General features: G+C 41.3%; 3 protein-coding genes across 5 annotated transcripts; 2 read left to right on the top strand and 1 right to left on the bottom strand.

The window, feature by feature from the left end:
* The first annotated feature begins 3,625 nt into the window (after window positions 1–3,625).
* atxn1l (ataxin 1-like) lies at window positions 3,626–14,498 on the top strand. The gene is made up of 3 exons (XM_083969386.1): window positions 3,626–3,724; window positions 5,290–6,518; window positions 7,701–14,498. Exons 2-3 carry the CDS (start codon window positions 5,409–5,411, stop codon window positions 9,201–9,203), a joined length of 2,613 nt encoding a protein of 870 aa, XP_083825512.1. The 5' UTR covers window positions 3,626–3,724; window positions 5,290–5,408; the 3' UTR covers window positions 9,204–14,498.
* Window positions 14,499–17,657: 3,159 nt separating this feature from the next.
* znf821 (zinc finger protein 821) lies at window positions 17,658–33,547 on the bottom strand. 2 transcript variants are annotated; one of them, XM_083994526.1, is made up of 6 exons: window positions 33,450–33,547; window positions 24,010–24,141; window positions 23,746–23,864; window positions 21,897–21,992; window positions 20,671–20,837; window positions 17,658–18,930 (listed from the first exon to the last, which is right to left on the bottom strand). In XM_083994526.1, exons 1-6 carry the CDS (start codon window positions 33,451–33,453, stop codon window positions 17,961–17,963), a joined length of 1,488 nt encoding a protein of 495 aa, XP_083850652.1. In that variant the 5' UTR covers window positions 33,454–33,547; the 3' UTR covers window positions 17,658–17,960. The 2 variants fall into 2 exon arrangements, with proteins under 2 accessions (XP_083850652.1, XP_083850653.1); XM_083994527.1 differs by having other exon boundaries at window positions 23,746–23,861.
* A 90-nt stretch (window positions 33,548–33,637) lies between these two features.
* On the top strand, window positions 33,638–51,937 carry ap1g1 (adaptor related protein complex 1 subunit gamma 1). 2 transcript variants are annotated; one of them, XM_084001626.1, is made up of 23 exons: window positions 33,638–33,755; window positions 38,934–39,137; window positions 39,242–39,366; window positions 39,622–39,763; window positions 39,949–40,045; window positions 41,335–41,411; window positions 43,249–43,344; window positions 43,769–43,849; window positions 43,937–44,035; window positions 44,119–44,174; window positions 44,270–44,383; window positions 44,507–44,647; window positions 45,133–45,187; window positions 45,389–45,511; window positions 45,643–45,732; window positions 45,861–45,985; window positions 46,091–46,195; window positions 46,285–46,426; window positions 46,758–46,884; window positions 47,409–47,513; window positions 47,712–47,872; window positions 48,897–48,995; window positions 49,162–51,937. In XM_084001626.1, the coding sequence occupies exons 2-23, from the start codon at window positions 38,937–38,939 to the stop codon at window positions 49,255–49,257; spliced, it is 2,457 nt and encodes an 818-aa protein (XP_083857752.1). In that variant the 5' UTR covers window positions 33,638–33,755; window positions 38,934–38,936; the 3' UTR covers window positions 49,258–51,937. The 2 variants fall into 2 exon arrangements, with proteins under 2 accessions (XP_083857752.1, XP_083857751.1); XM_084001625.1 differs by having other exon boundaries at window positions 49,156–51,937.
* Window positions 51,938–52,521: the final 584 nt, after the last annotated feature.

Below are 52,521 nucleotides of genomic sequence, written 5' to 3'. Positions count from 1 at the left end.
TGATTTCCCAATACTCCATTAGCTTGTGCCTTCCAGGAAATTTAATTTTAAGATGTAATGTTTTACCTGGTCTTTTTTTTCAGAAAGAGGGACAGAAAATAACACTGCTAACACGTATGTAGCCTACTTTGGGGTAAAAACAAAAAGGATCTGGCCTGGTTGAATGTAACGGGGTGCTTTTTTTTTTTTTTTGCACAAATCTAACGCTGTTTGCTCTGGTTGCCCATATTTTAATGGTTGTGTTGGGGTTTCGCTGTAAGTAGCAAATAGTGTTATTTCAGGGTCTTTGTAGATGTACTCTATTTTTCAAGCAAAAATAAGGGCCTATATTTTAGTATCATAATGTAGGTGATACTGAGAGGAAGGTGGAGCTGTGAGGACTTAAATCTGTGGTAGTAGATATTTCCTTTTCTCTTTTGAAGGTTGTTTTTTATTATTAAACTTTACAAGAGGCCTTCTGGTAAGGCTCTGAGGAGAAACAGTTCAGATGAACATTATCTGAATGGATAAATATTTGAAAGCAAAGGGACAGATGAGGGCTGTGACTCAAACCAGTTCCTAGTTAAGTGCATAGTGAATATTTTCAAGGTTGCGTGTGGAAAAAACTTCAGCATTAAATCACCTAGATAACAAGTGTCGTAACTACACTCATGAAATTACAGTATGGGTCACTACAATCTGCCTTGAAAGAATGACAGCATTGCCTGTATACACTGTTCAACATACTGTATGTGGCTATAACAATACTTTTGTAATAATATCGCTTCCTGTTCTCTTAATTTTTCATGGTTCATGTTATTCTTTATTGAGAAAGAATATAACAGAAAACAAGCAGTAAAGTTAATGCACTTCCAGTCAGGATAATAGCAGTGAGTGTTGTCTACAAACATGTTGGCATTTTGACCCTTTTTAAAAAATATTTCCCCGGGAAGTTTCACTGGCAACTGAACGAGTCACTGGTTTGAGACGCATCTTTTGAAATTGATCCATCATCCAGAGCCCCTATTTTTGAACTGGTAAGAAACAAGCAGTGTAATACCCCAATGTCTTAAAATGACAACACAGCATTTATCATTAGCACTCTGTGTAATTCTAGAAACAACACCACAGGACAGACTGAACATCTGTCCTACTATTTATTACACAGGGCGGTTGATCCTTCGATGCTAGACTGACCAGTTACCAGTAATATTCAGATACACGTGATTCTTTGGCAATAACTAGTTCAGGTGTTTTTAGTATAGATGTGTATAATGTGAGTGCAAACCTGTTCTCCTAAATGCTATTCATTGCACATTTTACTCTATAGTATATATAGGATAGTTTGTTTTAAGGTGGTTTTTGAATATAATTTTGGCAAATATTATTATAAATACTGTATATGCTTGAAATTTTCCAATTAATATTTTTTGATTAATGGTACTAAATAACTTTTATCCTTAATTTAGTCTTTATATTTTATGGAGAGATATTTATATGCTGTTTTTCCACTAATTCACAATGTTGCACTCTGCTGTAATTGTATGAAGACCGTGCTTCCACCACGACACAGTTTGATATTGATTACCAGCAGATGTATTTATTCAGTTATGCAAATGTTCTCTAAAAGGGATTGCAGTTGCTACTGTACATCCCCTGTGCCTTTTTTTTGGGAAGATTGACCATTTTTGTAACTATATTCTAAATCTGTTGACTCATTTCAGTTTTTTCTGAAATTGCTGATTTTTTTTTATAGATTATGCAAATCTAGTTAAATTCAGGTACTGCACTGAAGCTTGTTTTTCCCAACAGAAAATCAGGCTCAAATGTGTACCAGTAACCAATCATTACATTATTTTCCAAATGACATTGTGTTGTGGCTTTTATTTCACCAGAATTCAGAGTTTCATGGAAATAACACATGCAATAACAAGAGTTCACTACAGTCAGGATTGTTCCACCTCCCATAACAAAGGACATGTTGTGCACACTTCGTACAAAAGGGAAGAGATGAGTAAGGCTGGGTGATCTCATTGGATGCACCACCCAAAGGATTAGTAAAATATAGCAAATATTAGTATCTTAGTATCTTTTGAAACCTACAATTTCAAAAAACAAGCAATCTATAATAATAAAAAAGTGGAAGGGTTGTGTCCACTGACTGTTCTGAGACTCAATGCTGGGCTGTTCCTTTGATACTGTGTAAAAGTTGAGCGTCTCAAATTAATGATCACAACAGGCAGGAAGCAGCAGTGATGAAGTGTAAAATGTAACTCACTCCACACCAAAAGCGTCAACACCACAAACTCCTGCTGAGCCACAGTTCATTCAGTTTCAGCCCAATTTCTGTGCCAACTTACAGTAACGTGTAGTTGTATTGCAATAGATGATCCCTGACAGGGTGTAACACTGGTGCAGAGGGTAACTATAATATAGCTGGACTGATTCAAGCACTATGTGGACTGCAATGACACTGGGATATTAATGGCCATCATGTCATCTTTTTGGATTCCACATTACTATAGGGCCACATTAACAAGTGCAACAGGCACAATAACAAAGCTGTGGAGCTGGAACATTTAAATGAAAAGTAATGAAACATAATTAACCACCTGTCCTTCTGCTATGAAATATAAAAATGTTTGCACCTGAGGCCCCAGAAACCACATGTTTACTGATTTTCAACTTGATAATTTGCCATTATTATTATTACTACTAATTAACACCACTGCAAATATTATATCATTTAAAAATATGCTGTACTCATGGTGCATAACACTATTGTACAGTTCCGCAATGCGTTCAGAAATGAAACATCCCCTTTACTGTGCCAAGTGCTAGAAATGTCAGCCAAGTGTTTCATCAAGGCGTAGACTATTTTCACAACATGTTGGTTTGCATCTAGGGTGACAGCTCCTACACGTCAGTGTAGAGAGATGCTCAAGTGTCTGTAAGATTTAGCTCTGTCTACAATGTGTGAGTCCTGATGGTAAAGTCGTATGTTTGATTCCCTTGTTGACAGATCGCATCCTGTCAATGCCCTCAATGGCAAATTTCTGCAAGGAAACTTTCTACTCTGTTATGCATTCTTGCATTTGGAGGATGAAAGCACTTGTGGTATAATTGTGTTGAATCTATCAACATTTTACACTATCTCTCATGGGCAGCGGTTTGTGGTCTGGCCACCTTAGTTATGTACAATACAATACACTCACTATGAGACCTCAGAGTTTTCAGAAACTGAATATTTTCATTGCAAAATCGCATAATTGAAGGCGTGGTGCATCTGAGTAAATAAATACTCAGCTTACAATGCACTTGACTGCAGCGCCCCCTTCTGGATGCAACTCCCCATTGGTCCATTTAAATAAACAGCACTGAAGCAGGGGCTCTCCATTAAATTGAGATGTTTGTTTTCGTTTCAGTTTTGCATTTGTGAGTTAATGTTAAGGATGCACGTTGACTTGTTATATGTGCACTGTATTTATATGATGAAAAGGGAAAAAAAACCCAGCTGTTTTAACAGAAACTGGCTGGTTTCTTGAGGAAGACGTGTTGGACTTTTGGGCATGAAAAAAAAAAAACAGGAAATTGAATAAACGCGGTGACGTCATTGGTGAGCGCCTCCGCTGGCCTTCGGAATGGGCTCGACTGCTTAGCCTTGATTTCTTCAATTGTCCCCCTCCGCATATCAACAACTTTTTCCTCAATACAGAGAGAAGTCTGTCCGCGATGACATTTGGAGGTACGTCCACGTCACGAGACAAATCGCGGGCGCTCGCGGGGAGGCTTCACGCGCAGTGCCATGTCAGCTGTGGGCAGATGTGTGAGTCGAGTCGAGTGGATGTTAGCCAGTTGTTAGCCGTGGGAGCTAACTAACCTGCCCAGGGAGGGAGGGAGGAATAATAATGGAGATAAAGTTAAAACGGGCTCAGATTCACAGATAGCAGCTGCCATTTGAACGCGCCGTCTTCGTGTAGTGTTAGTGGATGAAGTGTCACGCTGTCACTTTTTAACGTTGACGAGAAAATGACAACTCTTAAGTAGGCTAGCTAACTTTAGCCAAGTCAGACACTAAGCTATCGGTAAACAGTGACTCTGAAGTGAAGTGTGGCGGCAACTGGGAAAAAATAACTACAAACTAAATTTCTAAAACAGTATTTTTTACCCCCCCCCTAACAAGAGTTTTTTTTTTTTTTCACGGCTACGATTCAGGAAGCAGGTTTATTAGTTACTCGTCTCTGTGGATAAAAAGAAAAAAAAAAAAAGAGAGAAAAAATGTGCTGAGTGAAACCAGGAACCCACTCGAGTCGTGTTCGTAGGTTGATGTAAAGGAAACGAAAGATCTGTTCAAAGTTAGATTTATGGTAATTGAGTCAAACTGAACATCTCGCATGTTTCCGTTCACCTCTGTTAAAGCATCTTTGCAGCAGAGCCACGCACCTCTGCATTAAAAAAAAAAAAAAAAAAAAACCCAGGTCAGCAGGACTGTAGTGGATCAGGTGGTTAGATGACAAATTATATAGTTACAGCTAAAACAGGGATAGTGTAAATTCCCAGTAATCATTTTGTGTACTCATGTTAGATCGTCCTATTTATATTTATGTGTGTATGAATGAATGCATGAATTGTTTAACGTTGCTGCCTCATGACTCAACTCATGAAGTCATGTGTTATGTAAATTAGCATGCACAACTTGATGAACTTTTTTTTGTTTGTTTTTTGTTTAACTCTTCCTGTCTTCCTGTAACTTACACTGCATACAAAGAATGAAAACGGCTGCAGTTTCAGTCATGGTGAAATTTAGTACTGTGCAGCTTTCTGTATTTGTGGGCAGCACAGGTTTCAGATCCAGTGGAGATCACGGTGGTTTTTACAGACAAACTGTACCAGCCAGGCTGAAAATCTGGATGAACATGACAATTAAGGGTGGGAATCATACTTCTAATTGGCAGAAGAACTACAATGACTAGCAGATTAATTGATTTCTAGATAAAATAAAATAAAATAAAATTTCCCCAGTCAATTTACTGTTTCAGCCCATATTCAAGCAGAAAGGCCAAATATGTGCTTGCTTTTCTTACAGAAGATGTGGCAAATTGCTGTGTCATTGTTTTATTTGAAAAATAATGATCATATAATTAAGTAGCACAGGTAAAGTTCTTATTAGATCAGTTTAATGGTGTATTTTTGCTGCCAAAGATAGTATGATTTTATTACTTTCATCCTATTTTATGTGCATCTTAATGGTGTTAGCCCTGTTGTGATGAGGCAGTGTGTCTCGCTGTTTTTTTTTTTTTTTTTTTTTAGGTGAATTTGAAGAGGTCAACCAGGTGATTTCAGAACTGGTTCCTGTGCAGGCTGAGTGGCTTGCAAGTTTCAGTTCCTGTGCTGTGCAGTAAAGCTACTCGCTTGTTCAGAGGATTGCCATGAAACCAGCTCAGGAGCGCAACCAGGAGTGCCTGCCTCCAAAGAAGAGGGACCTTCCAATCAGTAACAGTGGCGGAGTCGGAGCGACCGGCGGAGGAGGAGGGGCTGCAGGTGTGGGCAGCGGGGGCAGCAGTGGGGGCAGTGGCAGTGCTGCTGCTGCTGCTGCTGCTGCCGCTGCTGCTACTGGAGGTGGAGGTGGTGGTGGTATTGGAGAAGATGAAGTGGTTTCCATCCAGAACTCTGCAGCCAATAGTGACACTCAGGGAGGGACGCCATCTGGAGAGTGGATGCGAGCTCAGCCAGGACTTCATTATGGAGTGGATAACTCTGACGGCATACCAGCAGTGCCCATCGATCAGTACAGTATGCTCTACAAAGTGGCTCTTCCATCCGTCACCTACTCACCTACCAGTCTGCACCCAGTGTTGAGCCACATCTCTCCAGCCTACACCGTTCATTCTCCTCTCCTGCAGCACCCAGGCCTCCCCTACCCTCCCCTCGGCTACGCCCAGATCCCTCACTCCTCTCTCCAGTTCGTTAGTTCCCCTTATGCAGCGGTACCTTATGCTCTGACCCCTGGCTTCGTTCCGGGATCGTTAATTTCTCCCTCAGGCACCATCCCCCAACCCCACTCTGTTTCCCACCTCGTTCCCTATCCCTCCGTCATCCAGGAGGGTGTCGTTTCCCCGCCTCCCCAGGCCCAGGTAGCTGCTCATACCTTTGCCAAAGTTGCAGCGTCCAGCGGCGTCCCGCTGATGCTGCCTTCAGAGCAAGCTGCCCAGCAGCACCTCGGCACCGTGGGAGTCCTGCCCGCAGCAGAGCTCAGCTCCCGAGGGATGCCCGTCTTCTACCACCCTCAGGGCGCCCGGGCCGCCGCTGCCACCAGGGACCCCCACGGCGCCCAGCAGGAGAATGAACCAGAGATGAACGGAGGGGACAAAGAGCAGGGAGCCAGGGAGGCCGTACTAGATTCTGTCTTCACTGCCAGAAACGCTCGTCTGCCGCATATGGCAACACAGGAGCACAGCCTAGACAGAGGCCTGCAGAACCGACGGCTGGAGGACCGGAGCTCACCTGGTCAGCGCAGCACCCCGGACAGCGACCTGGAGGTAAGACACACTCATGACCTTTTAAAGTGACCCTATGATTTCTTGTTGCTTTGTAGTAGTGGTGATACACACAGTATGAGTTGGAAACATATCTTTAACATTTATGTAGACCGAAATGAAAGTGATGAAAATGCAACACTAGACATAAACTCCTGTTAAATCCTTGTTCAGAGGTCGTAGTGTGTTAATGGCTCATCAGCACACACAGTTTGAATTAATGTTTGTGCCAAATAAGAAGTAACTCCCTCCAGTCCTTACTGAGATATTGAATTTACAAAATCTAGATGGACGGATTGGAAACGGCTGAAGTGATGACATTACATCTCAGCTGGTCAAAGTTCAGCTTCACAGTTCTGCAAAAACCTTTCTGGCTATTCCTCAGGAAGGGGGAGATGTGACCCTGTTTCCCACAGCGAGGCTGCTTTGTGAAAGTAACTTGGCAAAGACTCGTAACCAGAAAGTTGCCACTCATTTGTGGTTGCATGGAGATGCACACTAAAGAGTGCTTCAGGGGGGTTTCCTGTTTTCCTGTTGTTTCCTTAAAGTTACCATCCCAGGCAGCTGGACTTTTTTTTTAAATTGCACAACTGATAAGCACCAACCCTCTTCGTCCATCAGCAATCAAACTCTGCAGTATATTTACCTTTATGTTTCAATTTTACCGTCATTAAACGGCCTGGGACTAATTGTGATGTTAGATAAATGACTTGTGGGAGAGTGGAGGCTCTCTGCCGTCCACACTGCTGCTGAAACCAAACCTGCGATCAGAGCCTCGGACCCGGTGTCACAGCTCTCGTCTCTGTGGCACCGCGAGTCCGCGACACAAACGTGAAACGTAGATGGCGGTTGCATGAGTTGGCAGTTTGACTGACAGACAGGCCGTCCAACCAAAGTTGTCTGAGACTAGTTTGATTGGTTGGACAAATTTTGGCCCAGCTCCTCCTCACGCAGATGACCAAATTTCGTCATTGATATGTCAAATCACTTATGTAATCGGATTACTGTCTAATACTTACCAGATATACTCAGATTTTTAAAATGTTGCCAACATTTTGCCAAAAGTGAGCCGCCTGGGATGCTACCTTTTAATGAGTATTATAGTTTCTCTTGTTTGTTTGTGCTGGCCGACGTCATTGCTAGGAAGATAATCACTGACACATCATTCCTTTAATCAACCTCCAGGTGCAGCAGGTAGTCGGTCGTTTGGTTTCTTCCAGCCAAGGAGGTGCAGGGGTGAGGAAAGAGGTCTCCTTCGCTCCACTGAACCTCTCTCAGGGCGCCCAGAGAGCCAGAGAGCTCCACGGAGAGAGCACAGGGGTCATTTCTAGCCGGCCTGGGTACGCGCTACAACCTGCGAATTACAGCGACCCCAGAGTGACCAGCGTCCAGCAGCAGCAGCAGCAAACAGGACAACCGGGCCACGCTGTCGTGCTCGCCAACGGACAACCAGTTCTTATTCCCCTGGAGTATCACCCGCAGCATCAGCCCCAGCCGCTGCCGCCGCCGCAGCAACACTACCCAGGACAGGCGAACGACGTCTTGGCCGGCCACCTCTCCACCACCTTGACTTCCATTAACCCAAGCTTTAAAGCCTCTGATTCGTCAGCCAGAGTGTGCCTCCCCGAAAGAGTGGAGGCTCAGCAGCAGCAGCAGCAGCAGCAGCAGCAGCAGCAGCAGCAGCTTCCCCAGCATCATCCTCCTGTCCAGCCCACAGCGGAGGTGACTCAGGCCTTAGCTTCAAGCCTCGCTCCCGCCCCGGCCTCCTGCAACCCGTCACACTTCATGAAGGGGGCGATCATCCAGCTGGCCACCGGGGAGCTGAAGCGCGTGGAGGACCTGCAGACTCAGGACTTCGTACGGAGCGCCGAGGTGAGCGGGGGGCTTAAGATCGACTCCAGCATGGTGGTGGACATCCGCGCCAGCCAGCAGAGACCGGGCCTCGTGTCGCTTCACTTCACCGTGGGCGAGCAGCAGAGCAAAGTGACCATCGACGTTCCCCCGGAGCATCCCTTCTTCGTGTTCGGGCAGGGCTGGTCCTCCTGCAGCCCGGAGCGCACGGCCCAGCTCTACGGCCTGTCCTGCCATCACCTGCAAGTAGGAGACGTGTGCGTGTCCATCACGCTGCAGCAGCAGCTTCAGCCGCAGCAGCAGAAACAGCCGCAGCACCATCACTCGCAGCAGCAGCAGCAACAGCAGCAGAACCTGTCCAGGACTATGAGCAAAACCAAAGCCACATCAGGACCTGGTCATCAGCTCATGGGGCCTCCAGCTCCTCAGCAGTCACGGTCTCAGTCTCATTTCAGAATAGACCGCATCCACAGAGAAAGACAGCGGGACGGGGAGAAAGACGCGGTCGATAAGGAGGAAGCCACACATTTGGGGGTCGTTGGGCACGTGGAGTCGCCCATCAGACCGAGCAGGACCTCAGCAGAGCATCCGAGGAGCCAGAGCAGTTACCACTTGCACACAGAGGGCTCTGCTTTTGCGGGGGCGGGGATGGGAGCGATGCATGCAGTGCTAGGTGCTTCTCAGAGGCGCTGGTCCTCGCCGGGCCTCCAAAGATACAGTATGAAGGGAGACGAAGGGCCGCGCCCTCAGATAAGCACCTCCGGCCACACAAGGCCCTCTTTCATCCCCCAGGAGGTCAAACTGTCCATCGAGGGGCGCTCTAATGCAGGGAAGTAGCATCACATTTGGTAGCAACTATAGAAGAGACTGCCACGAGTAAGAATGAGTCTGACAAGGAGAGAAAGAGGAAAAAAAAAAAAAAAAAAGAGTGCGAATGTAGCCTCAGAATGTTTGAGATTTTGCACACCTATAATATACAGAAATACAAGATCTTTCTCCATCTGGTGAAGAGTTCTGGTTCTGGTTCTGGTTTTGGTTCAGTTGTCATTCAGCCAAAGGATTCGAACCAGTGCTTCCTCGGCCAGCTGAGGTCTGACAGGGACATGAGAAGCTGAGTAGAAAGTATGTAGCTGATGAAATGCCTACCATAGTCCTTACACACTGCATTTCTCTTCCTCCCTCCTTTGTTGCCACTTCCTCATATCCACGCTTGGAGGTTACCATCGCATTCAGAACACTCCTCTCTGACCAAACTGTCTCTCTCTCTCTGTCTGGAAGACCACGGACTACGAAGAATGTGTTTGTAGCACGGTGAAGCTACCGACTCCGCAGCTTCTGATCTATTTCTGAGATCTTTTATCTCCTCCATTCCAAGGATCCTGTTTCCTTCAAAAGCATTTACCCCCCCCTCTCCCCCCTTCTCCCAAAAAAAAAAAACGAGTGGAGTTGCTGACATCAGCTGCTCTTGCCATGATGTTGGCACTGTTGATGCTAACTGTCAGTGTATGTTACATTACGCTTCTCCGGCAGGAGTCTAAAACCTCTGCTGTCAGCAGAGACACTTTCTCTCCTCTTTTCCTCTTTCAGGAGGCCGGTCGGTCGGTCGGTCGGTCGGTCGGTCGGTGAGGAACGGGATTCTCTCTCAGGCAGAGTGTGGCGTGTCCTGCTCGTCTTACAATCAAAATAGTGATAAATCAATCAATCGGTCTGTTCAGCAATCAGTTTCCACTCCAAAAAAAAGTGTCGCTCTCATCATCACACACCACCCTGCCCACTGGTTCAGGTCTTTACAAGTTTGTGTGTGTGTGTGTTTGCATAAATGCCGCAGATTGGAATTTGTTCTCTGTGATAACTAGAAATATTCTGCATTCCAGTATCATCAGTGAGAATATCCATCATTTAGTGTTTTAACCTTTAGAGTGACTCCCTCCTCTTCCTCCTCCTCCTCCTCCTCCTCCTCCTCACTATACCTCAAAGCTTTTCCCAACCGGACTGGTGACTTTTTGATGCAATTTTATACGACGTAACTAAGGGAGGCTGGTCGGCTGGTTATCGCCAAAGCCACATGTGGGAATGCACCAGAGAGACTTTACCCCATTACATCACTGGCTGCAGGCCACTTTAACCCCCCCGCCCCCCCTGCAAGAGTGGAAGGGCCCGGTAGTTTGCCTCGGAGAGAAAAGCCTGCATGCGAGTGAGTCAGTGATGAGGCGTTTCTCTTTGTCCTCAACTTGAGTTAACTCTTTGCTCAGTTACCAAATTGAAGCAATAGTTCTTTTTACAGCTCGCGGCTTTAATGCTCTCTAATCTTTCACGGTTGTTTTTATATCTCTATACATCTGAGGTGTGAGATCTTGACCCTCTTTTAACCCAGACTTTTCCAAGGTGATGCACTATTCATTTCCATTGGTTCAGTAGATCTGCAAAGAAAACGAAGCCTCTGATAGATTTCTCCAGAAAAACCCTCTTTGATTCTCCATCTCACTGATGATCTTTAATTTTGTATGGATTATTCAACCGCATCTCCAAGAGAGGCTCGACTCTAGTTAAGTTGTGATCATTATCAAGTTATCTTTTCTTCTGTCTTTTTGTTTTAACATATATGGTCCTTCATTTTGTACTAGGATATACTTTATCAAGTGGATCTGACGATTGTGTTGCACATAGAAAATGTCACTCACTGATTTCACACTGACCTTGTTAATAAGAATCACAGTGCAGTAGGTGTTTTTCTAATGAAGGGAATATGTTTGAAGTATTGTTGTTGGTGTTTTGTGGTAAAGAGAGAGAGAGAAAAAAAAACTGACTTGCATTTTTAACTCTGTTTACAAATTAGCCAAGATGAATGCTGCAGTTTTCCTCCTCCTGACAGATTTTTTTATCCTTGTCACAAGAAAAATCCAAAATGGTGAAACTGAAAATAAGTGCAATTAGACCACACATAAAATCATTCAGAGATTTATAATCAGACAGCATTCCTCACACAGACATTCCCATTAATGCAAATCGCACAGTACCAGTTATCTTTTCTTTCCGTCAAATATCTTTGGACTAAACTCATAAGACATTTGATCAAATTGGAAGATTTGTTGCATTTTCCGTTTTTTATTTCCTCTCCCAGTTTTCTTCGTGGTCGTCATTTCCCTGTCCGGCTTGTTTGTTTGGTGCCGTACTTGCAAACCTGTTCAACTAGTTTGTCCTTCAACCCCAGGTCTCATTAACCCCTCATGGGTCAGGGGTCATGAGAGAAGTATCAGTCAAGCAGAACCTGACCTGACGGGCCGAGTGGACTTTTTTCCCTCTGGTGCTGTTATTACGAGCAGCTTCAAAAGGTGGCTCCACATTTTTCCAAATCAGTCGAAACGATTCTCACATGTCCATTAAGAGTTACTGGCCATGTAAAGATTCCTTCCTCATGTTATTGCAGTGTGAGTTAACATGAGTCGTACTTGAACAAACCAAGTGGGTCTCGTCCAGAGTTAGAGACGTCACGGTACACAGCTCCACTCCTTATGCTACTGTTCCTCTGCTGCCGCCCAGCAAGCAAAACACTGTCCTCAGAGACACCGAGAGGTAATTTCATACTAACGTAACGACCTCTGGAAGATGCACCCATGTGGTTTGTCTCACTCACTTTTACACTTGTGGGTTTTGCCCTTTATTACATCACTTAAACTTTAAAAAATCCCACAAGGAAATGACCTTTTTTTTTTTACAGCCCATGTGAACAGGAGGAGCGTTTATAACGATAACTCCATCATGTATGTGTGGACAAGTGAGAAATTTGTTTAACAAAGACTTGGAAAAAATGTGAACCAGGTCTTTTGAAGTGCTGTGTCATTCAGAAATTTAGTTTTACTACAGTACAAACACATCTTAGCATCAGAAGCTCACCCAACAGAGTACTTTAGTTCATACTGTAAGCAATATACATTATACCTGAAAACATTTCATGTAGTCTTGGCATTTTCTACAAAGTAAACTCAGTATTGTACCCTTCATTGTCTTAAGTACAGCTCTCTGCAGCTGTAGGGCAGGTTGGCCGATGCAGTCATTTCACTCTAATGTGTGGTTATAGGATTTTTTTTGCTTTAAACAATGTTTTTTTTTTTTTTATAGGAATATAAACCAATATTTTTTGCTTTGTTACTATCTATTTTCTGCGCACTTGTCCCCATCTCCCTGAGTGTAGCACACTGACACATCAGTGGAGTTTTATTGTCTTCTTACGATGCCACACAGTCGGAGCCAAATCACTCGAGACGAGTGTCGCGCAGGTTTTCATGTGTTTGTTCAGCATTATTTTTGGCACGGTTGCCAAGCCACTTCAATATTGTATTTTAGGTCAAGACGCACTTGGTGGGATTTGTATGGTGCAAGCAGTGCCTCCTGTGACTTTACCTCCTGTTGATTCTCACAGCAAGACCATCCTGTGCAGCCATGAGTCTTTTTTTTTTCGTGCTTCTGCCCTCTGCTTTGAGCAGCGTGTGCCGTCGTTGAGCAGGAAAACTCGACTTCTACCAAGATGTCCAGTGAATATTATTCACAACTCTGATAGTCTGTTGCTGTAAGTAATTGCACTAAACGCCCTCCTTCACAGTGTTTTAAAACGAGAACTGTTGGTTAATTGAAGAGTTTCAAAAATGTAAAGCACACAAAGTCAAGGAGAAATCACAGGTTGTGTGTTTCTGTAGATAGATGTATTTTTCTTTTTGTATAGATAGTTTTGATGATGCTTGTCGATAATGCCTTAAATTCTGCTGTGTACAATGTGTGAAATTGAAATAACGGAATAATGCTTCTGGTAGACTTGGTGTTCCCCTTTTCAGGCTTTACAAGAATTGAAACCATCACAAATATCTTAATCATCCTTACACTCTTGTCAGGCTTATGAGCAGAAATTCATGTTTTAATGTCTCAAAGAGGCGACGGTGAATCTCTCTTTGGGCTCCAGTTGCTTCAACCATGAAATCTGCCACATTTTATTTATGTGTGGATTTTTTCCCCCTATTTTCTATTCTGTTTTCTGCTATGTTTTTTTTAATACACTCTACATACAGTACTTTTTAAAAACATTTAATTCTAGTTTTTCCAATGTGTGGATATAAAGGAAGTGGTAGCTCTTCTTTGCACTTTTTGCCAAGAGTGTCAGCAACAAGAGGCCGCCACGCCTTTTAATTCCATACACACATCTAGACATATACACACACAAAAAGACCTCGCACACATCTGTTGTTTTTATTGTTGTTGCACAAGCTCGGTAGTTTTTTTTTTTTTTTATCCCCAGAATTAATGGATTGTGTTTGGTGTCTTGTGTGTCGTCCTACAGTCTCTGGACAGCAGGAGGTGTTTTTTTTTTTTTTTATATATATAATAAAGACAGAGACAGACAGACTGATTGCATAAATCAGATAGCTTTCAGTTGGTGGTAATGTAATGGTTTCTTTTGTTTAGTGACATTAGCAGGGGGGGATTTGATCTCCCTCTGTGATCTGCTTCCTGTTGTTTGATCCAGTATTCAACTGCAAAGGTGAAGTTAGGACGGTTTTGGCTTTTTTTATTTTGTATTTTTGGCTGATGGTGAATTAAATCAGGAGAATCAGAACGGTTAAAAAGTTTTAAAGAAGTCTGTATTTTCAGATTTGACATTGTACTTTTTTTGGCACAAGGTGACACTGCTTTTTATGTGACGTGTAACTATCTAAAAACAAAAAGAAAAAACAGCATCTTTTTTTTTTTTTAATGCCTAAATCTGCAAAATATATGCAATGATGTAAATGTAACATTCAATCCTCAAGTATAATCCAGGTTGTATGAACTTTGTATAGTGAGTTTTAATATCGTATGGCCGTACCAATATGTATTGATCTTTATCAGAAGCCTTAGAGTTGTCGACCCAAAGTGCTCCCTTAGAATACCCCACACCTACCTGACTTTAACAAAGCATTAATATCTCTATTTTGTTGCATTTTTATTTGTACCCTTTTTGAATAAAATAGATTTGTACTGTATATTTGTACCTCTCTGTGAACTACTTAGGGCGGTTTTTGTTTTTTTGTTTTGCTGTTTTAATTCTATGTACTTTAAGGACACAAAGATATTGTATTTTTATTGTTACAGCTAACTTGGAGACATTGCATTTATCATGTTTGTTAAGTAAACACAATATAATATATATATAAATATATATAAATATAAACTATTATTCAACTTGTGTGCTGTTTCTTTAGTCGCATTGATGTGTTATTTTAGTTTTTTTTCTAAGTGGTGGAAGAAGTTTTGAGATCGTTACTGCAACACTTCAGTGTGAAGTCTTCAGAGGCATAAACATGTACTTTTAAGTTATACTATATGACTATTATATGACTGGTTCATTATCACTGATGTATAACCATTAACCAAATAACCATTTAGCTGATTAAAGGGCAGCTAATTTAATTACTTTATATACTGTTGGGTACCACTGGTCATACACAATTTATCAAAAATCTAATTGAAATTGTGCATCCAAACTGCACAAGCACAAATATTGTGAGAGAAGTGAAATGCAGCACAACATACCACATATGCTCAGACTTAAAAAGTGCTAAATAAAATCAAATCTTGATCTTTACAGTAACAGGTATGCAGCAGATAAATGGAGTGCTATGAGCCTATGGACATAATAATACACACACAAATGCATTAATTCTTAAATATTTTATGAGAAAATAACACTGGGGCACTGGTGTTATAGTAAAGTCAATGTTTATTTCCACATTCTTCACCGGGTCTGTACATCTGTTAATCCAGTAACAGAGGATGGTGTCCCCCAAAGGGCCATCCAGTCAGAATGCATTGATATCACAGCTAGCATGAATGTTCTCATTAGCAGTTTAGCTCATTCATTTGGCCTTGTTCAGAGAGATGTATTTTGTAAACATGGACATTGAGAGGAAATCCTGATAGAATTAATATAGAAAGGCCAACGTTATTAACATCTTTCTTTTGATTAAACTGTATAAAACAGGCAGGCATAAACTAACAGTAGAACACAAGCTCATATTGAACCATTCTAGGACAAGTGCAGTTTCACGACATGCAGTGCTTACCTAATCCATACTGAAAAGTACTGCTCGTAAAGACCAATATCACCTCAGAGTTCATGGTACTTCCTTTGCAAATATTATGTCAGACGCTGAAGTTTTCTGTCCCGTGATTCCACTGTAGGACAAAGGGGATCACAGCAATTTCAAAGAGCAACCTCTGAGAATACCCAGTATTCATAGTCTGAGAGAAGAGAGAAATGACACCTGAAGCCTTTAGTGGAGAGCACTGATGTGCCCTCGGTACAGCGTGTCAGCAGAAGGATGGCAGTGAGACCCTGTTGTTTTCATGTGCTGAACTAGGAAGAGAAAACACATTTCAGAAGACAAACTGTCCCTGGAAAAGTCACACAACTGCCCTAAACTGTCCCTATCACGTCATATGATAGCTCTGTAATGATTCTTATGGACCAGGGTGTAGTATCTTGGCTCTGAGCCTTCTCACTGAGTTAAATTGCCTGAGAAGCTAAACTCTTTACATTGAAGTCCGTTTTTAAATCAAAGTTGCATTCTGCATAGTTTCAGTGAAAAGTGAATTGATTTCCCTTGGAATAAATAACACATCTGTTGCATAGAGGTTTGATGCACTCCTAGAAAAGCCTCTGAGGATGAAACTAAAAGGAAAAAAAAAAAAAACGTTTTTTTTTTTTTTTCTTTGTTACATTTGCTGTGTTAAACAGCCAGGTAGATTGACTCTCATCTAGGAGTGACTCAAACAGAACCAGTACTCGCCCCTGTCTCTGATATTCTCTGAAGAAAATTTCAGAAACTTCTCATTTGACACTGTAAATGTTGCATCTGGAGAAGTGAAGTCAAGAAAAAAACTGGAGGTAACCTTACAGGCAGGAAATTAAAACAAGGGATATCCAAACATGGCCTCTAAATTTAAACATTAAAACTATCTTTTATACTGCTGATGGAAACAAAGAAAACATTTTCACAAGAAAAATATATTCACATCATATTGCATAAATATGTGCTGGAATGAGGTTAATGAATGTAGATTAATAGAATCTCTCCCGGTGTGGGCTGTATGTGTCATGCAGGTAGCCCCAGTGCTCAGTAACGGATGAGGGAAACAAAAAGAGTTTGAAATTATCTCCACCTGTCGTATGAGTCAGTACATTTGTTTCTGAAAACAAAAAAACAACAATAACAAAAGCAATAATTATAGTAATAATTTAAGTGGTACTCTTTACCCATTTTGAAGGAACTGCAGCCTTACAAAGCATGTGAATGCTACAGAAATTGCATGAGGAGGTTGCATTATCTGTGTAGGATGCCCTATATTATAACAGTAATAATAATAATAGTAATAACCCACTTTCATGTTGCAATTTACCCATTATCAGGAAAACAAATACGTCTTTGCAGGTAAAATTCAAGTAATGTGACATGTGACTTGTTTCATTGTGACCACTTAATTGAACATTTTTAGCACAATATTCTATAATGTGATGATGAGCCCAAAATATATAAGAGGTAACTAATGTATTGTACAGTACAACAACAGCAGCACAGACTGAGTTACCATGAGCAAAAAGAAACGCTCTGTAACAGAAAGTAAAAAAAAAATTAAAAAAAAAGACATTGGCAAAGTATTCGGAGTGTAACAGCATAAAGAAAAGAAAACAGATTTAAATATTGGCGAAAAGAATGCGAAGATGAATGCGTTAAGATGCACAACTCAGGAGATGAGGGGGAATGTTGCTCGACACCGGGCTTATTCAATAGGACAAAACACTCAAAGATCACCTGCAAACAACTGTTTCAAGTGCCAGAAACACACGTGGTAACAGTGTGTGTGTGTGTGTAATTCACCTGCTCCTCCTGTGAGTGTTTGTGTCCTATTGAAAAGCCTGAGTGATAAACCCAAACACAACATGTGGAGAACAACCCGCATCCTCTGTAGTAGTGTACAGTACATAGAGAGCTTTGGAAGCTTGGAGTTGGAAACGCAGTAAGCCACAGGACAGAGGGGCCGCCATCACGGCGCCAGCTGAGGTAGTAGTTTGACTGAATATGAACTTCCCAGGGACCCATGGTGGCAGCTTGAAGAGAGAGGTGTAGCTACCGGTAAACCCGAGTCACTGGGCTGGCGGAGTGGACCAGAGAGGAGGGGGGCTGTGGCTACAGAGTCCCCACTCCTGTCACTGAAGGTCCATGTGCAAAAGATCTTTTTTTTTTTCCTCAAAGGAAGTAAAACTGCTCCTACTAGAATGAACTGTGTTAAATCTCTTTACAACATGCTTTTATGTCATTGTCATCCGTACAATAACAAACATTCTCAACCCTGTTTCCAAGGTTTTTCTAAACTGTAATAAATTAGAAACCGATGTAGTTTTTTTTTTTTTTTGCTGTATTTAACGAAGCAAAGTTTGTGTGAAGCTGTCCGACACAGAAGATGCTGGGAGTGAAACCAGCTCGGAATGGTTCGCTGTGAGGTTAACGATGCTGCTCAGGAGCCAGTTTCCAGTTTGTCGCTGCCGCCGCCGCCCCTCCGGTCCAGTTAGGGCAGCTTCATGAACAGGCCGTTATCGATGGAGGGGACAGGCATAGGACAGGGGAACTGAAAGAGACTCATGTCCGCTGTGAGGGCGGCCATGGCGGCAGGATCGTGCTCTATCTGTGTCCTCAGAGCGGGGTCGATCTTCTCCAGCCGTCGCTTGATCCTCTTCGCCTCCCGCTCGCGGATCAGCCTGGCCTGCCTCTTCTCGGGCGTCTCGTTGGCCCTCTTCATTCGCATGGCTTCCCTGTCTCTCTGCAGCCTGCGCGCCCGCTGCTCGTCCGACTCCTGCATCCTCTGCATGCGTTTGGCCTCGCGGTCCCGCAGCCGCCTCATTTCCCTCTCCTCGTCCGTCTCGCACGCCCGCTTGTTCTTCTTCGCCGTGCGCTCGCGCTCCAGCCGATGCATGCGAGCCTCCAAGGGTTCGTTCTTCCTACGCAGAGCCCACTTTCTCATCGGCGACTGGGCCTCCACCAGCTGCTGATAGGCCACGCAGCTGTTGCACACCAGCAGCACCCCGGCAGGATACACGGGCATGGGGCTTAGGATGTCGGGGATGGGAGGGAGGCTTGAGGAAGAGGAGTTGAGAGAATCGGGGATGGACGCGAGCGATGGCCCCTCAGAGAGGAGACTGTCAGGCAGTGAAGGGAACGAGGGTCCTTGGTCAGAGCCCGTGCACGGTCCAGATCCTGGGCCCGCACCGTGACACGGTCTGGAGCCGTGACACTGGCTCGGGATGTGACCGGGTCCCTGGCAGGTGCGATGGCCCTGACATAAGCTGGGGCTGGGGTCAGGGGCGTGGCACGGGCGCGGACCCTGACAGGAGCTGGGGCTGGGGCCGGGGCCGTGGCAGGAGCGAGGGCCGGGCCCGGGGCTGTCCATGGGGCTGCTGGAGAGGGAGTGGGACATGGAGCAGTCCCTGTCACTGCCGACATCCATCCTGGTTGTGTCGATGACATCTTGAAGCTTCTCCCTGTGATAGGAGACAGAATTTATCAGATTTGTTAAAGGGATAGTTCAACATTTTGGCAAATTGGCCCATCGCCATAATCCCTATAGTCATAGCAGTAGGTTTGTTACCTTTAATTGTCGGTGCAAGCTATTTTTAGAACGGAGGAGCAGAGCCGCGAGCTGCTTAGAGCTACGCTACGGAGGCTAATGGGATTTCTTGGTTTCCCTCATCAAACTCATCAAATACACAATCCAACAACTCCAAAACACTCTTGTGGACAAGTTGTGACCTGCACATTCACCACGCTATGAGATAATAACGTTACGTTACGAGACAGAGTTGTTTTCGAGGTAAAGAAATCCCATTAGCCTCCGTAGTGTAGCTCTGTTGTCTCCGCCGTTCTAAAAACAGCTTGCACCGACAATTAAAGGTAACGAACATACTGCTATGACTATAGGGATTATGGCAATGGGCCAATTTGCCAAAATGTTGAACTATCCCTTTAAGGCAAAAACAATGTTTACTCCTGTAGCTCAGTGAGACAACATTTTAAATTTGAACTGCCTGAACATGAATGTTACTGACTATACTTTCTCTTTATTTCACTTCTCTTTGTTATAAACTCTCAAGACAAAGTTTCCTCAACAGTCACCTCCTACGTTCTTTATTTTACAATATGTAACAATGTTTTTTTTTCATCTCCACCACTAATGATCTGATCATACTGCCCACACCTACAGTGGTGTCCTAGCTACTGCTGCCGGACTGTAACAAGGCTCAATACATCAGTTTGTTACATGACGACAACGCTTGTTTAAGATACTTAAAACAATCATAGCCTTGTCTTCTTGTTAGCCACTGGCCAAAAGCGTGTAACCACAAGCTCGTCTGTGCCGTCACATCGTTTTGGATGACTGACATGACTTTCAGCCTTTCTGTCTAAAAAGGAAAAGATGACTCATTTCATCTTACTCAGTTCCCCAAGTATTTGTTTCTGAGATGAGCAATACTGTGTCACGAGACCTGTGGTTGACTGAGAGAGAGGTTTTGCACACTATTAAACAGCTGTACGGGAGCTGATAACACTATGGGAACAGGATGGGAATGACAACGAGTTATTTTGTTCACACATAACTCTAGCTGGCTATAACAACATCACATGGCTGCTCTATTTTAGTTTATACACAACTACAGCGTCATATTTTCTTTGCGTTTCCTTTCACTGCAGTGAAAACAACACTACTGCTTCCTATGCTGTTTGTCATTCTACTGTTTGTTCTGACCTTGTCAGTGCTGTTTAAATTAGAGATGTAATGCTAGTTGCTAGGCAACATGCAAGTTTATTTCCATTTAATTTGTGATTCCAGGACTAATGTTATTCATCCCTCCTGTTCTGGATCTGGCATTATCATGTGAACCACTGCCCCACTGTGCTGCATTACACACACATTTTCACCTTTATTATTTAATACACCATGTCACATGTGTTAGAGACACACAAAAAAACTGGTCAATCTAGATATTTTCCTGATCAAACATTGTGACCTGAAACTTCTGACTCATAATGAATAATTAATTTACTTCACCCCTGCCAAAATCATTTTGATGAATAACAAAAATATAATAAGTGACAACATCTATCTGTCTATCTGTATCATATCCTTATACTTCTTACGTTAAAGTTAAAATCATTAATGCAGTAAATCTTCCTGTAATGCATTAATGACCTGAGATGAGAGCCACAGTAGAAATGAGCCAAACCTGTTAAAGTTGTTGGTGTCTGTGAAGCGTGCGCCACAGACAGCGCAGTTGGAGAGGCGGTCCTCAGAGTGGATGAGAAGATGCCGTCCAAGTGAGCCAGGCGAACTCAGGGCTCGCCCACACACTGGGCACACATAGCTCTTGCTGTTGCTCATCATAGTCGTGTGCTGTTCAAGACAAGAGGAGAGATAAGAACATGAAACTAGGGGGAAAAAAAGACATTAAGAGATGACAAGCATCTAAAAATACAACATATTCTAAATTGTAGATTATCATTATTGCATAATTAATTCTACATAACATATCTTTATTATTAGTGTTAGTATATTCATGGCTAATCCATACAACTGTACGCTATAAGCACCTAAAGTTAGCACTTTATTGGACATAGAGAAATCTTCTAATGCCTGCTGCTAATGCAATGTAATAAAATGTGAGTGACAGGACTTTTTAAATATTACAAATCATTAACATTCAAATCTGGTGCTATGTGGACTACTCAGTACCAGAACTGGTCTTGCATTTAATTACTTCATCAACAATTAATTACCACTGTAACGGTGGAGACTGATTATTGTGTCTTGTAGCATTGTCTCTATGGTTCACAAGGGCTAACAAGGCAGATGCTGTAGTAATTGCTCAACATTACGGTGACAGAATGCACAGTCATCCTTCAAGCTGCATGGCATTTGTGAAAGGGGAAAAAGAAAAAGTACACTGTTGATGCTGTGAGCTCTGCAAATGCTGAAGTATGGTATAAATCAACTACTGAATGTTAAGTGAGACATTTAGATCAAGACATGTATAGTGAGAGTGCGTGTGTGTGTGTGTGTGTGTGTGTGTGTGTGTGGGGGGGGGGGGGGTCGTAGATTACTGGGAAATGACGACTGAGAGCCTGAAATGCTGCAACTGTAACATTTGAAAGAGAGACTTCTTCATTTCCATCATTTATAACTGGAAATAATATGTAATAATCATTAAAATATTTGTATTATAAATATTTTAATAATATAAAATAAGATATATATTCTATTGTATAAGAATTAAATAAATATTATTTAAAATATTTGATAATAAAAGCACTAGATAAGATCATCCCACCTGCATTAAAGGTGATGACTTATTGTGTTAGGCATCTTAGTCGGAACAAACAGCAGTAAAGGACAGAAAGGTGCTTTGATGTCGTGATTCTGTTCTAGATGAGACATATAGATATGTTTTCTCACCTGGTAGACATGAGAGATGAGTTTCTCCGGGCTGCTGAAGTCCAGCGTGCAGAGAGGACAAACAAAGTTGCCGTGGTCTGCCCCTTCCTCGCTCTCCTGACAGAAACCAAGCACCATTAAAGCACAATTCAGAAACTTAGCTGTATGCAATAAACTAAACACATCACAACATCTCTGCAACTTCAAAGCAGTGTGGCCTTATATCATATCCACTTCTGTATTCATTTGTAAAGGTAGATTAAACCATGTGTGAAGGATTGTATACAATTTTACACTGTTTTTTTTACTATGTGATACAAATATCAAATCTGTTAGAGCCACAACTTACTTCATGTTTTCTTCTACCTGAATCATTTCTGCAAGTCTTGTATGATGATGTGTAGATGTGAGTGTATGAATGAGCAAAATTCTCACAGGCCCCGGTGACTCACTAACGGTGACATGATGCTGTGTGCTGCCACAGATGTGACTCACACACAAACTGAAATACTGAGCATTTTTAAAACAGAAGGTCTGAGCACAAAACATATTGGTTGCTACCAGGGGTGTTCTCTACAGGTTATATACTGCAAGTCCATTCAAGCGATTGTCACTTTTATTTTCTGACTTTCTGAATCGCATGGCAGTATATTTACCAGCTAGGACAGCAGCGCTACTATTGTTTTTTAACCCTGTGAGTCTGTGTGTGTGTGTGTGTGTGTCATCATGGCAAAATGTGGTACTGGAGACCCTACTTTTGAGACTTTTGAGTGTTGGTATATTCTGACTGTCTGAAGAGATTTTTACAACGTGGTTGTATCGCATTGTTAAAATCTGTCAGGATCATGATCTATAGTAAATGTATATGAGATAACCAAGCATGACGATGGATGTGGTTTAAGACATGAGCACTTTGCATTTTACACTTTTAAAAGATAATCTTATGAGAAGTTTCACCGCTATTTTCCTTACAACTTGTGCAACACATTAAGCTTTGAAAACCACAGTTAAATGGGCCAGTGCAGGTCTTTACGGTAACACCCATTAAAACTGCAGCAAATACTACCACACTACACAATGATGACTAATATTACACACAGGAAATATCTATCCACAAATGAACATTTATATCAACTGCTGCTTCACACACTGGTGGTGGATCACAATTTAAAGAAACATCTGGCCGTTTATGTTCATAATTTCTACAGGCAACACAAGACTTGTCACCACCACATTTCGAAACATGGTAGAAACATGGTATGTGCAATCTCTATTATCATGTTATCACAACGCATAACACTAATAATCAAGCTCTAATGTACAGTTTTTTTTCTCTTCTCTTTTTAATAATTGTATATTGCCTATGTGGTTGCCTTATATTGTACTGTGACTTATTATAAGTTTATTGTATTGTATTGTATAGTTTTATATATTAATGGTCTACTGCCTATGTGCCTTGCATTACATTGTACTGTGACTGTATTATTATTATTACTTTTTTTTTTTTTTAAGGTATTGTGCCTAATAACATCTGGCAAAGGGACTACCCATGCAAACCAGCCCTGGCTGCAATTGGGTACAACCACATCCCTTCGTCCTTGTTAGAAAGGAATGCTGAACATTGTACACTGTCCTCCTGAAAAATAAATAAATTGAAATTGAAATTGAAACATGCTGTGCACCACATAACTCCAGATGAAATTGGGTGTGCACAGAGATGCAGGGCAAATCCTAGTCAATAATTTATCTCTGCAGAGTTTTGTTTGTATGTTCATGTTCAAACCAAAATGAATAAAACAGACAATGTGGCACAATCAAGATTGACACGCTCATAACTCCAGCCCGTATTTTGTCGTACCAGCCCACTCACCTCTTTGACCCCCGCTCCTTGTAGGCGGCACTGTGTTCTCTTGGTGGTCATGTGGTCGTCAGCTGAGGTGTTGGAGGACGAGTCTTCACCGTGGTTGTCAAGATCACTATCGCTGTCTTCTATGGAGGCAAACACAGCCCTATCAATACAGACAGACAACAAAACACAGAGCAGGGCTTACTCTCACTAACACCCCTCAATCCGAGGATGTTCCTACAGAATCTGTCCGTTCCTCCTCCTCTGTCCCGTCCCTCTATCCTGTACCTGAGATGCTATCCTGCCCGTGGACTTCCTGGGAGTTGTTGCTGCAGCATTCACTGTCTTCGGTGAATTCATCCCTGCCATCCATGTTAATAGTGTGCTGAAGTCCTGTGATGCCTGAAGTGTGGAATGGCCCTGGAGATAAAGAGACAGTAGCAAATGATAAATGTTTCTGTACAGTGGACAGGAGAGGAAAAAGAGAGGAGTGCGGTTAAGGTAAGGTCAGGGAACTTTATAAGGTAAACCTGCATGAAAACACATGGTTATAACACATGATAGCTATATAGAACAACATATATAAGATATATATGACAATATAAATTGTCTTTTATCAGAGATTTAGCAATACCATTTATATTGTGTATCTGCCTGTTGAATATTTTGGGTGTACTACTACCATGAATATTATCATTAGGTTTTTAATCTGCTTACTAATGTTTTTCATGTTTAGTTTGCTGGATTGATCTAAATCAGTGTTTCTCAACCTTGGGGTTGGGACCCCACGTGGGGTCGCCTGAAATGTCTAGTAATTGATTAAAAAAAAATACTACTAAAAATATTTTTAAAACTAATTATTATTCTTTTAAAATTATGATTATAAACACAACATTCAGTCTTAAACAACTGTATTCTATACTTTCTCAAATATAAATCAAGTTCAAATAAAATGCAGCATTTAAAAATATTTGAGCTGGTGCATCTTGATTGACGGGGTCGCCAGAAATTTGTGATGTCAAAATGGGGTCACAAGCCAAAAAAGGTTGGGAACCACTGATCTAAATGAATGATGATATGAATGGCAGAACAAGCTGATCTAGTTTCACAGTATAGAAGACTGGTTTTGTAAGATGGAAACGCGCTCCCTGTATGATGCATACAGACAGATACAGATATGACTGTGCAGCACAGAGGCGGCTCCTCCCACTGAGGAGATCATTTCACAAATAACCTGATTTTTAAAAATAAATCTGAAGTTCAATCTAATGAAGCTAATGTCAATAAATCAAGTGAGTTAGGTGAGAAATCGTTTTACACTGCACCCTGCATGAGTGCTTAATCTCTGTTGCCACATGGAAACAGCATCTTCTGTCAAAGCACACCACACGGAGGTATGAATTTTTCAACACAAGTTGCATTCACCTATAGCCAAGGGCTCTTGCCTTGTCCATGATGTTAAAACTCGCTGTGATTTTTAGAGGACACAATGTGTATCCTTGACATTTTGCCATTTGGTTAATGCTCTATGATTATAATGAAATGATTGAATCATGGCAACTAGAGGGAAACCTATCATCAGAACAGCACAGTCCACCAAGAAGAAAAAATGATTATACAATCCCACATTTCTCTCAAGACTTTTGGGGATTCAGTGCAGTGAAGACGACGTGGACCACGAGATGTTCTTCATCCATATGGCTGCTTTTCCTATGAAATATATCCAACGCTGGAGCCTAATGAACGCTAAGCCAGCAAAGCAAGCTCACTGACATACGTGCACACACAAATTAACTTCATTTGCATCCCAACCCCCATTTTTTCACACACATATACCCTCACAGATACATGCTTGCTCTGTTCCACAGCTATGCTGCAGTCCCACGGGGGAAGCAGCCTGCACTATTTTCCTCTAGCTAACTGCTTTGCAACTCAGTGTGTTTCTCTCTCGCTCCCTCTCTCTCTCTCAGTACCACCCACACACTGAACAGCCTGGCTCGCCCTCTGTCCTCCCTGCTTGCATGTAGCTCGAGCTACCTCCATATCTATACCATCGGCTCTGAGGGGGAGGATGGAGCTTCATACCATGACAGCCCATATGTGCCTCATTTAACTCTTTGTGATGCTCCTCTTTGTTTTACGCTCGGCCCTGGCTGCTGATTGCAGGATTTGATAAAATACCTTCACTTTTCTTATTATTGCACTTGACCCCCCTGCAGGCCTATATTTAACTGTCGCCGCATTATTGGAGACATTTTTTGGTTGAAAGCTCCTCTGGCGTTCGCACAAACACGAGTACGTTCTAATCTCTTGCACTTGAGGTTGCTGAAAATTAATGATAAGTTAAAATCCAATTTTCTTCCCTTGTGTGCTCTCTGCCCATTACCACACAGCCCAGAGATGGGAGAGAGATCCCGACTTCAGTTACCTGAGTCTGACAGAAGTAATTACAGCCCTTGTCACAATCCTGAGGTACTGCACGCACGCACACACACACACACACACAAACACACACAAACACACACTTTCTCTCCCTGTTTCTGTATATGAGAGGAAAAGAGAAGTATAATTTTGAGGAGGTTTGTCAATCCACTGTTTTGCTCCTTTTTGGCAGGAAGTTGACGTGTGAAGACAGTTTGGGCGCTTTTCCCACATTCACACACACACACACACACACATTCACACACACACACTGCACTGGTGGAGTGGGGTCGGAGTATTGAACTATGAACTACTACAACAAGCTGGCTTCACGGCACATAGCCAATGATTGATGTGTGAGAGAGATACCCATCCCCCCACTGCTAGGGCTCTGTCTGTACATCTGTCTCTCCTCGACCCCTCCACCACCACCACCACCACCACTACCCCCCCCCCCCCCTCTCTCTCTCCCTCAGTCTCTGCCACTGTGATGTTATCTCTGAGTCTGTGTGTCTGTAGGCAGGAGGTGACGCAGTGTCTGACTGAATCCAGACAAAGAGACAAACTCATCAGCCAACAGACACACAGAAGAGGGAGAGAAGAGGAGGAGGAGGAGGACAGAGGGGTGGGGGTGGGGGGGGGGGGGTGAGGGTAGGGTGGTGGGGGTAAGCGCGCAAAACAAAACAGACAAAAGATAGAATGCCAAAACTCTACTCAAACACCAAGCAATGGGGGTCCTGTTGAATTCAACCACTCCACCACCACCCACCCCCCTGTCCCTGTCCCCTCCTCCTCCTCTTCTTCTTTTCAGCCGCCGTCCCCTCCAAAAAACACACACACAGACACACAACACCGTCTGAATCTGCAGGAAGTGCTGGGGCCTCTGTCTTCCATCCCCACACACACACACACACACACACACACAGAGGAGAACGAGGATGGTGGGCCAGACCAGACGTTCGTTCGATCAATTCTTCTCACTCTGATTAACTGGTGACCCACTATAACAAGAGGAGAGGATGAAGCGCTGAACCATTTTTCTTGAGGAGGACTTTCTCCCGTTGGTTTGCCGCCTACAGTTCTCCTTCAACTCTTCCTCCTTCCTTGGTGAAAACAACAAAAAAAAGAAGTAATATTTACATTCTTTGATTTGGCCACACAAGACTGCACTAGTATCGCCATGAAAGCAAAGCACACAGCAGCAATCACGTTCAATCAGGAAACATTGTGTGCTGCTGATGCTGATGTGCTGCGTCACATATCTCATTTATGATTCTTTGAAAACCAAGTTCAGTTACTAGAGAGAAACAGGTGCCTGAGATGCTGAACTTCAAAGTGGTACTTTTTTTTATTAGGTGCCATAATAAATAAAGATTTCTGTTAAGCACAGATGTGTCCGCTCCCTCAAAAACATGAAATATCATGAACTTAAAAACAATAAATGTAATTTTTTTCTGATTTACTCCAAGAAACAGAGTGGTTCAGGGTGTGTACTGAAAACACATCCGCCAATACATTCACACAAACAGATTTCTATTTACTGTCAACCTCAAGGACTCAATCCACTTTTCTGCAGAAAGCAGTGCCTTAATTAACTCTTATATAACACTGCTGCTTCTCCTGGTGTTGTTGCACATCAAACTAAAGGAGGAAAACAAATAGCAAGACAGACACGACTGTTGTATTATTGTCTGGAATTCCCTATATATATGTGTGTGTGTGTGTGTGTGTGTGTGTGTGTGTGTGTGTGTGTGTGTGTGTGTGTGTGTGTGTGTGTGTGTGTGTGTGTGTGTGTGTGTGTGTCCCCGCCCGCCTGCCTGTCAGACTGTCTCCCTGCCTGTCTGGTCTGTCAGTCTGTCTGTCTGGTCTGACTCTCTCTGGGGGGACAGCTCTGTGTGTGTGTGTGTGTGTGTGTGTGTGTGTGTGTGTGTGTGTGTGTGTGTGTGTGTGTGTGTGTGTGTGTGTGTGTGTGTGTGTGTGTGTGATTCATACCTCACATGAAAAGACAGGTAACAACAATCAAGGCAAAGTAGAGGAAAGTCAGTGTGCACAACCTGAGCTCACACTCCAGTGATACGGAGAGAGCTACGCCTTGTCAGTGTAAAAAAAAACAAAAAACTGCTGTTGCATTTATCACAGTAAGAAGTGCACTAACATATGCAAACACCACACTGTATCATCAGGCCCTCCTGAGAGGTTTCAGCTCCCACTCTGGACTCTTGTAGAGGTGTTACAGAGCAGCCAATGAGCTAATTAGCTCACAGGGATTAGTGAAGGCGCAAGTGCGAGATGTATTTCAACGTCAGTTTAAAATAAACTATGTTTAGAAAGGACGGGCTGCAACATGCATAACTTCAGTAGATTACACTGGGAAATCCCCTTCTGCGGACTGAGGCGTATTTAAGAGGTCAGCATGCTGTCTACCAACAAGGGGATCTAGGGGGTAGAAAGCCAGAGACAAAGCCACAGGGGGGGGGGGGGTGGAAATCTGCTATGTATCTAAATAAAGCAAATTTTGCATAAAAATCAAAGTTGCAGCCCAACTAATAATTAGTTTAACAATGGCTCATTCTTAACTATGTATAAATGATTATTACTGACAACTAAGAAAATCTGCTCACTGTTTTCTCAATTGATAGATTATGTAATAATAAACACCATAAAATAATAAAAAAAATCAACTTCCTGCAGCACAAGGTGACATGTTCAAATAGGCTATTTATTCATCTGACCAACAGTCCAAGCCTAAAAGATATTCAGTTTACAGACAGAGACAGATGAACCGAGACAAGCAGCAAAGCCTCACATCAGAGAAGCTGACACTAGTTGATGTTTGAAAAGCTTGATTATCAAGATTGGTGCCACTGTTTTCTGCCAATAAATCTGTATTTCCTCAGAAATGTGCATGAATAGACTTTGTGTTGCAACAAATGTTGTAGCTATGTCACTCTAAAAGGGAAGAAAGGGAGAAAGATATACTGATTTCAGCAAAAGCTGAAAAATCTTAAACCAAACAGCAATAACACTTTTTTTTTAAATGCTGACTATGTGCTCTCTGTTGCTTTCCTGTAATCTTGTACTGAAACTGACACCAAGCAGATCCTCAGAGTGTAAAAGTTGAAACGCTTGTCCCCTCTGATCATATCATGCTAGTCATGGTGCGACTTTAAGTCCGCTCTGTTTTAACGCCTCTGACATGTTCTTGCCGTATTAATTTGCAGAAATGACACCTTATTACAAAACATGGTTAGCCACAAGGCCTGCCATACAGACTAGAGGAAGATGCTATCAGAGGGCTTTTTGTGAGTCAGTCTACTTGGCAAATACACACACACACACACAGACACATGAGTGATATGAGTTATGAATCTCCGAGGATTGCACAAATGATACACTTGAAAAGGAAAGATGTTCACATGATTAGGTTTGGTTGCAAGAACATGTGTCTCATGTTTGAGAAGAGCATCATTCTACAATGCTGAATTTGTCACAGCAAGTTTAAAGTAAGAATTGCATCTTTTCTAATACTTATTTACATATTTAATTATTTTCTTTTTAGCCATTCATTTTTTTTTATTGTAAACTGCCCAGAATTGATGTTTAATTTCTTGGACACCTCATTGGTTTCTACTTTGTCCATGTGACCCCAGAACAAGCTGTGAAAAAAATAAATCACAGATCAGCTAATAAGGACCTGTGCTGGATTTTCACACAACAAACTACAAGACAAAATGAAAGAGAGCGATATCCATCACCACTCTGACAAGGAAACGTTTTCATGCAAACCCTCAGCCAAACAAAACAGCCCTGATATTTAAATGTCAGCTGCTGCATAATACTATAACACATCGAGTATGTGGTGGCATGTCACGAAGAAGCCCTGTCTTGATAGTAATTGAAATACTGAGAGCAGAGGAAAAAAATAATCCTGTTCAACAACCAAAGAATGGAGGGATAATGGACGTGACATGGATAAATAAATCGTGAAATGACATGAGACGGATAGATACCTGGGATACCTACAGTCAACTTTGAAGGGGTTGGTCTGTTTTCGCCTGGACATATTATTGCCCACTCCCGGTAAGAAGGAAAACAGGAATCTCCTCCTCAACCCGGACAGTAACGCAGCAGAGACCAGTCCAGGTGTATTCCGCTCTGAGAGGACCGATGATGAACGAGATACTAATAAATAATGATCATAATAAAAAAAATCTAAGCGTTTACTCGATCATATTCTGTGTTTTTTTTTTTTTAACAAAAATAAAAAATAAAAAAAATTCGCGGATTCATAAAAGCGTCACATTCTTGCAGCCGCTGAGAAAGCCCCGTCTCCAGTCGAGCAGGGGGGTTAAAATGACGTCCAGAGACACAGACCGAGCAGCACCGAGCCGCTCCGATCCCCAGCCGCTGGCACCCGCGCACTCACTGCAGCGATGCACGAGCTCAGCTGATCTCTAACGTAAAAGCGATGAAGCCAGCCACACCGAAAAGGATTGTGGGATACGCAGGGGAGATGGGGAGTTCACGTTTTAAGATACTCTGCTGCGGCGTTCAAGTCGTGTAGGAGAAAAGACGATGATGTACAACAGCCTCACAAGTCACTATGAAGGAAGAGAGCGTGTGTGTGTGTGTGTGTGTGTGTGTGTGTGTGTGTGTGTGTGTGTGTGTGTGTGTGTGTGTGTGTGTGTGTGTGTGTGTGTGTGTGTGTGTGTGTGTGTGTGTTTGTATCACACACACATACATCTAAAAACATATTTTTAAAACATATAATGTCCAGGACTGAATCCTGTACCATATATTAATGTCTAAAATAACCTGAATTAATGCTTTGAGTTGTTTTTTGTTTGTTTTTACAATGAAAGGCAGTTGCTGCTGCGTTATAACATACACATATAGGCTACACATATATGCTTTTATGGATATGTAAGAAAAGGGGGGGCTATAAGCTGAAGCTTCCGCCCCTATCCTTTGGTTGTGACCAGAGTTTATACTCTCTAAGTAACCAATCAATTTCATTCATTCATTCAAACAACATAATTCATGATTTCTCAGGGAAATGTTGAATTATAAATATGCATATAGAAATTAGTTTTGTTCCCACCATTTAATGCACTTTCACACTTTTTGGTTGGGGACTGAGCAGGGAGTTTCACTATCATTTTATTGTCAGTGCTCTCTGATGGACAAACTATGCAATAGTGACACAGTTTCTGAATGAAAAACTATATTTTTGGCATTTCTGAACTGTAATTTTTGTCACTTGGTTTCCAAAATGAAGCACATACAGTATATTGATATACTTTATCTTTAATAAGCGAATCGGCTTATAGGAATAATAGGCAATGGCAGTAGATAAGTCTGATTCTCACTGGGGTGTGTCTCACTAAATAGGGTTATGTTTGTAGATGCATTGAAAGCAATTGATAGCATATATGTGTTCATGGAAAATCACATTGGCCTTGGTCTTTAATTATCTTTTTTTTAATGCAGAAAGCAAAAAAAGAAAGAAATGAGTCACAAATCTCTATTAAAATATTGTTTTGTTGTAGCAGCAAAAATTTAAAAAGCAGCTATCTCCAAAATCACCACGGCTATATCTATATATTTTTGATTAAATGCATTTTGTAGTTTGGATAAACAGGCCCATTAAACTTCAAACTGCTGTTCACAGGATTTGAATTTTAGAGATGACTTTGTATTCCAGTTTTGTGAGTTGTGCGTTTTTGAGTGAGGGTTGATAGGAGTGCTGTTTATCCGCCCAGATGATAAGCCTCTGGGCAACCAGTTCAAATACATGAAAAGACTTAATGGGTGTGGGCTTGTATAAACAATGGAGCAAGGCGTTGATTCATACTCCAAAGTTTAAAAGGGACAGCGTTGCATACAATACAGAAAAAGTCTTGGGGTCACACAAAATACAGCATTTACAATAGAAAAAGCCATATCAACTTATAGCACCATACCCAGCAGCAACTAGCATCACAATAACTGCATACACCATTGTGCAATATACATAACTTGTTCCTTCCCTCCACAGTCTGACCGGGGGTCAGTTTATAAAAACCTTTGATCAGCTCTGACCAAATTGTTTCTGAATATTGATAGCTAGTGTTTATAATATGTAACAATTTTTCACTGCAAACCAAGTGTCTTAACACGTCCATCTTTCCATAATATACATGGCAATACTTTGCATTGTAACACTGTCAACAGTCTAAGAAAATTAAAGCTCTATTTGTTTTAGCAGTTTTAAAGGTATAAAAGTCTGTATCTTGAAAAATAATGAAGACTATCATCACTTGGGGATTGCATTTGTAAAAAGTAAGCCAACAATATTAGATATTTTCAGTTTCCCCGCATGAAATGAAAACAACCAGAAGAATGTAATAAAGTAATTTCCACCTCTGACTCCCCATGCAGCAGATTTCCTGTTTTGCTCAGTCAGTTTTATGATCATTTTGACACAGTCATGCTCCAAGCACATGAGCAACAGGTTCAAGTCCTCTTCACACCACAGAACAATCACTGCATCTAATCAGAGGACATTGTAATCTAAATTCATATATGTCCAACATTGCTTTTTGTTACAGCATTTTGTTAGTTTTAACTTTATCATTCATTACACCTTACAGTAGTGGATATTTTTTTCCATTTGCATTTTGATCATTATGATTTGCACATAATTTCCAACAGGGTTAGCTTTGTTCAAATCTATGTCATTTTGTATCCAATAAAGCTTTAATAAGTCACTGATTTAACACTTGAGACCAAACCTGATGCAGTCTAGTGCCTACAGAGTTAATAGAGCATTAACCAAGCCCAACCCGAAGCTCAATTTCTTGGAGAGCACAGTATCAACACTAGATGGCGCTCAAAACAACTGGACTGCTAATGTCATAACATTACATGTAGTCGTCATCACTGACTGCCACGAGTAAACGGACCGCAGCACGACATCGACTGGGTAAAGAAATGTATTCCTCCGCAAGGATGAGAAAATATGCCATCTCAACAAAACAACCTCATCGAGTCATGACATTAACGATATTTTGCATGACAAGCGACAGATGAAATAGATCAGCATCAAACCTAAAAAACCACGCTGTGCTAATTTATTTAGACCCAAAACAACCGGAGAGATCAATGAGATAAACGTTAACGGGCAGCTAAGGTGGCTAACGTTAACAAGCCCCTAACGTTGGCCCTTTATTGTCAATGCGAGAGCGATGGAAAGAGCACAAGCTTCACTCGCTTAGACAGCAACTAGCACATGAAAGGCGGGGTAAAAGGTACAATTCAGCTATTACCCATGGTGTCCAGTGTGCACTGGCATATCAGATGAGGAGTCCCGGGCAGAAGTCCTGTCTGTGGTACGAGCTAAGGTTAGTGTACGTTGGTTTGGTTGGTGGTGATGAGGCTGAGCTCGGTGCGACAGTCAGTCAGTCCGCGCTTCTTTCTTTCACAAACCTCTGGGATATGTCAGTGTGTAACCCTCCGCCTGCGGTAGATGTGCTGAGGCTGGAGTAGCCACCATTTTGCATGTCTAGTGTGTTCCTCCTCCCTCCATTGCTAATAGAGACGATTCCAGTCATTTTCTGGCATCACTACGGCTCGTAAGTATCTTTTATCAAGAATAATGCGTCGGCAGAAATGTATTTAACGTGTGAGGAATAGCCAGTGGGGTTTGATTGTATCGTATCTACGTTGACAACAACTCTCACTGTGGCGCTGCATAGGAAGTCGCAGCCTTCAGTGCACCGGGGTTGTGCCTGTCAGCAGCTAAGTTTAGCCGTAGCCTGGCTAACTACCTGTTCTGGCTAAAGGGATGTGTATGTAGTAGCCCTACTACAGCCATTCATGTTGTTTGATCCCCAACTCAAGCCATAATCATCGTGACAACGCGTATTGCTGAATTTATGTTGTATATCTTTCTAGTTGTATTTTTTCTCGTTAGTTCAAATAGCATGCGAAAGGGGGGAAATACAGAAACAAAAACGGAGTGGTCAGGTAGCAAGCTAACGCCACATAGCGACCCCGCTAGCTTGATAATCCAAATGCTTCTAGAAAAGGCCTGAACTGCATCATGTCCTGCTGATCAATCGGCGATCAGATTCAGGTGTCATGCCCAAGCCTGTAATGTAGTGGCCTGTGGTTTTCAGCTCGACATTACCGTCCTATGCAGCTGCAGATCCAAACTTTTCATTTCTCAAAATATAATTGCTAGCCAAGGTGACGCTACTACCGCTGTAGTGTCATCCTGCTGTGTTGCCCTTTCTCTGGAAAATACGAGTGTGTTAGCTCGTCGTTAGCTGACTTTTTTTTTTTTTTTTTTTGCTAGGTGTAATATGCGCTAGCTAAGTTACCGTACATTAAGCATTTGGTGTTTTTTTTTGGCTCAAGTCTCGTAATGACATCAGTGTTTCCTAACATTTGACAAAGTGCAGCTAGTTAGTTCAGTCGTTAGCCAATGTTGCATGTCGACACACCTGAAACCAACGGCAGGTAGCTTCATAGGTTAAGGACGTTGATTCATTTTTCTTTTTTTCTTTTCTTTTTTTTTGCATACGTTATCTTTTGAACATCTTAACCAAGATTGTAGTAAAGATACGCGTATTTTAGTGATGCACTATCTTGTTTAATAAACACCAGTTTTCGTAGAACATGAAGTAGGTTAATGTTAAGGAAGCTGGAAGTAGGAAGCGACGAGCAAATGAATGTGACGTGCATTGTGGGTGATTTCTGCACATACCTGTAAGAGCAACTTTGTGCGAAAGGTTTATGAAATGTCAGTCTAAAAAATATCAACTAACTTGTTACCATTCACGGTTTGAAATATGGCAACATCCTAGTATGTATTTACGTGTGAATATTTAACAGAATCCAGCCTTGTCCTTCATTGATAAATAATTCAGTATCACAACATGATGACCTGTTTAGCTGGGAACAATACAGCTATGACCTTAATTAAAACTACTTAATCCTAACTCTCCTGGCAGTGTCATTAAGACTAACTCATTGGCTAAATAGCAGGTGCATCAAGTAGAGCTTTTATTTCTTCATTTTTTGATATGTCTACTCTGCACTTATACATCTTATTTATATTGCATTTAAATATTCACACTTTGCTAGTATGTACAGTAGTGAGCATTGCCATAGTCTTGGTGGCACATTTGGTATTTAATAGCAGCAGAGGCCCCACAAGGTCAGTGGTGAAGAAAGTAGGCTACTGTAAGGCTGTCTGTAGTTTACAGCCCAACACAGAGATAAATAAAGAACAATTTGCATAATGTTTTTCAAGCCAACATCTTTGAAGTAAAAAAAAAAAAAGATGCTCACGATGACTTGCACCGAAGGCATGAACTTTTGTTTGCACACAGTTGGTTCTTCATTGGACCAACAACATGATGCTGCTATCAGTTGTTGATTGGTGACCTGTTGGGCAACTTGAGAGCGTCTCCAGGTCCAGCTATTAATTTACATGAGAGGCAAATAGTTAGAGTTTAGCTCAGTTAATGGCTCTCTGCTCTTTCTGCTGACCACCAGGTTTTGAGCACACACTTTAGAAGATTTATCATTCATTTAACAGTGTTTTCAACAGATTGAAAATGTATGTAGTAGTGGACATAGGCTAATAGTGGGAGGAACGTGGGGCGACTGCAAACAGCGTTGTATTGATGAGCTAACTTACACTTAATGTTAACAATCTGGTAGTTTTTTTTTTTTTTTTCAAACGCTCTGTACTCGCGTATCGTTTGAAAAGAAGAAATAATGAAATAAAAAAAATCTTTGGCAGGCCATGCAAAATGTATGCTTGTGACCATTTAATGTTGTTTTTTTATCCTCTATTGGAATGCAGAACTCAACATGTGAATTTGCATGAAGGAAGAAGTGTATTTAAATGTAAAACTAAAAACCTGACTCTGTACCTATTTCATTTTTTTCAATATTTTGTGTCTATGCAGAGCTGATCACTTGTACTTAGTAAAATAAGAAGGAACACAGTGGTTCACTTTGATGGTGTTTCCTTGATAACATTTGGAGAAAATGAAGGGAGAAAGTGTATGTAACAACAGCCTGTCAAATAGAGTAGGGAAAATGCTTCTCCCCCGTGGTAGTGTTGTATGTTTTTCATCTTGGAGCTGTCTGATGGGCTTTCTCTAAATCTAGTTTAGCTGTGCAACCCAACATAGATGGTAACAGTGGAGCTTACATCTGTGCTTTCAATTCCTCACCATTCAATCCTCATGGCATAGTGTAATCTAATGTAAAACCCTCCTTTTTCAACTGTGTTTTATCTCTTGGTGTTTCTAGTACGCCGGCTCAGGCTCAACAGGTTGGCTGCTCCCTGTGGTAAAAGGGGGGTGTGGAATGCTTTTTGCTTGTTGCTGGTTGTCAGGCTCTGAAGGCTAATCTACACAGAGTCTCCAAATCTCATGAGGGGTGAAAAGCTTGTTATCAACATTTCAGAATGCATGTAAAGTACACCTATATGATAACGATGTGTTAAAGACACTGCATTTACTCTCTTGTTTAGCTTTAAAAATGCACCCATGCGCCTGATGCTCCCAGGCATTTTGTCATGGTGTGCTGCACCTCTTGATGAGTTGTTAAGTTCCTCAGGTTTTTTATGCAGGGTGTGGACTTGCACCTTGTGTCATTTGTCACAGTCAGGACAAGTATCCTCTGCTATACTTGATAGTTTTGACACAGCAATATGGTCTGTACCGACTTGTCCATTTGGTCGCCACCACCACCACCACCACCACAGCAGCTTGTATAGTAAGAAGCTGACCTTCAGTATTGAACCTAGTGTTATTGCTGCTCAACTAATGAATGAATCCTTCATAGTATTTCTAATCCAGACACAATCTAAAGTGCAACACCTCTTTACAAGTTTTTTTTTTTCAAACCAAAGAGGCTTCCTCTTTTCAGGAATAGGAAATAAAAGGTAAAACCAATTATGGATAATAAAGACATATTTAGTATTTTAATCATAGATGGATGTGCTGATATGCCGCCACTGCAAGAATGAAAGACTTTAATTTAACCAGCTCTCAGCAGAGGTTGGATTTACTTTCTTTAATGTGTACACATTTGATTATAAGCACAGCAAGAGACTGGGAGCCATGATTCATGGGGCCAAACACAAGGCCCATTCAGCTCAAGTAATTTAAATGGTGTTAAGACGGACAGTAGATCTCAGGCTTTATTAAAGTCTGGCCTTTACCTGACCACCCCCCACCCATCCACCCCTCCATTCCTCTTAGATGAAGTGATTTCTTAAATTCTCTGCAAACCAAGACTTCACTCTACAAAAGATGTCCTCATTCTTTTTATATCTGGATCCTTATTTTCCGCAGCAGACTGGCATAGTTTCAAAGAATTTCATTTGATCCTGTCAGCAATAGTTGATGATAAGAAAGACAAGTTTTTCCGTTGGGCATTCAAGTAAAAGTACTGCAACCTCCACAATATAGGTTTTTAAAAAAAAAAGCGTAATCGGAAGCAACCAGGTATGTCGGAACTGATTTAAAGTTGATTTCAGGTTAATTTAAAGCTCACTGTTCAGTCACCTTAATGCTCAGGCAATGTGCAGAGTTTGCGTCATGTGGGAACAGAAGCGGGAGTTGATTTTCCATGTAAGGCGCTGTGGCAATTAGCCAGCTCATGACCTAGGAAGATTTTCACAAGTCTTATGGCCGGGGTCTAGCGAGAACAGCGGCAGTAACGTTACTGGATAAGACAAATGCTAATGACACATTTGTCATGTGTAACAGTTTAACAGCTACAAGACAAAGCTGTTTTGGTGTTTAACTTCATATAGCATCACCTGTTAATACCACTGAAACTCGTATGGGGAAAAAATCAGCAGGCCATTGGAACGCATCTAATCTCCTCTTTGAAAGTTATTCCTCTGGTGCTTAGCATGACAGCATGACAGCAGTCCAGCCTTATGGTTCAAGACTAACTCCACCACAAAAAAATACATTAAATACATTATTAAGATAGATTATCAGGATATAGTGCTTGTCTGGGGGGGAATGAAATCCTCTACCTCACTTGGATAATAAAACCATGGACAGACGTTGACTTCTAACCATATTTGGATGTCTATTCACTCAGGTTTATAAAGCACTTATCGGTGTGGGCTCACATTTATAAGAATTACATTATATATGAGAAAGCAAGGCCATCCAATCCACTAGTTTACACGTCATATACATTTTTCGAAGGTCTTTGCGCCATCCAAATCCACCTCACTGGGTACCTCCATGGAGAAAAAGGATTTGCTCGACAATTAATTAGCCATTATGTCTGTTGCTGAAGCATAATTATGTACCATATGTTACCAGATAATGGGCTGCAATGATATGAGAGAAAGAGTGTACCCTGGTCTATGTAAAGGGGGCAAAATTATTATTTTTCTTCAACTTATTATTACCGTATTTTCATAAATGATAACAGCCTTTTGCTTATTTATTTAGTTCTGTTTTGTTGTTGTCTTGCAGTGTTTCTTATCACCTATTATTTCCATTCTCACTTCTTTGATTGCTCAACTTGAAAGTTTTAATTTCACACAAATGAACACTTGGTCATGCTGATTGAGAAAGAGTTAGTTAATCATTAATGAGAAATTAGTTTCCTCTGTCAGAGTATTAAAACAGCTAGATAGGACAGCTTCAGCTCATATCATTACTGTCTTTGTAGCGTTTCTACTTTGATGTAGTCTGGTTTCATTCCAGCCCTGTGGCAATAGATACCAACCTGTTTCATTTCTTTGTGTTTTCCAGAGAATGCCAGCTCCGATTAGACTGCGGGAGCTGATCCGGACTATCCGGACAGCACGGACCCAGGCAGAGGAGCGTGAGATGATCCAGAAAGAGTGTGCTGCTATCCGCTCGTCTTTTAGAGAGGAAGACAATACATACCGTTGCAGAAATGTGGCAAAGCTACTCTATATGCACATGCTGGGCTACCCAGCGCACTTTGGGCAGGTATGTTTGGTGATGGGGGGAATCATTTTCCAGAAAAGCTTTTTAGATTTATTGCAAAAATGCTCACCTGGATGTTGTGGTGACTGTGTTGCCTTGTTTTCCAGCTGGAGTGTCTGAAGTTGATTGCGTCCCAGAAGTTCACTGATAAACGGATAGGTTATTTGGGAGCTATGCTGCTGCTGGATGAAAGGCAGGACGTCCACCTACTAATGACAAATTGCATTAAGAAGTAAGTGAAGGGAAGATCTGAGCTTTTAGATGCTGTTTGTTTGTTTGTTTCTGTTGGTAATTTGGGTTCAGCCCCCAAAACATACCTCACCTGCTGCTGAAACTGTCCTTTTGCTTTTGTGTAAAATACTTGTTTTGCTTGTTTTCAACCAAATCTTCTTCTTCATAGCCCTGTTTATTGTAACCTTTAAACTTGTTTCTTGTAAATATTCTAGTCTGTTTCTGTGACTTATTCAACTCTCTTCTCCCACACCAGTGACTTGAATCACAGCACACAATACGTGCAGGGCCTGGCTTTGTGCACTTTGGGCTGCATGGGTTCCTCAGAAATGTGTCGTGACCTGGCAGGGGAAGTAGAGAAACTGCTCAAAACATCTAACTCCTACTTGAGGAAAAAAGTAAGCCTCAGTTTTATCATGTTGATATGATTACTTTAAGGATCTGAAATAGTATATGGAGGCAAATTCATGAATGAAAACGTAGGCATGTCGGCAGTTGCATGTGACTCTTTGATGTGAAATATTGTGTAAACGGTTGGACCGTTTCTTCATTGATTGTCTCATGTGTAAATATTTGTTTCCAGGCAGCGTTGTGTGCAGTTCATGTCATCAGGAAGGTTCCCGAACTCATGGAGATGTTCCTTCCAGCCACAAAAAACCTGCTGAGCGAGAAGAATCATGGTAAGTGTAAACGGTTTGTCAGAGTGGAGGTGCTGCTGGCTCCTGGGGAAATATGCTTGTCCTACACAAACGCAGACTTTGTCCTATTTCCTGACACACTCACAGTGCTTTGCTCTCAACAGCTGGACAGTAAATGTCCTCTGTAGAGGAGAGTGGAATTAATGAGTCTGTCATAAACCCCAGGGCTTGTGTGTCCCCCCTCATAGGGGAGATATGCTACAGGAGGAGTTTTTTATGCAGTGCTGAAATAACCTGATCTTCTTTGACATTGTGTGGCAGTGCAGAAGTGATCGCCTCAGACGAGACAACTTGAAAACATATAGCCACTTCTATAGATCTTGTATAAATGGAAAATGGTGTGACATGGCCATAAGAGGCACAAAGTATATAACTTAGTCAGGACTTTCCCAAAGAACTGCACATTCACTTCTATTCAGACATCCACCTTGCTCAGTGAACAAAGTCTTTTACTGAAGATTTAACTCAGTGAAAAAACATGATATATTTTTGTGTGGTTTTATTATTATTTATGTGCCTTCAGAACCACCACTTTCCACTGCTGTCCCTTGGGTAATTAGTCTTCAACCTTGTTTCATTCAGATAAGGACACCAAGAAATTATTAGTCTGTACAGATTCATGATGCTGTCACTCGATGTCCTCTACCGTTAATTATATATGCTTGTGAAAAGTTAGTTCGACATGGGATTTGGGCTTCTGTGTGGTTTGGCAGCCTGATTACTGGTATAAATAACTACCAGAGCAAATGATTCATATTCATAAATGTTTTTTGTAAGTCGTAGTTTAATTGCAACATATATAAGAGATATTTACCTTGTCTGTCATTTGGCAAATATAGTACATAGACGTCATTATAAGCCCTCCTTCATAGATTAAATACTTTCTGATCAGGTATCAGATCTGTATTCTAACTGACAGTAGCACTGCACAGCAATACCATGACACATTCATTCATTTCAATGCCATTCTCCATTGATACAGCAGTGGGTTAAATGTAGGGCTCAACTTCTGATGCACGATGTACGGTACAAGGGATGCCGCAAATTTGCAAAGTGTGAAATTGTGTGTGTGATGATATAACGTACGTCACCTGCAATGCACGCCAAAAAAGATTTGTATCAGATGTGGATCAGCTTATCTCACTCCTAGATGATCGGTATGTTTTTCCTTAACATGCCTTTTGAATTTCCTTGTGAAAAACAAACTCTTCTCGGCATATGTGCTGAAAATTAACAAGTTTTATGTTTTGTTTTTTTTAATATTTCCTCAGGTGTTCTCCATACATCAGTTGTCCTCCTCACTGAAATGTGTGAAAGAAGTCCTGACATGCTGTCGCACTTCAGAAAGGTACAAACAGATTTTCTTCTCCAACTTACCATGAAGGAAGTACTTGCATTTGTCCTAAGCTCATGTCACATTTCATTCTCCCTTTGCGTACACATTTCCTTTTGTATATAGCTAAGTTAGTCGAACATGTTAAGTTTGTTGAGGTTTTGGATTGCGCTACAGGTTTTCCTCTACATTCAAAGTATGTCTCAATCTTTTTTCTCCTACCACTGTCTTTTCCTCTTGTATTTCAACTGCTGCTCTACCTCTCCTTCTCTAGGTGTAACAAAAACTGTACCAGAAGCATCACTCCTCATGCTCATGATCTAAACATTATTTTTGAGCTCTCTGAAAGTGAATGATTTCCAGTTTCCCCTCCCTAACATCTACCTCATATTTTTTCTGTCATTTGTCTTTGTTACAATTCCTGCATTGTGTTAGAATGAGAAGGTAAGAGTACATTCTGATCTCATAGCTGGTGCATGCTGTAAATAGTAATCACTCCTCACAGTCACGTCAAACGTAAACCAAATTTGTGTTGAGTAATGTCATGTTGTGTTTAATTTATAATTTTGATTTCTTTATCTTGCACAGTGGTCATTAATATGTCAGTGTTTTGAATATTATCAATGAGTTTTTTGGTCCCATTTGTCAGACACATTCTTCACTATTGTTTTGAGTGTCATTATTAGCCTAAAACGCAACTCATTCGATCACTGTCAGTTTAAAAGCAGTTGGGTGGGTGTGTTTTCACATGATTGCCACAGGTGTCACCAAGAGCAGATGATTTTAAATGTGTCTGTGTCACTGTAAAGAGGCTAGCTTATGTTTTGTCAGTAACTGTACTAGGTCTGTATGATTGTGGAGAGGTTGATTTTTCTGTCATGAGCAAGAATTGAAGGTTTGTCAAACCTAAGACAGAGGAATTTAGATCTTTTTCTCTCCTTAAAATCTCTGGCATTTTGGGTTGCTTGTTTCCTCATGCTCACAGCAGAGTAGAAGATTTATATCAATTTCATCTCCGCACATTCTGTATAGTGATCTGGTCTGGAAGGTGTCCAGTCTGGCGTAGCCCAGAGACTGAAATCTTGACAACAAATGGAAAAAAAATAGGACCTCTGACAACTCTGAACCTGTGTAATTTACATGCAGTTTTGTGTTAACAATTAAACTAATATGGAAGAATTGCCAAGAACTGGTTAAGTTATTACCATGCAATCAGTCTTTGAATTGTTCAGGCTGAACACGCACCAGACCTATCTGTCTCTGTACTGTGCAAAGTGATGAAAACGATGCCTAATCTTCTAAATGCTGGATAAGGCAGCAAGCTGTTCACCAAAATATTGGAGTGTTATTCCAAGGTTACATATTGATAAATTGTTTTTGGAGACACAGAGAGATCTGAATGGACTAGATTAGAAAATGATTGCAATGACACGTTTCTTATCCTAATGAAATCAATTTTTTGTTAGTGAATCCAATTTTAGTCTGAAATGCACATGAGTTTATTTAGCCATGTGCAGAAGTATGAATGCAGATTTTACTTTTGCTCAAAGCTAAATGTACTGACCTAATATTTTTGTACAATCAAGAGTTTGATTTCACAACCTCAGCAATTTTACAATTGAATCACCTGAGTTGTAACCATAATGCTTTATTATTGCATTAGATAAAAAATCCCAACACCTTTGCTTTTGATGAGTGCTGCTAGCTGCCACTGTAAATGAGAAATTATTAGCTTTAAAAGCCAACAAAGAACCATGTTATACAAATGCTGATTAGGAAAAGTAGAACATTTGTGAGATCCACACAAATATTTTGACTCCTTTTCCTTTGTCTTCTGTTGTTGTTTTTGTAGCTGGTTCCACAGTTGGTGAGAATCCTGAAGAACCTAATCATGTCTGGATACTCTCCTGAGCATGATGTGTCAGGCATAAGTGACCCTTTCCTGCAGGTAAACCTCCCTCTTTCTTGATGCAGTTCCTCTGCACTGAAGATTGATGTTGATTTGATCTAGTACTTGTACCATAACATGAGCAGTAAGACCAATGGTGATCGAATAAACACTATAAATAACTATTTATCTCTTGATGCAGCATGTTTGAAGTTGTTGTGTCATTAAAAAAAGCTATACATGGTGTCAGTTAATTTCTATTAAACAGTGAGATAACAGCCAGATTCAAATATTTGAAGGATAAGTTGGCACCAATACAGAAAGCTAGAACAGGCTACCTGTTCAGTATGTCGTCCCAGTGGGGGAAAAAACAAAAATTCAAATGGCAACAAACCCAAAGCCCACAATTTCCCTGTGGGGATCCATGAAGTGAGTCATATTTGTCAAATAAACTGACAGGACTGGACTGTTTCTCTTTCCTTAGGTGCGGATATTGAGACTACTGCGGATTTTAGGCAAGAGTGACGATGACTCCAGTGAAGCAATGAATGACATTCTTGCACAGGTTAGAATTATATTTCACTCTTTCAGTCTTGCTCTCACTTCACAGTTCATGTATTATTGTAATTCTGACGTGTGAATACCTGTGCAGGTTGCCACAAACACAGAGACAAGTAAAAATGTAGGAAATGCAATCCTGTACGAGACAGTACTGACAATAATGGACATCAAGTCTGAAAGTGGACTGAGGGTGAGTTAATTTACTCTTAAGAAGATCTTAGCAATGTGAAAATATTGTTTTCCTGCCTCAATGACTTTTCTGTCTCCTCTCAGGTCTTGGCCATTAACATACTAGGTCGCTTCCTTCTTAACAATGACAAAAATATAAGGTAATTAATTCACCTACCGCACTTGACCTTGCAACAATTGACTCATCTGCTATGTTGTTATGAACTCGTGTTGACATTTTGAATCTCTACTCCAGATACGTGGCATTGACATCTCTACTAAAGACGGTACAGACAGACCACAACGCAGTGCAGAGGCATCGGAGCACCATCGTGGATTGTTTAAAAGACCTGGATGTGTCCATTAAGAGGTGACTCTTGTGTTTCTACTGCACACATGTACCTTTTAATAAGAAATTTACATTTCTTATTATGCAGCCATGCTGTTTCTGACCTTGGTCTGTTCCTTTTTTTTTCCCTCCATTGCTGTCTAGACGTGCAATGGAACTGAGCTTTGCCCTGGTGAACGGCAACAACATTCGAGGCATGATGAAAGAGCTGCTCTACTTCCTGGACTCCTGTGACCCAGAATTCAAAGCAGACTGTGCATCGGGGGTCTTTCTAGCTGCAGAGAAGTATGGCACTGGCACACAGACATCACTACACTACACATTGCAACTGCACTTGGCTGCTTTGTAGTAATTTGATGACAGCGTGACCTTGTCATGTGCAATGTTGTGGAAGACATTTTTGGACTTTCATTTTCCATCTTAGTGCTGTAAGCACAGAGATCTATGTCAATACAACCTGTTACAAGTAATCAGACCTGTATGAATTATATGCATGTTAATTCTTTGGAGATGGAATGAAATCCACTTCTTGCTTTACAGAATTCAGTATAAAACCTTCATGCAAACATTTCCCTGTGCTATCACAGCGGCAGGGGATGGCTTATGCTGAAATGCTGTATGATGATAAAAAGAGTGATCCATCGTCTGACAGACTATGTTGACACCATAACTTTTTCTGACAGCATTTGTCTCCTGGCTATATAGTTTAGATAATATGTCATTGACTCTTCTCTTTTCTGGGTCTAATTAATGTTTTTTTTGTGCTATAGGTATGCCCCTTCGAAAAGATGGCACATAGACACCATAATGAGAGTCCTGACAACAGTACGTACATTACCAAAACACTCCGGTGCTTCTAATGCCTTTTCTCAGCTCTCATAACGATAATAATAACAATAACTGTTCCATATGACAAATGTACTCCCTCAACCTTGTAAAATACCCTCTGCTTCTTTGTTATTGCAAATCCGCAAATATTTAAGATTGATTTCCACTTCTCCTCGGCATCTGTGCTCACCCTTGCAGGCAGGGAGCTATGTGCGAGACGATTCTGTGCCCAACCTCATCCAGCTCATCACCAACAGTGTGGAGATGCATGCCTACACAGTACAGAGACTCTACAAAGCACTGCTGGATGACATTTCGCAGGTCAGAACAGTTTTGGTTTGGATTAGATTTGGTGCATCTCCCATCTCTGAAGCCCACAGTCATGTTTTTTGATTATGTGGCCTAAGGCACCGGCTGCATCAGAGTGTGACTTATTTCCCTGTGTTCTGTAGCAACCTCTAGTGCAGGTGGCGTCGTGGTGCATAGGAGAGTATGGGGACCTGCTAGTATCTGGACAGTGTGAGGAGGAGGAACCCATCCAGGTAAAACTAGAGGAGTCTCAGCCAAACACAACACACCTACATATATAAACTAAAGACCAAGCTCAGGCCTTAGATGAACACTAAATCTGAAGGCGTTGTGTTTTTTCTTCTTTTCCTTCTGAATTAAGGTGACTGAGGATGAAGTTCTGGATGTGCTGGAAGGCCTCCTGGTGTCCAACCTGTCCACACCCGTGACTCGAGGCTATTCACTTACTGCCATCATGAAGCTGTCTACTCGTTTCAGCAGTGTTAAGTAAGTAGTAGTCTTTTACATCTATCCTTGCAGACATTTGGGTGGTGACAGAATACATTCGCTATAATCAATTCTACCGTTCCTCTCTCCCTTAATTTGCTTCAGCCGAATCAAGAAGGTGGTTTCAATATACGGCAGCAGCATTGATGTGGAGCTTCAGCAGAGAGCTGTGGAGTACAATGCGCTTTTCAAGAAATACGACCACATGAGGTGAATATTCACATTCATTTTTACTATCACAAGTGAGTTTGGTCCATCTTTGTCCTCCTCCTTATTTTCTGCTTGTTTCTTGACAACAGGCCAGCTCTCCTCGAGCGAATGCCCATTATGGAGAAAACTGCTACGAACGGCCCCACAGAGATTGTACAGACAAATGGGGAGGCAGAGCCCTCTGTTGTGGAAGCAAAACATCCACCACCTGTCACCCAGCCCACCAACCAGGTGAGGGCAGTTGTAACTCATTTTTATGAAGAAATAAAACATACAGTCCTTGAGTAAGTGGAAAAGGGGTTGGCAGAATACTTTTACACTGCATCAGATTTGAAATCCTAAAGGTGACCAGATAAAATTGTCTGTGATGGTCTAGGATCATTTTTAAAGATGGAGACCTGAAAATGGATGGTTAATCAGAATTTATATGAATTTCTATCTACTGTTTACTGTTCATATTTATCACATTTACTTTTTTATAGTTATTTTGACTAATTAATATGGTATACAGAGATATACTGTAGGTATTTTATCATTCGTCTGTGTTGTCCTTGTCCCCCAGGCTAATGATTTATTAGACCTGCTGGGTGGTAATGATGTGGTGCCAGTAATCCAGACCACGATGCCCACCAAGCCCGCTTCAGCTGGAGGAGAGCTGCTTGATCTGCTGGGTGACCTGTCGCTAAGTGGTAGGACGCTCTGTTTGGAGCTCTCTATTACCCCACATAGAGCAAAGCAAGGACCTGGGATTAACCGTTGTCTGCTGCCAGTGTGAATGTGTCTACTTTTAAACTAAAACAATTGGTTTTGGTATTTAAAAAAAAAAAAGGGAACACAACTTCCCGAGGGATTACTTGATTTTGATTTTTTTTTAATGGATATTAGTGGTGACTATGGGCCACTATAGCAGAAATGGTAATTGCACATTGTTCATAATGTTGAATCTACAGTGTCAACACACACACATTTTTTACTGTGATTACAGCTGTTTTGCTAAACCCATAGGATTATACGAAGTGTATATACAGATGTTTGTTTGCACTTGCGTTTCCAGTATGCTGACAGCAACAACATACGTTGGTAGCAGTTTGTCAGGAATGCTGCAATGTCAGTCCAAGACCCATTGTGTATTGTATGTGTACGTGTATATGTGTATTTGTACAGTGTTTGTATCCGTGTCCTTAAACCCTGGTGTGTTTCCCCCCTCCCCTAGGAGGTCCAGCCCCTGCTCCCGCTCCCTCTGTACCCACCTCCCAACCTGCTTTCCTCTTGGATGGCCTCTCCTCACAGCCCTTGTTTAATGACATTGCAGCTGCAGGTGAGAGAGTCTGTTGCTCTCCTTGACCATCTGCTGCCAGATAAGCAGTAGTTTGTGGTAGTAGCCTCATGTATCAGAGCACTCTGTCATTTTATTTCAGTCTTTCCTGGATTTTCCATGACACATCTATTAAATGCTATTAACTCATGCTGATGTCTAAATCTGTTGATGGTATGTTGCTCTGAATTCTCTGTGAAGGTATCCCTCCCATGACGGCATACAACAAGAATGGTCTGAAAATAGACTTCACATTTGAGAGAGCTAACCCCAATCCAAACGTCGCGGTCATCACCATCCACGCTTCCAACTCAACAGAGGCAGATATGACAGAATTTGTTTTTCAGGCTGCAGTACCAAAGGTGAGCAGGCACAGTTGGATACTGGTTTTAAGTGGCTTAATTGCAACAGAGTCTCTTGTTACTGTTGTAGTTCTACAATATCAATGGTTTATAATTTTCCACTGGTTTTACACAGCAGATTTAATGGCATGCAGTGCTTTTAATATGTAGATAAAGTGTGCAGAACCCACATGAATGTTGGAAACATTCCTGACAGTAGTGCTTACCCAGAAACTAGTGCTCGGTACTAGTGGAAATTAACCATTAATAGACCAGCTCTGTCTTTGGCATGCCATTTCCTTTTATCCACAGTAATTTTAACTGTTCCAGTTATTCAGTTGTTTCATTTCCTTCTCTTTCTCTGTTTGTAAATGACTTTTACAGAAATCTTTTCTGACAAGAGATTCTCTAAAAGTCACTATTTTTCTTTTCATGTTCGTCAGCTGTGTTGTTTTCAAAGTTAGACTCGGCTACTCAAAATTATTAGAAATTCTCTGTAGTAGCATATTAAGAGAGTAATAGGCTATTTTTTATTGAGAAATTTTGTTGAGCCAACCAAGTTTCCTTGCCCCTACAAGAATGATATACGTTCCTTAGTGCCTAAGTGTATGAAAGTGCCCATAGGGTATGAAATTATCAAACCTTAAATGCTTCAACACATCTCTTAAAGAAAACGATCTTGGAACGTCTCCATTAAGTGTCAGTAAGCTATTACAGGCCTTCAGTATTACGGCTCGCCTGACAGCATTACATGTCCTACTGTCTGACAGAAAGAGGAGCCATCAACATGTCTTAAAGATCTGGTGCCATTATGGATCTGGCAACAAAGCTGTTGATGTAAATTAGGCTGTATCACCCATCTTAAAATCACCTTATCTGATCAATAAACTTCTAAAGTGCAGTGGAGTAATTTGAGCTGACTATCTGTGGTCAGCAACCAATCGATAAGAAGAGCATCACCGTTTGATACTGTTGTGATTACCAAGTTTCTCTGCTAGTATCAATAAATTTTCATCTCACGTACTCTCCGCTGTTTGTTTTTCAGACATTCCAGCTGCAGCTCCTCTCCCCTAGCAGTAACGTTGTCCCAGCACTCAACCAGGGAACCGTCACACAGGTCATCAGAGTCCTCAACCCACAGAAGGTGAGTTCTTCTTTCACAAAATTGCCTTTGATAGTTTTTTGTCCTTTGAAGCCCAAAGGACAAAAAGACCTGTGCAGCCTTAAATGATTTGAAAGATTTTCCTCTTTTTTTTATTTATTTATTTTTTTAAATTTTAATCATAATCCTGATAAAATTTCAGCAACAGCTACGAATGAGGATCAAGCTGACGTACACCCACAAAGGTTCACCTGTGCAAGACCTGTCTGAGGTTAATAATTTCCCGCCTCAGTCCTGGCAGTGATGAGCTGCTTCTGTTGCTCTTAAACGCCGCCCCCCCGCCCCCGCCCCCCCACCAAGGGAACTATGAAAACGATTTTCCTTTCACCTCCCTCCTTTCTTCCAACGGATCCCCCTGTGACGTCACTGCAGACCGCTGCCCTCGAGTTGCATGGGAAGCAGCAGAGCATCTAACACAGGAGCAAAATACAGATGTTACGAAGACCCTATTGACTATTGACAACATCAGAATAATTGGGAAAACATATCAATCAATGAACTTTCTCTTTTTTTCTTTGTTAATTGGTTTCCATGATCTCTTTGCTTAGTAGTACTGTTTTCCACATACACTCTCTCCACCCAGCACCATTACCACCCACAAAAGCACATACGCACACCATTTACCGTGGTACACTTTACCACTCAAATCACTGTAGAGAAAAAGTGTTGCCCAATATGAGCACTGCAGTAACCATAGTTTGACTTTTTAATTTACTATCTATTAAAGATGCAGTTGAAACACTTTGCTCCATTGATATTCGTGATTGGCTTCGCATTCAGACTTTTTATATGAACCTTCAGTCCTATGACGGCAGCAGAAAAAGCTTTGAAAGGTCTATTTAGTGCAGTCATAAACTTCTTGGATAACCCCTTTTCTGACCCTCCATATCTTGAGTGATATAACTTGTAAGAGAGTTGTATTCATTTTGAATTACATTAATTTGCTTAAAGCATGTTTGAGCATTGTTAAGATCACAATCACACCTTGACTCAAGCTCGGAGGGGATTTTCTGGTTCTGGTTAGTAGATCTCTTTATCCTATGTTTCTATAGGAAGTAGTCTACATTTGTTTTGTCACAGTGATACAAGCATGAACAGATCCAAGATGCCCAGTTTGATCACCTGTGGATAGTTTCAGAGAACATGCTCAGACTCTCACACAGCTCTTCTAAAATCATCTCATCTGTAGCTTTAGTTTTAGATGTGTATAATAAATTCAACGGTTAATTGCTTTGCATAGCTTGAGGATGTTCATTCGTTAGGATGGATATAATCCAAGCCTGAAATTTATCTGAAGAGACAAGTTGATTGCATTTGTGTTGGGGATCTATGTTTAAACGTATCCTGCATCTGTGTCCTCACGGTCTAGCTTGCTATTTAGATACATTTCAGATTTGTTTAACCTGGTTGAACTTAGTCACCATGCACATACATGTAAATGAAGCTTGTTATGAATGTAGTTACATGCACTGAATGCTTTTTTTTTTTTTCCCTCAAGTCTTCTTTTTCATGGCTGTCTTCTTTGATGGGGACACTCATCTTATTGGCACTATTTTTGTGAAACTATGTTTTATTTCTGCAGTAATTTGACTTAATTATTTATGCCTGATATCAAAGTGATGTGCCTTTCTGACTTAGCTAGATAAAAGCCCCTGAACTATTGAGTTCTGTATGAGCTTTGTTTGTAAGTCTGCTTGTGTGCTGATTGTGTTTTCGATCTGAGAGAAATGGTCCTGATGGATTTGAATTGGTATATCACTTCATTCACTAAGTTTCACTTTCTTCAATTCTGTATCTCATGTAGTCACAAACTAATAACGAATTACCCTTATGTCTTTTTGTCTTAGTTTTGACAAAAAGTTAAATTATAGCTACACAATCCTGATCGTCCCCCCTCCCTCTATTCTGTGTGGCAGACTGTCCATTAAAATGCCTGTTGGATGTTACTAATGACATGTCCTAAAAACAAAGCAAATCTCAAAGAATATGGCAGCTAAATAGATGTAAACTTTTCATAAGCTGGCATCAAGGTTTAAAGTGTTTTTAAAAAAAGGTATAAATGTTCTACTGAAGTGAAATGTCATTAAGATTTCCCTCCCGTCAACAAATATATTGAAGTGTGAGTTTGGATCACTTGGTGAGGTACTGGGACAGGTTGTTCTGTGGTGACTGTTAGGTTGATTTCTTGGCTCTCGTCTTCTCCAAATCAGAGGTCTGACCATGCTGTTGGGGACAGTAACCTTATTACCTCACAAATGTTCTCTCTTTCTGTTAACTTTTCAGTGGCAGTAGATTGACAGCTTTGTTTTAGTCATGAATTGCAATCAAGGGGAGCATCTGCATGAGAGAAACTAATGGTAGTTTGTGCATCTCATTACTTAACAAGCTTATAGCAGCCCTACGATGCTGTGTTGAGATCCTCAGATGTTCAATCAGGCTGTATACTTCTTTTCACTATGCTTCACTATCTTCTAACTTCTGTGACCAAATCAGAGAGACTATTAGCTTTGGAAATATTTTTGAGCTATGATATGTGTATATGGAGAAAATTATTTCAGTTTAACTTTTCTGTTAACAAATGCTATATTGGCTTTTTTTCTGTACATATTGAGGGCTTTTACAATTTTGTCTCTTGTACTATCTTTCATCCTTTTTTTTAGATACCATTTTCTAAAATTCCAATTATTCACACTGTATATTGTCTAAATAGATCTAGTCAATATCAGTCTATTAAGACTTCCCTGTATCATCACTCATTCATTGTAAAAGAGATATGATCTGCTGCCTGTACATTGTATATAGTTGTAAAACAAACAAAAGCTGATCAGATTAAATAAAACCCACATGAAGACTTAAATGATTAGCTAGGAAGTATAATTGTATGCATATATGTACAAAACAGAATCTTAAAAGGATGCAATTGAGCTGCATTTGATTTACTATTCTTCATACTTCATTCATGATCAGATGTGTCGTCTTCTTTAAGAAGATAGTCGGTGAGTCAGTAGGCGACTTGTTGGGGTTCCTTTTGGATGTTTAGGAAAGGGTCGAACCCGTCTTAATAGATGCTGTCTGAATAATGTACTGTACTACTGAGAAACTCTAAGCACAGTGCTGCACAGCGGCAGAAGTGGCACCTTACTTCATCTGCTTCCGTGGCCCTCAAACATCTCATGTATACATGCCCTCCTTTGAAGAGGAGCAGGTCTCTTGCCAAGATGTAACTCTTCCCTCTGGCCCTCTATGTGCGGTTCGGTGTTCAATTCACATCACCTAAACCTTGTACTTACAAATTGATTAGTGAAACTATGTCCCTTGATCTTGGCACGTTCGCTCTCATTGGTTTGTCTGCCATGTAGCACCTTTCAAAAAGCATCATGTCTTAACTAAGCAAGGCCGCTTCTAGTGCCACACAAGGAGGTTTTAAACCTCAAGAATATTACTTTATCCCCGTATGGCCAGTAGGTTTAAATTGGAATACAGTTTTATCAGGACAAGAGAAGATCCG

Source organism: Trachurus trachurus (assembly GCF_905171665.1).
Source record: "Trachurus trachurus genome assembly, chromosome: 3".
NCBI lineage: Eukaryota > Metazoa > Chordata > Actinopteri > Carangiformes > Carangidae > Trachurus > Trachurus trachurus.
This window is presented reverse-complemented; position numbering and strand designations above follow the sequence as displayed.

Bases quoted from the DNA above. Each gene is read 5' to 3' on its own strand.
- atxn1l (XM_083969386.1), top strand. From the start codon at position 5,409: ATGAAACCAGCTCAGGAGCGCAACCAGGAGTGCCTGCCTCCAAAGAAG. The intron at 6,519-7,700 runs GTAAGACACACT...ATCAACCTCCAG, and splicing joins CCCCGGACAGCGACCTGGAG to GTGCAGCAGGTAGTCGGTCG.
- znf821 (XM_083994526.1), bottom strand. The intron at 23,865-24,009 runs GTACAGGATAGA...TTGCCTCCATAG, and splicing joins CGGGCAGGATAGCATCTCAG to AAGACAGCGATAGTGATCTT. The intron at 20,838-21,896 runs GTGAGAAAACAT...TGTCTTGAACAG, and splicing joins TCATCTCTCATGTCTACCAG to CACACGACTATGATGAGCAA.
- ap1g1 (XM_084001625.1), top strand. From the start codon at position 38,937: ATGCCAGCTCCGATTAGACTGCGGGAGCTGATCCGGACTATCCGGACA. The intron at 41,412-43,248 runs GTACAAACAGAT...TTGTTTTTGTAG, and splicing joins TGCTGTCGCACTTCAGAAAG to CTGGTTCCACAGTTGGTGAG. The intron at 47,514-47,711 runs GTGAGAGAGTCT...TTCTCTGTGAAG, and splicing joins TAATGACATTGCAGCTGCAG to GTATCCCTCCCATGACGGCA.